At 39.9% G+C, this 60,948-nt stretch overlaps 8 non-coding genes across 8 annotated transcripts; 4 read left to right on the top strand and 4 right to left on the bottom strand.

The window, feature by feature from the left end:
- Window positions 1-14,275: 14,275 nt before the first annotated feature.
- TRNAI-AAU (transfer RNA isoleucine (anticodon AAU)) lies at window positions 14,276-14,349 on the bottom strand. Its single transcript has one exon. It is a non-coding gene; the product is annotated as a tRNA-Ile (tRNA).
- Window positions 14,350-15,170: 821 nt separating this feature from the next.
- On the top strand, window positions 15,171-15,244 carry TRNAT-AGU (transfer RNA threonine (anticodon AGU)). The gene has a single exon. It is a non-coding gene; the product is annotated as a tRNA-Thr (tRNA).
- A 3,728-nt stretch (window positions 15,245-18,972) lies between these two features.
- On the top strand, window positions 18,973-19,045 carry TRNAV-AAC (transfer RNA valine (anticodon AAC)). The gene has a single exon. It is a non-coding gene; the product is annotated as a tRNA-Val (tRNA).
- A 4,110-nt stretch (window positions 19,046-23,155) lies between these two features.
- On the top strand, window positions 23,156-23,237 carry TRNAS-CGA (transfer RNA serine (anticodon CGA)). Its single transcript has one exon. It is a non-coding gene; the product is annotated as a tRNA-Ser (tRNA).
- Window positions 23,238-24,558: 1,321 nt separating this feature from the next.
- Window positions 24,559-24,631, top strand: TRNAR-ACG (transfer RNA arginine (anticodon ACG)). Its single transcript has one exon. It is a non-coding gene; the product is annotated as a tRNA-Arg (tRNA).
- A 1,543-nt stretch (window positions 24,632-26,174) lies between these two features.
- Window positions 26,175-26,248, bottom strand: TRNAI-AAU (transfer RNA isoleucine (anticodon AAU)). The gene has a single exon. It is a non-coding gene; the product is annotated as a tRNA-Ile (tRNA).
- Window positions 26,249-29,071: 2,823 nt separating this feature from the next.
- TRNAF-GAA (transfer RNA phenylalanine (anticodon GAA)) lies at window positions 29,072-29,144 on the bottom strand. The gene has a single exon. It is a non-coding gene; the product is annotated as a tRNA-Phe (tRNA).
- Window positions 29,145-42,847: 13,703 nt separating this feature from the next.
- On the bottom strand, window positions 42,848-42,941 carry TRNAI-UAU (transfer RNA isoleucine (anticodon UAU)). Its single transcript has 2 exons — window positions 42,904-42,941; window positions 42,848-42,883 (listed from the first exon to the last, which is right to left on the bottom strand). It is a non-coding gene; the product is annotated as a tRNA-Ile (tRNA).
- Window positions 42,942-60,948: the final 18,007 nt, after the last annotated feature.

Raw genomic sequence — 60,948 nt, 5'->3', positions numbered from 1 at the left:
GGTTTTGGTTTTGGCAGCACAGTGGTTAAGTGCTACAGGTGCCAATCAAAAGGTTGGCTGTTCAAATCCACCAGCCACTCCTTGGAAACCCTATGGGACAGTCCTACCTTTTTCCTATAGGATCACGACTATGAGCCACAATCAGCTCAATGGCAACAAGTTTGGTTTTTTTGGTTTTGGTCCTGAGGGAGTAGTGGGAACTCCCATTTTGTAGCCAGCAGGGTCAGAAGTGTGAGTGTCCTGAGAATCTTTGAACTTGTAGCTAGTATCTGAAGACTCAGGCTATTTAACTTTGAGACCTGACCTCACTCTAGGCTTCTAGGGTCAGAAGAACTGCATTTGCAGTTGATGTCAGAAGAAACACAGTATAATAACATAATAGGCCATGCCCTCTGCCAGCTTCTCTCTCCTCTGGGCAAATTATATTCAAGACTCAGGGGTCCCTAGGCTACCCTCACTTCTGAGCTTGCCACAAATTCAGGCCCTCAAAAATACAAGGCCAAGGAAAGGGTAGTATCTCTTAACTGTCCATCTGTAATGTCAGAGGGCTGCTCAAGATCCCCTCTTCATTCCAATTGTATGAAATGAGTTCAGGAAGGCTGAGACCATTAACCTTTGATACCAAACATACGGTGGATAAATCCCACTTCATATGCCAGCTGCATCCTGTGGAACTCTCAGCTTTCCTTTCCTGGTCAGTTCAGATCCCAACTGCCAGTGAAGCCCTCTCTCTCATCCCCATTCATCCGGGACTAGGTACTGGCCCCTTCTGTTTCTTAGGTCAAAAAATTTGTTTGGAACAACTCACAAACTCCGAGGAAAGGGCTATCTTTAGCAGAAAAGAAAGAACACAAACACACATGGCGAGGTCCAGGAGGGGTCTCGGTGCATAGCTTCCATGTCCCCATGGGACGTGTGTACCCTCCCAAGAACAGATGTTCCCTGTCAACAGCCAGGACGCTCCACTGAACCTCAGTCTTCCAAGGTACTTTATTGGCCTTACCACTTGGCCATGATGGATTATATGCCTCCCGAGGCTTAGTCAGCATTGGGCCCTCAGGTGGTCCCTCTTGGTCTAGTCAGCCCCCACTCTTGGCCTCAGGATGGTCCAACTCTGAAGACCAGGACTAAAGGCCAACTTGTTTACTGCAACAGGATGCCATACCTCACACCATCCTACCACAATAGCAATTTTGTGCAAGGGTAATAAGTAATTAACATTCAATTCCTTCTGCAAGTAGCACCATTGGTCTCCACCCCTATAAAATATAGCACCCTCTTTCCATCACTCTCTGTCCATGTACTCTGATTTTTCTTCATAGCTTTTATCTACCAGAGGTATTTTTTTGTCTGTCTCCTACTACTAGGTTGTAAGCTCTGTGAGAGCAGGGACCTTGTCTGTTTCCCCAATCCTGTAAGTGTCCAGCATATAGATGACTGTCAGTAAATATTGAATGAATGAGCCTATCATTCAAGTCAGTGCTCAACAAATGACAAAACATTAATTTAATATTCAAAATTAAAATTTCCCCAAGCTAGATCTCCTTTACCACAGAACTAGTTAAACTTTCAGGGTTGTCTCAGCACTTTCAGGAAGAGGCCAACAGAATTACGTTAATAGTGTGAATGAAAGTGTGGAGCTCACCATGAACACCTAAGTCTAACTCCAAGAACTTGTCAACTGGCCAAGTTAACTATAAAAAATGGATCAACATGGTTATGGATGAGAAGGAAAGTGACTCAGTACAAACAAAGGAGAAATTCCAGTGGAATGTGGGACTAGCAAAGAGTGAAGCAGGCTACACACTTGTGATTCTAAATTCACTTTCCTCAGCATAATGTACATAGAAACTCTATCCTAGGACTGGGGCCAAATAGTCCTAAAGTAGCATGATGATCAGTCTCTTGAGACTCAAGAAATTGGCTGTGCCTTTTGCTACCAGGACAAAGATTCTACTGGATTTAGAAGATATTCAGGATAACTGGATATTTATCTGAAAATATCTTAAAAGGTTTAAAAGGACTCAAGGTACTCAAATATATACTCCAAGGACTATGGCCTATCTTTTAGCCCAAAGAATGTGTATTTTGCAGCTTAGCTCCATACTCTGTACAAATATACAGAGATATTTAAACTTAAGTAATCTCTTTGCTTAAATAGGTCTAGAATGTAAATATGGTGACTCTAAGAGGTACCTCTTAGTACCCTCTAGTTTTCAATGGGAAATACATGAGCACAGTAGTTTAAGAGAATCTATTTCCATCTTCAAATTCCACATGGATATGCCTAAGAACTTGCTGCAATCAAGGTGGTGATTCTGCTTTCCCGCCACCCTTTCAACACAGCCCTTCTCCCATTAAGGAAAAAAAAAAAGACATAACTTTCAACCATCCTTTATCTTATCTTTTGTACTACCCCAAGATGCAAGACCTCCTCGAGGCACCAAACAAAAGAACTCTGAAATATTAGTGTCAGTGAGAAAGTGAGTGACTTAAATGACTGGGTAACAAAATCCTTTTGCAAGACAGGTCATTTCTGGCTATTACATTTGCTTTCAACAAAAATGAAGGCAGGCCTAACCCAGTTGCTAGTGATAGATCATCATGTGATTCTGGCATGCAATAGAGGAGCTCAAAAACTTAAAATTGCATTCCTGTTTCAAAACTCCTTCATTCCTATCTACTCACTTATGTGAACACAACTCCTCATACTGTGAAATGAAACAGAGATACAGAGTTAATGCTGAACTATGCCTCATTCTAGCAAAAAGAAATATTCATCCATGGATACATGAATTAATTAGAAAAATCTCAGGCCCATCCATATCATTAAGAGATGCACTTGTAATTCAATTTCACTTTGCATATCTGATAAGTTATCAAAATATATTCCTTCTGATCGTATACTAATAAAAATTTCAATAACTTAATCCACAAAACAAATTGGTAACTCTTAAAACTATATAATCACAAAAAATTTTTAAAATTTCTTTTTGTTGCAGAGAAGTACAATATGGTGGATCAAAAACAGTCACATTACAATAGAACATATTTCTGTGGGGTAGGGCAATGAAATTATGAGTTCACATACAAAAGTGAAGGATGTAAAAAAAAAAAACTTTTTCAACATGTACAATTTAGTGACACTGATTACATTCTTCGAGTTGTGCAACCATTCTCACCCTCCTTTTCTGAGTTGTTCCTCCCTCATTAACATAAACTCACTGACCACTGAGGTTCCTATCTAATCTTTCGAGTTACTATTGTCAATTTGATCCCATATATGTAGATAGTTCTTAAAAGAGCATAATGCTCAAGGCAGATCTTTTTTACTAGTTAAGCTAAACTATTGCTCAGCTTTAAAATGACTTCAGGGGATATTTTTAGTTTAAGGTTTAAAAATTATCCCAGGGCAATTGTTTCAGAGGTTCATCCAGCTTCCATAGCTCCAGAAAGCCTAGAGTACACATTTTCCCTCTTTTGATCAGGGCTCTTCTACAGAAACATGTAAAATTTTTAATGTTAAAGAAAAGCTTTTTTCTACATTTTTCCCCTTTTGAACAGGATTCTTCTATGGAAAGATGTAAAGCTTTTAATGTTAAAGAAAAGCTTGTTTATTTTTTAAATGGATGATAGTAGATTTAAATCAGCATAGTATTTAGACTGTACTAAATACATGTAGAATTATAAAGCACATTTTAAAATGTCACAATCTACTATGTACTAGAAATCATATTCTTTACAACTGTTTAAACTTATGATGTAAAATTCTTAGATATCATCTTAAAAGCATACCATTTTTCATAGGAGAATGCTTTCAAATTTTGAAAACCACTACACTCACTCAGGAATTCTTAACACGTGATGGGCTTCAGGGGTATAATGTAGGGGTTAGAGACACAGACTTAGGAGTCATCTTGCTAGTTGTATGACATTGGGCAAGTGACTTAACACCAGCTCAGTCTCCTTATTTATAAAATGGGAATAGTAATAATGCCTTATCTCAGTGACTGTCGAGCTTTAGCACTCATCAGAATTGCCTGGAAGGCTTGTTAAAACACAGACTGCTGGGTCCCCACCCCCAGAATTTCTGATTCAGTAGTAGGTTTAGGGTTAAGGCCCCAAAATCTGCATTTCTAAGAACTTTCCAGGTGATGGAGATGCTGCTGACCCTGAAACCACACTTTGAGAATCAACAGCCTATCTCAAAGGTCACTGTGAGAATTAAAACAGTAAATGAAGTGTTTAAGAGTGCACCTGGCACACAACAGGTGCTAATATGTACTAATCAGTATCATCAGGTAGGACTGGATTCTCTGTAACAGGAAATTTGACTCCAGTTGGTTAAATAAAAAGGAGTTAATAGAACTTATTTGACAAGAGGTCCAGAGGTAAATCATCCAGGGGTGATACCACTGTTCAAGAATGTCATCAAGTTCCCAGGCTCCTCTTGTCTTCCTGCTCAATCTTCTTTGGTTGTGGCTTTCGTCATTACGGCCCCATAATAGCTGCTGTTCCTCCAGGAATCTTCTCTGCTTTCCAGAAAGGAAGAGAAAAGGGCAAAGAAGGACAGGGTAAAGAGTTGATGGGGCATGCCAGCCAAGTCGCTCCCTTTAAGAAAACCTTTCCAGAAGCCCCACAGTGACTTTCACTTGAATTCCAATGGTAGACCCAGGTCACAGGGAAGGACTTTTGGCTCTCCAGCCACCATGGTGGAGGAAGTCAAAGGAGAAAGGTATTTTGGATAAACAATACATAGCACCTGCCCCAAGGGTGCACATACAGAAACTCATGCAAAATTTCAACTGTATGTGTATTTTTCTGAGGAATCAGTCCATAGTTTGCATAAGTTTCTTAAAAAGTCTAAAAACTACAGCTCTCAAGCCCACATTTCTTGACTTGAGGGGGGTCTGAATATTTTAATAAAAAGGATGTTCACTCCCGGTGCCCTCCCACCCCAGCCACCACATGAAACCATAAAACTTAAGGCCATGGAACCTCTTAATTGCTGTCTCTTCTCTTTTTAAAAGGTTCTATTTTTTTTTTTTGTTGAACTGGATATAAATGGTGTTTATATTATTTGAATACTTGTTCATAAGTAGTCCTATGGGTTTTTTGTTTTGTTCTAATGTGACTTCCCAAGTACAGCATATACTTCTCAAAGGCTTCTTTGTATATTTTCTTTCTGTTTCGTTTGTACAAAGTAGGAGAGTCAGGAGCATTAAGTTTCTTTTTCCTGAATTTCCTCCTGGCATTCAAAGTCAGAAATTTAGGTTCTCTGACCAGAGAAATGGAAACCCTGGTAGTGTAGTGGGTAAGAGCTATGGCTGCTAACCAAAAGGTTGGCAGTTCAAATCCACCAGGCACTCCTTCCAAACTCTATGGGGCAGTTCTACTCTGTCCTACAGGGTCGCTAGGAGTCAGAATTGACTGGACGGCAATGGGTTTGGTTTTGGTTGGGACCAGAGAAATTGGATGGCTGTTTAAAAAAAGAGGCAAGAACTAGATTTATTTCTTTTCTGAGTATTTCATAAGTTGCTTAATTTAGGATTATAACCTAAACACTGAGGAATTTCCATTTCTCAACATATTATTTCATTTAATCAAAAGAAGCAAGGCTTAGGTACAAAAATACTTGCCAGGCTCATCTGGAATTTCATCTTGTTTCTGAAAACACTAGATCAAAATTACTAATTTTAACATATTAGCCAAAAAGTGTATATATCAGGTTAGGGAATGAGTTCTGAAATTTACAATACTAAAATAGAAAAAGAGTACAGATATTTAAGAATGGCAGTTTAAAACTGGGGAAAAATAATTTTAGAAAGTTAACGTTTGCTAAAAGGCTCCCTCCCTAAAGTAGATGAGTTTGAATTTGATAGAAAGAGCCATACCACTTACAAACCAATCAAGAGGATGTGCCAATGTGCAGAGAACAAGTGATTTATAAGAAACGAAGGACACTTTTTTAAACAATGAGAAAAGTCAACCTTTAAATAAAATTCAGTGTAGTTTTGTCCTACCAGTGCTATGTTTAACATAGTTTTGTCCCAAGCTTTTTTGCTGAAATGTATCTTTTAATATCTAATTCAAGCTCAAGCTTTCTTTTAAAGTTGAGATGTCCTGATTCACAATTAGCAGATGTACCAGTTACCTTACTCTGTATTAGCCTTAACTTATTTATGGCTTAAGAAAATTTGGAAAAGGTAAGTGACCACATTCAAAAGTCAGGCTCTTTGGTAAGAAATACAAAATTTTTGAAGTTTGTAAATCCACTGATCCAGTTTGTACTCTTGGAACTTCTGCTCTTTAACCATCAGAACAGAGCAGCAGTTGGCAAATTGATTTGGGGCTGTCATAAAACCCTATGTTAAATATTAATACACATGGTTTCCTTAAATACAGTGTCAAGTGAGATATAACCTCTGGTCAGAAACTTTTCCAATTAGTATTTGTATAAAGTAGTAAAATTTCTGTCAGAAACCTTTCCAATTAGTCATACTGACAAACTCCCTCATTAGCAAGGATTCTCTGATGCTGTACAAAAGTTTTCTCCCACTCCTCACGTTCTAAGAGTGCTCTATTCTTTCCCCATGCAAGGACACTGTTACACAAGAAAGGCTGAGCAGTGTCAGAATAATGGTTACTGCTCTGGACAATAAGGGTGAAATGCGTCTCTTGGATCTGACTATAGCCCAGTGGTTATCATCACTGGCTGCACATTAGCATTACCTAGGAACTTATTAAAGCTCTCCAGGTGGTCCTAAGGTAGAGCCAGGCTGTTGAGATGTACTGCTATTGTCTGATACTAAACACCAACCCCACTCCCAACATTACACATTCCAAATTCACCTGATGCTCAGAATCCTCAAACAGTATACCCAACACAGTCAGGACATACCTGCCTTCTAGTGATGCTCTTCCACAAGATTTTGTATCCAGGGCAGGTAAACTCCCCCAGCACCTGTAGCCCAAGAACCTGAATCCCTCCCTGCATGCGTCCATCCCTCACAATCACACCCCTAAACAGTGACTTATTACCGTCCACAAGGCTAGTGAGCTTCCCAATGTACCTTACGTGTTGGGTGGTATCCAGGTTATTGCCATCAGCTCCTGGGCCAGGTGAGTTTCTGCAGAGTCGTCGGCTTGGTTCTCTACCAGAAGCCCCGTAGGTTGTGTTGGCGTGCGGAGGCGAAGCAACAGCGCTTGTTTGCCTTCCTCTCAGCCTGTCACCTCCCGATTTTTGCAATCGGCTTCTTCTGAGCAATAATGTGGGCCACGGGGGCCAACTCCTGTCCGAGACCTAAGTTTCTCGACATTTCCCCAAGTCCCACCTTTGTCAGGCTGCCAGGCCCGGCCCTTCCCAATAGGCCTCAAAGCTCCTGGCGGCCCTGCTGGGGCACAGAAGCTTCGGCTAGTTGGTCCCCAAGATCTCAGGTGTCCACTTCCGGAAAAACAAGACCACAAATATCAAGGCCTCCGGGGGACCATAAAAGGACAGCACGCGTAACCTGCCCTTGGGTCATTTCCGGGTTCACTCTAGGAATCTCGGAGGTTTCTTCATCTCTGTGGTTAGTTCTATCACTCTAGGAATGAGCCTTGTGACTTTGTCTCTCCCTGCCCCGAAATGGGCGGTGAAAGGTTCAAGTTTGCCAGAGAAATTGTATGGAAAAACTTAAAAGTATATGCATATACAAAGGTAGAATAGTGTAATGAATCTGACGTACATAGTTCGCACCTTCAACTATCAGCAACTTATGGCCAATTTTATTAATCTATAACCCACTCCCACCCCCTCCTCCCTTTTGTTTGAAGCAAATCTCAGACATGTCATGTCATCCATAAATTTAACACAGCCGGGATTAGAGTGAGGAGAGTGAGGTATCAGCCTCGAGCGCTAAATTTAGGGAACCGTCAAAAAACTTAGTAACCTAAACAAATAATATTTTAATGCAATTTTAAGAATCAAAATTAATGCAAAAATTCATGATGAACGAACTATCAAATTTTAAATACAAACAGGATCAGTATCACTGATTTTCCCTTTTGCTTCAGGCTCCAATATAACCTGGCACAACACTAATATTTAAGTATGCATCTCTAAAATATAAAGACACTTTAAAAGCATTATCACAATATCATTATCACATTTAAAAACAATGAGGTCAAGTATCCAGTCATTGATCAAATTTCTGCAGTTGTTTCATATAGTTTATAAGTGTACTATTATCTATAACATGTATAACTGGCACTCTCATTTATTATTGGTGGGAATGAAAAATGGTAGAGGCACTTTGGCAGTTTGCCAATCTCTTGCAAAGCTGAACATAAGCTTATCATATGACCCAGTAATCACATTCCTTGGTATTTACCAGAATGAGTTGAAAATTTATGCACACACAAAAACCTGTATAAAAATGTTTATAGCCGCCTTACTCATAATTGCCAAAAACTGGAAGCAATCAAGATGTCCTTCAAATAGGTGAATGGATAAATAAACTGTGGTACGTTCATACAGTGGCATGTTATTTAGCAAGGAAAAGAAATGACTTGTCAAGCCACGAAAAGATATGGAGGAACCTCTAAAGCCTATTGCTAAATGAAAGAAGCCAATCTGAAAAAGCTACATACCGTGTGATTCCAATAACGTGACATTCTAGAAAAGGCAAAATTATTGACTTAGTACAAAGACCAGTGTTTCCCAGGGGCCTACATGGAGCAGTGGTTAAGAGGTATTGCTGCTAACCAAGAGGTTGGCAGTTCACATCCACCAGGGGCCTATGTGGTGCACTGGTTAAGAGCTATGGCTGCTAACCAAGAGGTTGACAGTTCATAATCTACCAGGTGCTTCTTGCAAACTCTATAGGGCAGTTCTACTCTGCCCTATAGGGTTGCTGTGAATTGGAATCAACCCAATGGCAATGGGTTTTTTTTTTTTTTTTTTTTGGGCGGGGGGAGAGGGATGAATAGGTGCAACACAGGCATTTTTAGGGCAGTGAAACTACTCTGCATGATACTGTATATGGTGGATGCAGGACATTATTATGCATTTGTTAAAAGCCACAAGACTGTATGACACAAAGAATCCTAATTCAAATTATGGACTGTAATTAATAATGATGTATCAATATTGGTTCATTAACTGTAATAAGTATACCACATTAATGCAAGATATTAATAATAGGGGAAACCCTGGTGGCATAGTGGTAAGTGCTACAGCTGCTAACCAAAAAGTCAGCAGTTCAAATCCACCAGGCGCTCCTTGGAAACCCTATGGGGCAGTTCTGCTCTGTCTTATAGGGTCACTATGAGTCAGAATTGACTCGATGACAATGGGTTTGGTTTTTTGTCTTTTGTGTTTTTTTGGTTTATTAATAATAGAAGAAACTGTCTACACTTTCTCTAGCAATTTCTCTGTAAACCTATGACTGCTTTATAAAAAAAAAAAGCCTAATATTTAAAAAACGCATTACTTTGTTTATTTTGAGAAACTGATCTAGCTATCTAGCTCTGGTAGTGTACTAATTAAAAGCTATAGCTGCTAACCAAACTGTTGGCAGTTCAAATCCACCAGGTGCTCCTCGGAAACCCTACTACTCTACTCTGTCCTTTAGGGTCACTATGAGTTGGAATTGACTTGATTGCAATGGGTTTGGGTTTTTTTTTTTTTTTTTTTTTAGTCTAGCTCTTTAAATGAGTTCTGTGATGTGAAGTTCTCAGATGGTTCTAATAGTGGATAAAGCCCCTAGGATGTAGTTGTGGAGCAAAAACAAAAATCAAAGAATGTAGAAGGTAATAGAGATATAAAAGGCGAAACAAAGGACATAAGCAGTGGGATTAGGTAACTAGAAAATATTATTATGGCTGAGAGATAGAATAGGAAAAAAAGAAAGAAAGATGGCAGTCATCAATTAAATAAAACAGTAACAAAGTCTATGTAGACTGTAGATTGATCTATGATGGGTAAGCATCATTGTGCAGTAAGGCAGTCAAAAAAGCAGTAGTCATTTACAACGTTCCTAATATCAAGGTCCTCTCTTATCATCTATCACTTTCTTAAACTCTTTCAGATTTCATCTTGCTTTAAACATTGACTGTGGCTCTGATATACTCTTTTTTTTGTTTAACTTTTTTTTAATTTTCCACTCTTTCCCTTCATTATATCTGCAGCAGCGTTCTCAGTTGCAGAAAGCAGAATCCACTCTAGCTATTATAAATCAAAACAGACTTGTTCTAAGTTCACAGAATTTCTGGGACAGCCAGAACCAAGCATGGATTGCCAGAATCACCCAGATTGGAGAAATATCCAATCATATCATGAAACTTTTTCAGTAGAAATTCTACTACTACCACCATTGCCCGTTCCACAAAAACCCTAGCCTCTCTGTCACAATAGCTGTATATAAACTAAAATATCCCAACAATCATGCTTGCCACAAGAGCTGCCCAGCCTCCACCTCGCACTATTCAGTTCTCCAAGTCTTTTACAAGGTCATCTCTTCTGCAAGAGCTAAGTCACACAGGGAATCCAGTGGCAACGTAGTCTAAGAAACGTAGCTTTAACTTGTCCAGCCTCTCTTGCACAAGAAGGCACACTACAATGAAGTTGGAGAGGTATAGAGTAAGTTAGTCTATATTATCAGTCACAGTTGCTGGTATTCATTTCATCTTTCCTTCTTCCTAATAGAACTCTGATTTTGTTCAGATATTCACTACTCATACACAAAACCTAGATAGATCAGGGGATTCTGCTCCCATTTTAAGTTCCAGGGCAGTTCATAATTAGTCTAAGCTAAATATGTAAACCCTATGCTTTTATAGGTGGTTGATTTAAGAACTTAGGCTTAAATCAATAAACATTCCCCTGCTGGCTATTATCAGTTCAGAGATAGGCTAGGGACCAAAGATTGCATAATCAGACTTTCATGATTGAGAGGGGGAGTCCTGACCAAAGGAGCACTTTGTTCCAGATATTTCTGACAGCTATATTATCTACACTATAATGTTAGCCAACACCAGATGAACGTAGAACCAAATAGATCATAGAAAAACAGAGTCAGAGCTATGATCAAACTCCCACTGTACCTATGAACTCCCTGTTAATTGACATATTGTGTTCATTTTCCCAATTTGAATTAGGCTTTTCCTTTTTTTCAGCCAAAGGATGAATCCGGATCCAATATTCTCAATATTTTCCAAGCTCTAAATTAAATCTCTTCCTCATGCTCCCCTTCTCTCTCTCCCAAGTACTCTGGACTTCTGCCCCAGTCCAGGTTGGTTGCATTCTAGACCTCTTGCACAGCTGTTATCCTGTGATTACCCCCTCACTTCTTTTTTTTTCGAACCCCTAGATAGCATTTGCCATTTCCTCAGTTCCATGTCTTTCTCTTCCTCTTCCGTCTCCCTGGAGTATATATTCATGCAACTTCTTAAAATAAAGTACATTGTAGGTCAACTTTCTGAATCATCATATATTTATAAATCTTTTTATTCTGACCTTACATTTCATTGATGGTTTACATAGTTATGGAATTTTGTGTAAAAAATATTTCCGCAGTTTCAGAATTTTGAGGCATTATTCTATTATCATCTAACATTCATCCAATGTTGCCCACAAAATGTCTGATGCAGAAAGAATATCTTTCCATTATAGGCGAATGCTTCACCCTACCATCACTACCACCCTGGAAGTTTCTAGAATATGATGTAGTTTGGTATTAGTCTTTCAAAAATATATCATGCTATGCATTTTTTTCAGGCCCTTTTTGATTGGAAGACTCATGTTTTTCTTCAGCACTACATAAATCTTTTCTATTACTTATTTGATAATTTCCTCCCCTCCATTTGTTTCTGGGATTTTTCTCTATAGGTCATCAGATCTCCAGAATTGGCCCTTATGTTTTCTTATAGTTTTATCTCTGGCATATATAACCTGAGGGCTTTCCTCCACCATACTTTCCAGTTCTTCTACTTATTTGGGGGAGTGGGAGTGGGAGAAAAGACTTTAAGAACTGTTTCTTGTTCTGTTTCTCTCTTTTTTTAGCGTGATGTTCTTGTTATCTGGATGTGATGTCTTTCTAAACATTTTCAAGGGGTATTAAATTGAGTATTTTTTTTTAAGTTCTCTTGTATTGTAAGGATTATCTATTTATCCCGTGGTCACTTAATATACCTGTTTGCTATATCATATTTAATCCAGAAATGCTGGGTAGGTGGTATGGATTTCCTTTTCTATTGTGCATGTAATTGTAGGGGAATGATGCCACCATGGCACCTTGAAGACCTTGCAAGTATCCACATAGGCCATACAGGCCTGAATCTGAATCAAACTGCATGAATCTGAGTCTTGGCAGAATGCCTTGTGATCCTCCTGAACCTGAGAGGATGAGAGGCTTCTGAGGAGCTTCTACAACACCATTTCCCATTCACTTCTCTATCTCCTCTAGGAAGCTGTCATAAGAGTTTCTCAGTCACCTCCCAGGCTCTGAAGAGATCTGAGACTTTATTCCCTGCCCATGGCTCAGAGTATAGCTGCAGACTAAAAAAAAAGCCTAGCTGTAGTCTACAGTTGGCTCCTCAGCAGCAGGGTATTCCATAATTGGTGTTGCAGTTATCTGGCCCCTTTTATTTTGATGTCATCTTTTTTTAGTGTGTGGGGAAGGACCTAGGAATCTGGCACCTTTGGTTACTCTTTCTTTCTCTATGTAAGTGATAAACTGAATCTGAATTCAGATGAATCAGTCAGACTTTGGCCTTGGCCTTCTCTGCCTCCTGTGTGCTTGACTATTTACTACCCAGTTTTCTCCTGTGATTACTCTAAAGGCTCTATGTCTTGTGGAGCAGGACAGTTCCAGTGAGTAAGCTTTGCTTTAGGAAGGAGTTCTTAACCTTTTTTTTGTGTGTGTGCTATAGGCCCTCTTTGGCATTTTGTGAAATATATCCATGGATGCCTGAAAATATACCTTCTGTTCACTGATGCATCCCCAGTTTCAGAAACAGTGACTGGCTCATTGACTACTGAAAAAAAAGTGTGTTGAATGAGTGAAAAAAATGGTAAACGAAAACAAACCCATTGACGTCCAGTCAATTCTGACTCATAGCAACCCTGCAGGACAGAGTAGGGTTTCCAAGGCAGTAAATCTTTCCTGAAGCAGATGGCCATATCTTTCTCCCGCGGAGAGGCTGGTGGGTTTAAATCGCTGACCTTTCAGTCAGAAGCTGAGCGCTTAACCACTGTGCCACTAAGGCTCCTTTTGAATAAATGGTAGATATTATTATATATTGTTGTTGTTATTACGTGCCATCAAGTGTGTTCCGACTCATATGTTCAACAAAATGAAACACTGCCCAGTCCCGCGCCATGCTCATAATCGTTGTTATGCTGAGCCCATTGTTGCAGCCACTGCGTCAGTCCATCTCATTGAGGGTCTTCCTCCTTTCCGCGGACCCTGTGCTTTACCAACCATGATGTCCTTCTCCCGGGACCGATCCCTCCTGACAACATGTCCAAAGTATGTAAGACGCAATCTCACCTTCTTTGCGTCTAAGGAACATTCTGGTTGCACTTTACCGAGACAGATTTGTTCATTCTTTTGGCAGTCCGTGGTATAGTCAATATTCTCCAACACCATAATTCAAAGGCGTCAGTTCTTCTTTGGTCTTCCTAATTGTCCAGCTTTCGTAAGCATATGATACAATTGAAAATACCATGGCATGGGTCAGGCGCACCTTAGCCTTCAAGGTGACATCTTCGCTTTTCAACACTTTATTAAGATTTTAATACCTACAAATATTTATCTATACACATGGGTTCCATCCAAACATGATAAACTCCTGAGGGAGGAGATATGCTTGTATTCGTTTTAGAACAACAATAAAAACAACAAAACAAACAACAAAACCACTAATAATTTTTAAGTGTCTGTTGAGAGAGGAAGCCTGGCGGAAAGTTCTTGTTGGGCACATATGACACTAGTGTGTCAGACCCTGAGAAAGTTAGAAGAGGCACTGACTTCGATCACCCCCGACTCTCATTCCATCCAATATTCCTCGATAAAATTTCCACTTTAACGTTCGTATGTTGTTTTAAAAGCTAAAGTAACGAAAACTTGGTTAGTGGGTGAGTTGAAACGGCTTGATGTGAGGTATCTCTGCGGATTGAAGGAATCAAATGGGACAAATGCGCAGATACTCCCACAAGGAGTTGGTGATTTGAGACCTACTAGTTTTTTTTTTTTTTTTTAGCTGAGCGTGGAGGCAAAAACAAGAGCTGCACTGGCCCGTACGGGGATCGAACCCGCGACCTTGGCGTTATTAGCACCACGCTCTAACCAGCTGAGCTAACCAGCCAGGGTGCTAATATAACTTTTCCCCTCCGAATTGTAAACTATGACAGAATGGTATTGCTTCGTTGAAGTTTATTTTCAGAAAAGAAAATTCTCTCTTCCTTCTACCCTTCCCCATCACAGGGAAAAGAAAAAGAAGGGAGAAACGTTCCACAGTCGACCTGAATGAACCCTACCACTTCCGGAAAACAGCCTCAGTTAAACCTCACAACAAATTTCATTGCTTGAACAAATATTTTGAGGAGACACGCTTATTCCCATATAGAGGACGTGGAAACTGACAGATAGCGTCAATACAACTCTATGAAACGTTCAGGAAATGTAACCACTGTTATCCAGGTGCTCTGCTGGGCGGCCTATTTCAAGTTTTCCGTGACCAAAAAATCTTTTACAACACAGGGTAACTGCTGATTCCTGCGATGTTACAGAAAGTGAAAGACGGATTTGGATGGAATCCAGGGTATTCACCTGGTATCACTCACCTACACTAAATGAACAAACATGAAGAGAGATTACGCTGAGGCCGGTGGTTATTAGGCGTAGAGGACAAAACCAAGTCCAGTCTCTACCTGGCCTCCAGAGTTTTTAGCCCAGCGAGTCTAGGGGCGTCCTTGAGGTTGGACCAATTTCCCAAGGAAAGAGTCTCACCTCAATCTAGACCCTGTATTCGTAATCCCAAAAGAACTTTCTTCTCTGGGTTTGACTGAGATGCAGATGTTTATTCTTTTTTTCAATTACATGACAAATAAGTCACTAGATGTTAAAGGTGACAGAAGTGTGAAATCACGTATAAATAATAACTTTACTCGCCCTGGCCTCAGGGCTGGCTCCGTGGCTTAGTTGGTTAAAGCGCCTGTCTAGTAAACAGGAGATCCTGGGTTCGATTCCCAGCGGGGCCTATGTTTTGTACACACAACTTGAATTTACATCTGATGGAACTTACAAGCCTTCAGCTTTGCTTCCGAAAGCAAGGGTACTTTGTAGAGAACAGAAATGGAAGGTCTAACAATACAGTAAAAAAAAAGCCAGAGCCAGTGCATGGCGGACACCTGTCAGAGAAAGGAAACTCGAATTTGTTCCACTAAAAAGAGCTATAGAAAAGTAATAAAACTGCACCCTGTCAAAGGTGGAAAATTTGCCAGACCCGGAAAAACAAGGCAGTCCCATCGAGCCCTGGATCTCACAAATTTCACAGTATTATGGAAAGTATTCCCGGTACATACACCAGGAGTAAGAACTCAGAATATTTGTCCTAAAATCATGAGATTAGCGGTGGGTAGGTAAGTAGCTTAGCATAGGCGAGGTTTGTCCCTTTCTCATACCCTTTGAGATCTAGTGATGAGAAATTAAAAAACTTCACAAGCAATTTTTTTTCATACCCTTTGAGATCTAGTGATGAGAAATTAAAAAACTTCACAAGCAAACACTTTCAGATACCCTTTGGAATGCGTGATCACTGCAAGAGATTTAATTGCTTTTGGAATCTCAGCATCCTCAACATACCTGAAATAGGGTTGGCACTCAATAATTGTTTAGAAAGGACCATTGAATGACTAATAGCTTTTTCTAATTAAAAACAATGTGTGGAAGTGTGTATCAGTTAATTCTGAGGAGCAATGAAGAGTGCATTGAAGACATTATTGATCCATGGTTAGTGGTGGCAAGTTTAAATTCTCTACCCCTGAATCTCTTTAACTACTTTCCATACCTTATAGCAAACCTCAAGTTTCTCTTTGCAGCTTGTCCCTAGACTAATTATAAAGGAAGGTAAGGAAAGCTAATAAAGGGCTAAAAAATCTAATTTAAACTCTAAATCAAGTACTATACTAGATGTTCCTCTTTTTTTTTTTTTTTTTTTTTTGCATGATTCTGGACCCTAGGACATCACTGAGAATTTTGAAAAGATCACAGTGTCATCTTAAAAGAATGGTTAGTGACACAACATAAAATGTCTAAGAAGAGACTGAAGACAAGTGAAGGAAGTATTTTGAGACCTGAAGTCTTGTTTTCTTGACAGATTTTTACATAAAAGGTCATAAAAACGTATCAAGCCCTGAAGACTAAGATTTTTCCATTTTATCTGCTCTGTGTCTTTTGGCATTCCAAGATATAGATCTGTATTATTTGTCAGATTCTACAAACGCACACTACCCCATCCTTAGTCATGTGCACAGCATTCCACAAGCAATGGTTTACCTCTCAAGCAGCGTCTTGCTTCTCAGTGTAATGCTCCAACAGACCGGGTACTCTGTTGGTGAGCATGTGACAGTACAAATATGTCAGAAGACTGATATTTAACTCCTTTAAAATGGAGTTAAATCTAACACAGTGATATCACATAGCTCTAGAAGAGTTAAGTATTTAAAGGTATTAAATGATGAAAGTTCATTACTCTATAAAACAATTTTTAACAAAGCCTGCACATGCACTGTTGTGCCTTTGCTAAAGGGTCTTATCTTACTTACTGTGTCCCTAAACGGTCTTCCCTCTAATTGAAATACTATTTCTTTCCCAACTTAAGTTATTCTTCTTTCAAACAGAGCCTTCTCCCTCAAAAAAAAAAAAAAAAAATTCCAAGGTCCCATTAAATCCCATCTGGCCTGAGATCCTTGGGTGGACACCTCCTATTTTGTGCTCTTGACATAGGCCCGGTTTTGTCTTAGACCAGCTGTGTAGCTCATTCTCCTTTATGCCCAGGTATTCATTCCCAATAGGCACTGGATAAACTTTGGTGAGTTTATGTGAATGAAAAGGTCCTAAAAAGGTAAAAGATAAGGTAGAGTGAGGATGGAAGATAGTGGGGAAAGGAACATGGTCTTAGGAAGTGTTTCCACCAGGTGTCCAACCAACGAACTTTAAGTGTATGAGACAAACATGATAACCAATTCACTACAGATAACTACTTCCAAACACTGTTACTCTGAGAACTCTGCTGAGGTCAGAATTCAACTGTACTTGTTACCTATTATCATACTTTCTTCTCTGTTTTGGGACTACTTATTGCTGAGTCTATGTCTACAATTCCATATAAGCAGCACACGGAAATTAGGAGTGTTCAGCACCCACAGACTGGTAAGTATTAAGTACTCTGAACTTTGCACTAAACCATGATAACACACAGAAAAATCTCAGGCATCTTGGCACTGACCATGACTGACATTTTTCTGCTGACTCAATTATGGACCTCTGGAGCTGATCCTTCCTGTATCTCTCAGAACTTTATCTACCGTTAGGACCTTAACTTTGTGGCTGGAGCTGATCATCCTGAAACATTCGCCAGATCTCTCTAGAGCTTCAAATTCATGTTTTCATCTCCACCTGCATTTCACATAAGTACCTCTAGCCCAGTACATGAAAAACTGAGCTTATCATTTATCTAGAGATCTGGGGTTAAACTTGACTTACATCACTCCCTCACCCCAGCATCAAATCACTACAAAGTCCCGCTAATTTTGCCTTCAACGTACCTAACATGTCCTTCCTCTATGACCACTATGGGTCCTCAATATCTCTTTTTCACCTGTAACCCACAAGAGACTCCACTGTTCTTCCTGCCTCTAGGATTGGCTGTTTAAATCCATCCTCAACATAGCAGACAGAGAGTCTCTGGCTTAGAATAAAAAATATCATTTCCTTTTTAAAACTTTCTAATCTTAAATCTTCCTTCTAAAAGGTTGGCAGATTTTGTTTTTTCTCTTCCAACACTTAAAATATTTTTTCTATTGTTTTCCTGTTTGACTATTCCTGTTGAGAAGTCCATTATCATTCGTATCATTATTTCCCTTAATGTAATAGGTTTTCTCTCCAGATGCTTTTAAGACTTTTTTTTTTTTAATCTTTTGTTTTCAACCATTTCAATACGATTTGGCTAATTATAGTTTTCTTTATGTTTATCCTGGCTGGCATTTGCTGAGCTTATTTTATCTGTGAGTTGATGACACATAATTTTTTCACTGAGCTGTGCATTTAAGATTTGTGCATTTTAATGTACATAAATTACACTCTGATTAAAAAACAAAATGAAAACTTTCATCGTATGATATCTACATTCCAAGAATTAAAGGTTAGTCCCAAATCTCTCCAATTTCTGTCATCACATTCAGATTAAAATATAACTTCCTTTCTTTGGGAGGCACATTTCTTCCTACCTGATCTGGCCTGTTTAAAAAAAAAAAAAAATACTCCCACGTAATTTCTTTCTACTCCCTGATTCAAATCCTTGGAATTCCCCCCTCCCCCAGCACTGTAGCCACTCCATTCTGTTCCCAATGACCAAAATCCCTGCTCCCATAATCTCTCTACAACTATTATACTTCTTTTCATCTATTAAGTCTCCGATCCAGTGTCATTTTCTCAAGGAAGCCCTCCTTGATGAGCACTGGGATAGTTTTCAATTTTGGGCTGTTATGAATATTATAGTAGAAATATTTGGTGAAAACATTTCTGCTGGTAAATACAAGCCACTGGGATGTAATATCGTTGACTTCAATGAGTGGAACATGTGCGGGAAAGAAAAGCACTACAATCAGATAATTTTCTACAAAGAAAATAACGAAGTCAGTTTCCCAGCTGACTGCATCAAGAGTATTTACTTCTGTCTGAAGAAGGAGCAAACTGACAGCCAAGAGTTTCCGTAGTGTAGTGGTTATCACGTTCGCCTAACACGCGAAAGGTCCCCGGTTCGAAACCGGGCGGAAACAAAGCCCAGTTTTTTAATTTCGAGATTCTTCACCGCGACAGGGAAGGCATATCTGTTTATATTTTGATTCGTGCAAACATATGCAATAAAAAGGTTTGCGTCCCGCTACCTCTCGCAGCCCCAGCAAGTTGGCGGCCCCTCCTCCTCCCCTTCCGCTCAGCCTTAAGGGTTCTGAGAGGCGCGAAAGGTGTCAACCTCAGATGGCGCCTGCAGCCCTGGCCCCCGCCTGTGTCGCGCGTGTGGGACCGGCTTCCTTGGAATCTCGAGAATGGGATGTGCAGCTTTTCTACGAAGTGACTTTCTCATGAACTTCTAGGAAAGAAAGACTCCGCTTCGAAACTGACCAGCGACCACCACCGCATGTCAGCTAAAGAACGACACCCGTCTGCGACAATATTATCATTATTACCATACAAATATTTCCAGAAATCATCAGGCGTGGAGGGGGATTAAGAGTTATGGGGAAAAGAGGTAAGTGGAGGGTTGAGTAAGAAGCGATTCCTGCCCTGGGGAACTGCCCGGGTGTCTGTGCTGCTCATAGAAGACTCTTACCTTGATTTCCATGATTGCTCTTTCCCGCTCGTTCACTACCGCCCCCGGAAAGACTCCCCGGGACTTGGCTCTCAGTGGGGCTTGATCTTAGACTCTTCAACCCGAGTGCGTGGCCCCCGCAGTGGGTAATGTTGGGCGGTGACTTCAGGCCCAGGACGAACTCGGGGCGCTCACTCGCTGCTGGGCACTTCAGTGGGATCAACGCGAAGTTCTCCTAGGACACAGCGACTAGCACCCAGCTGTGCTCTAAATAAGCGCCCAGCAGGCGGAGAATGGTTCCAAGCGGAAGGAGGGATCCTGACCCCTGGAATCAGTTTAGTGTTCGTGTTGTTTGCTGAAATATCTCTTGGATATAAGAGAGGTAAAGAAGAAAGGATTTAAAATTTTAGTGACTTGGTGTGTGTTCCATCACATATTTTTGCCAAAAATTACAAACTTAGGAGGACACTTTTTCTTCTGGAATGAGTCTAAGACTGGAAGGGAAGGCTTCCACTTCCCTACCTTCAATTCAAGGAAACCATTTTATCTTCACTCCCAGTGTGTTTTTTTTTTTTTTTTACCCAGTGTTATAATATTCGCACCTGCAGTAGGTGACCACATGGGGGTAGCAGAGACTAGGCTCTCCAGATGAGGGGCCAGGGCTCAGAATTACCCAAGATAACCCCAGTGAACTAAGGAAACGGAACTCTCAAAATCTTTCTGATAGTGTGAAACTATCAAGCTTATGGAAGGAAGTTTAACTGGCTTTTCCTTACAGCTTAAGTCATATCAGAGTTCAGATTTTGAGTATTTGATGAGATAAAGGAAAGAAGAGGTAGAAACTAGCATTTTAGAAGTCTAATATATACCACACGTTTTATGACTGTTATAGTCTACAATTCTTATTACAACTGCCCAAAGTGCCTTACATGTCCGATGCTTAAATACTTCTCCCACACGTCATAGCTCACTATCTCTTGCAGTCTATGTTCCATGCTCATAGGCCTCCACGCAATCAGTCTCTTTCCCACCACTAGGCTTTGCACACGAGATCCACTCTAGTGGAAAAGCTCTGTGTTTGTCTCTTTGCCTAGTTATCTCTTGCTTGGGCTTAGACCTGAGCTAAATTATTAGTTCCTTAGGAAAGACTTCCTTGAACTCCCCAAGTGAAAGTTTCGTACTGCTCACAGAAATGTGTACTTTCTTTCCTTGTGTATTTATCAGTCTGATAACTTGATCGATGTCTGTCTCTCTCACTGAAATGTAAGTTGCATGAGGGCAGGAGCCGTGCCTGTTGTTGCTCATCAATGAATACACACCGTCTTTCACAGTAACTAGTATACAATGGACACTCAGTGGATACTGGTTGAATGTAAAAATGAACCCTTACCATGATTCTCTAAGGAACGTCGTCTTGGTCATCTAGTGCTGCTATAACAGAAATACCACAAGTGGGTGGCTTTAACAAAGAGAAATTTATCCGCTCACAGTTTGGTAGGCTACAAGTCCAAATTCAGGGCATCAGCTCCAGGGGAAGGCTTTCTCTGTCGGATCTGGAGGAAGGTCCATGCATCAATCTTCCCTTGGCCTAGGAGCTTCTCTGAGCAGGAACCTCAGGTCCAAAAGATGTGCTCTGCTCCCAGCACTGCCTTCTTGGTAGTATGAGGTCCCCATGTCTCTCTGCTCTCTTCTTTCTTTTATATCTCAAAAGAGATTGGCTTGAGATACTATCTAATCTTGCAGGTCTCATCAATATAGCTGCCATTAATCCATCTCATTAACATCAGAGCGATAGGATTTACAACACATAGGGAAATCATAGACGATGACAAAATGGTAGACAATCACACAATACTGGGAATCATGACCCAGCCAGGTTGACAGGTATTTTGGGGGGACACAATTCAGTCCATGACAAATGTATTATTTTCCCAATTTCTAGTTGATTTACTGAGGGTCCTAGTAATCACCTGTATGATAGCAATTACCTGAGTTATGATTCAAACAGTATGTGTTCGTTCCTTAATATCACATTGGATATGGGTATTTTTTTTCAAATTTCCAAAGCAATTTTCATGTCCGTTGAAACTAATAATTGGAAAGAAATGGCTAGAACATAGACAACAACAATAGTGATTCTACCATTTATTACTATTTTTATATATATAGAGAGAGAGAGAGTCAAGGGAGCCTTGATGGTAATGGTGGTTAAGAGCTTGGCTGCTAACCAAAAGCTTGGCTTTTGGCTCACCTGCAGCTCCCTGGAAACCCAATGGGTCAGTTGTACTCTGTCCTCTAGGGCCCCCGTGTGTGTGGTCGCTATGAGTTGGAATCAATGGCAACAGGTTTTTTTTGTTGTTGTTGTTGTTATTAAATCAAGTATTTAGTAATTTTTCGTGTATAACTAACGAAGCACACCTAAAGGGGTAGGTGATATTTTATTTATCTGTTTTACAGATGGCAGAAGCTGAGGAGTGGAGAGGTTAAATAACTTACTCAAGTTGAAAAAATTGGAGCCAGTATTTATCCATTCGCGTCTAAGGTAGAAATGTTCCTCAGTATTGCAGTCTTCTGGAAGAAGAAAGGGTCTAGGGAAAGGCATAAGTATTAAGAAGGTAAAACTGAGAATACAATATGAAAGTGGTTTATGCTGGGGTAAAGACAAGCAAAGAAAGCCAAGTATCGGGGGACTGAGGACATGGAAGGTAACCAGAAATAGCTCTCACAAACATTATGCCGGTTATTGGCACCCCACTCCCTTGCGGAGGAAATGGGGAAATGCATATTTCAGAATAAAAAGAAGGCTAAATCTTTTCATTTAAGTGAATGAGTATGAACAATGGCAGTAATGTTAAGGCAATGTTGTCTAAGGCAAATTATACACATTGGTGCCCTTGAGATTGGGCATCAGGAAAATTCTAGTTAGATATGTAGGTCTTTTGCAGGAAGCTACTTGATTTGGTACCAATAATTTTTCCACTTCCTTCTGTGAGCAGAAGAACAGAGTCTTCAAGAGCCTCCAGAAGAAGTGGCTCAGGATTAAAAACAGAATTGCACGAAAGACTTGGAGATGAAGGAGGGCTTTTCAACATTCACTTCACTGGATACCATGTGTCACTCGAGTCCTCACTTGTCAAAGGGGCTACAAAGATCTCGCGGCAGAGGAAGCTTAGCAAGATGGATTCTCTGTAAGGAAATTTCCCACTGTGCAGTAGTTCATTACCTTTAGCTAACACCCTAACGTCCCTAGATGGAAACAGTGGGTTTATTTTCCACTAGATTCTAAGTTCTATTATAGAAGGAACCATGCCTATTTTACCAGGATTGTATCCACAGCGCCCAGCACAGTGCCTGGCACATAGCCAGTTGACAACATACAGTACAAACGTTCGACTGTTGCCTTGGTGGTGGAAGGAACACACCAGAGTTGTGCTATGACATGAGGTGCGTGAAGTTGGGAGCCGACCTGCAGGTGAGACCCTTTCTTCCCAAAGGACTGCCCTGCTGTTTTTTTCCCCCACACTGCCTGGCAAACGACCTACGCTTGTCCTTAGACTAAAGATTGAAAGCAGTTTCCGGAGCTGTGATGGCCGAGTGGTTAAGGCGTTGGACTCGAAATCCAATGGGGGTTCCCCGCGCAGGTTCAAATCCTGCTCACAGCGATCCACTTTTCTGTCTGGGTCCTTCTACTACGTACTTTCGAGGCGATTGAAATTGTACAAGCCGGAGAGCGCTAAGTGACAGGAGTTCTGTGTTCTCCCTGCGTATCCAGGATTCTATCTAGTTGTTTCGTGCCTGTTCACCTGTGAACGCACTGAGCTGTGGGTGGTGCTTAATTGAGCTCAGTCTCACCGCTGTCCACACGAAACATGGTGCTTACTTACAAAGTGCTAAACAATGCTGGTAGTGTTGAGATGAGGTTGATAAATCTTATCAGAGCGTCTGATTTCAACAGCAAAGAAAAAAGGAGAAAACATTGAAAATCTTGTGAATAAAATTTCCCTTTCTTATTATAGAGAGCTCAACAGCTTCCTTGAAGTGCTCTCTGGCAGCAATCTTTAATGTTTGTGTTGACATCACAGGCTGGTGAAAGCCTTAAAGATTTAGGGTAATACGAGTCCGTCGCATGTGCCAGGCGGTCTTCGAAGCACTTATATGAATGAGGAAGTCGAGGCGCAAAAAGGACACATTTTGGCTTCTGACTGAATTTTAAAGTCCATAGGAAACTTCTCCCTCTCAATGGACAGGACCCCTCTCTTAGAAACACTTTCACATTTTCAACTATTTTGCCTACTTTGAACAGCTATATAGATGTTAAGCCAATTATATGTTAGTAAATGAGTTCCTAATTTCTAAGTTTCTATATCAAATATGATTCTTAAAATGTGATTTTTATTAAATTCTTGACTCCATATTGCATTTTTGGTTTATCTTTGAGCGCCTCCGTCTGCTACGTTGACCTATAAAACCATTTTACAATAAATTTCCCCAGATTGAGTCATTACCTTTTTATTTGCTGGACAGGAAGAGGGAAATAATATGATTAATACCTCCACAAATATATTTGAAAACACTCTTTTGTAATTTTTTAGTTGAAATAGTGAGGATGGTTTATTACTGGTTCGCATACACATCAAGGCCCAATTTAAGTATACAAAAAAAATTTTTTAAGCTCAGGTGAGAACAGAATAATAGAAAAATGAAGAAGAGCTCAAAAGTAGACACAAAAGGGAGAAAATGCACACACAAATATTGTTTTAAAGGAGGAACATTCATTCTACCACATACGCAATGTTTCAAAGGTGGAAATTGACTTGTTTTGAATATACACGAAGGTATATTATGCAAACAAATCACAAAATAAATTATGATGTCCACAATCAGTACTTGGGGGGGGGTGTATTTCCTAGGTAAATAATCAATTCTCTCGGCTTTGTGTTTAGTAGTGACAATATGAATATTGAGATAACTTCTCACGTGTGCGGGCCAGTGGCGCAATGGATAACGCGTCTGACTACGGATCAGAAGATTCTAGGTTCGACTCCTGGCTGGCTCGCTTAACACCCAAATTTTCTTTCTTCTTCCTCTTTTTTTTTTTTTTTTTCCTTTCTTCCCTCTTTCTGAATACTTTTTTTTCAAAGTGATTTCGAAACAATTCTTAAAGTCCTTTGAAAGTACTTCAGCGGAACTGATCCTTCACCTTCGGTGATGCTGCCGCACTTCGGCTGTCAGTTGAGTCTAACAGAGACTTTAGAAGCATCAAGGGAGAGATCCTCTAAGACTTTGTTAATTCTACCTCTCTGATCTTTCTGAATATGAAGAAGGAGTTTGGCTGACATAGCCCCTTAAAAGGAAAATCTTAGACTCGAAGAAGCTTTAAAGAAAATAAACATTTTTCCCCCACCAGTATCTCCTCTACCAATATTTTTTCCCGTTCTGCAGAGTTCTCACACACAGGGATCTCTGTCCCGTGCAGTTCTCTTCCCTTGGGCATCGCTCCTGACGAAAAGAAAAGGGACATCTCCTGAGGAAACAGTGAGAAAAGAAAGGCACAGCTGTAGGGACGCGAGATGTTTCGTTCAAGACAGACCTCCACCCTGAGGCCAGCGGTCGCGACTCGGTCTCGACCTTCCCACCTGGCCCCACAATCTTCAGAAAATAGGCAGGAGCTGAGAAATCGTCCTCAGAAGACAGAACCAAAAGAGATCCCTTTTTTAGAAGAGATAAACACCCCCAGGAGAGGGTGTAAGGAAGAGATGGGAGGTGGCAGCTTTTGGGAAGCGTCCCTTTGAACAGCCTTTCTCAGGAGTCCTGACAAGGGGCAGAGTGGAGGAGCTGGAAGGCAAGCACTTTCGAGCGGAGGAAATTCCTCAAACCAAACCAAAGGAGAGATCCTCTCAATTTGTGAACGATTTCCGAATACTTAGCGTAAATGCTTGCTCTGTGTTGCAGGAAAGTGCATTGGTGTTGGCCAGTGCGCGCGATTGAACAAATGAAACCACCAAGCGCGCTGCCTTGGCCTTTGAACAGTTTGAAAGGAGATGCCGGCGATTCTTAGAGCGTAGCATTCTATTCCTGCTTACACAGCTATAGGGAAGGGAAGACTTTCGGTGAAAGCAGATAAGTGGCAAACTCCCAAGGAGCGGACATTTATCTTGGAAATTGCTTGGGATGGGGAGGGGGGGAAAGAAGTAGGTCCTTAGGGAATACAAACCCACAGTCTAAACAACCTGCTTCCCTTTCTCTATTGAAACTCTTTTAAAGGGGCAAAACAATATTGTTTCCTTAAGTTTCACTAAAAATTAAGCAAATTTCTAACTCTTAATTCCCCTTCGGAATCGACTCGACAGCAGTGGGTTCGGCAGTGGAAAACACAACCACCTCGATCCCGCATCACTCCCCTCTGTTTTTTTCAAGATATTCTTCCTAATGCTTGTGGGCTATTTTTTATTAAAAAAAGAAAAAAACGAAACGAAACGTGTTTACTAGTCCGATGAAGAGCAAGGTGTCTGAACTTTGTTGGCGATTTGGGGTTGTAGACAGCGTAAATTAGAGATGGTTATCCGTGAGAAACGGAAAACGGAGACACCTTCTCCCAGTGGCCCGTACGGGGATCGAACCCGCGACCTTGGCGTTATTAGCACCACGCTCTAACCAACTGAGCTAACCGGCCACGCGAAAGCGTTCGATTTTTTTTTAAGTAGTAAGTCCATTGATATTTTTGTGTTTGCTTAAAGGAAATTTCTCATAAAAGAGACTTTTTAATGCTATATTCGCAGGCTTTCGGTAGCAAGTTTCGATGATTTCAATTCTTTGGATTTGGATCAGAAAATCCAATGAAAAATTTGGTGCAGGAACTGAGTCCAGTTTATTTGTCCGTAAAGAATGTATGTCAGTGTACGGGATTGCAAATGGCAAACTTTTCTTTAATAACTTGTAACTTAATGACCCACTACTTTCAAGTTGGCTAAAGGCAACGCCGCAGAAAGGAAGGTAAGTGGGGTTAAGGAGAAGAGTTGCCCGCTCTCAGGGTTCCTGAAGAATCTCGAACATTGGAACATTGGTGACAATATCCAGTATTGGAACAGTGGCAGCCCTCCAGTCCGAAAGTGACACAGTAAATTTGGCATATTTTTTGAGGGTGGTAGAAAAAGACTGCGGTGGTTTACAAAGAAGCAAAGAGGTTGTGGTGGCGTATTAAAATTCTCACCCAACAGCACATGCTTGTGTCGCTCAAATTCCATCTCAGATTCCATTTTGCGAACTGAAAGATCCAGGGCACCACGTTGGGGAGGTTAGGATAAGTCAGATGTTCTCTTAGGTCCTTGGTCAAGCTATCGGCTTTATCACATGGAGACAAGTGAAAGGAGTCTCCAGCAACCTCAAGTAATCTCCCTTTTGGATGCTACATGTTCCTGGGGTTGTATTATTTCTTTTGTATTTTTTTCGAATTTTCATGCTAACTGACACGTAGTAAGTGTTTCAACGAATATATTATTTTCACAACTAAATGAATCAACAAGTAATGATTTTGTTGAGTCTAAGCCGGATGTAGGCACAATCGTGAAGTGTTGAACTTGTAGTGTTTCTCCAAAGATATTCACAGGTTAAGGGCTCCAGGCTCTCAGGGTCTATGCACAACGTTTTAGCCTTCCAGTCTCCAAGAGCTCTTGACCTTGGTTTCAAGAGCTAAAGTTTCCAATTGCTCAAAAATCGGATAAAAGGAAACTATTTGATAAGGCTTCTGCAATCATTTGTCCTCCTCACAGGTAGAAGTAAACTATACCCTGGCATTTGAGGATACTCTTATGGAGTGAGAAGTGTATTTTTATAACTCAACTCCAGAATCTGTCATTTAGCAGGATATTCTTCATCAACACCACAGTTTGAATGCATCGATTCTTCTAGCTTCCTTGTTCATTGTCCAGCTTTCACATGCCTACGCAGCAATTGAAAAGACCATGACTTGGCTCAGGCGCACCCTAGTCATTGAAGTCACATCTTTGCTTTTTTAAACTTTTGCAGTAGATTTGCCCAATGCAGTATGCCATTTGATTTCTTGACCGTTGTCTCCCTGGATGCTGATGGGTGATCCAAGTAGAATGAAATCATCGACAACTTCAATATCTTCTTCATTTATCATGATGGTATTAATCAATACGGTTGAGAGGATTTTAATTTTCTTCACATTCAGGTGTAAACCATGCTGAAGGCTGTAGTCTTCGGTCTTCATCAGTAAGCTTCAAGTCCTCTTCATTTTTGGCAAGCAAGGTTGTGTCATCTGCATCTTGAAGAATGTTAATGAGTTTTCTTCCTAACTTGATGACTCTTTCTTCTTCATATTGTCCAGCTTCTCATATTTTTTGTTCAACATACTTATTGAATAAGTCAAGTGAAAGGATACAGCCCTGTCAAACGTCTTTTCCAGTTCGGAAATACACAGTATCCCCTCATTCTGTTTGAACGGCTGCATCTTGATTCATGTGCAAGTTCCACATCAGCACAATTAAGTGTTCTAGAATTCCCATTCTTCATAATATTATCTATAATTTGTTATGATCAATACAGCTGAATACCTTTCATAGTCGATAATACACAGGTAAACATCTTTCTGCCTTGCCCAAGATCCATCTGACACCAGAAATGTTATCTCTTCTTCCACGACCTCTTCTGAATCCAGCTTGAACTTCTTGCAGTTCCCTGTTGATGTGCAGCTACAGCTGTTTTTTGAATTATCTTTAGCAAAATTTTGCTAGTATGTAATATTAATAATATTGGTTGATAATTTCCACCTTCTGTTTGATAGTCTTCCTTTGGAATGGGCATGAGTGTGGATTTCTACCAGCTGGTTGGCCATGTTGCTGTCTTCCGAATTTCTTGACATAGATGTTTAAGTGCTTCCAGGAATGCATCCAGTTGTTGAAGCATCTCAGTGGGCATTCCATCAACTCCTGGAGCCTTCCCAGCACAGCAAAATGCCTGGCCGGAAACTGGGACTATCACTGCAGTGAAAACAATTAAACTGTTGTATAAAATGTGCTATGAGTCGGAATCGACTCAACGGCAACGGTTTTTTTTTTTTTTTTTTTTTTTAATAAAATGTACTACACTTCCCCTGAGAAGATTCAAAGTATTAACAATATTGTTAGGAATTACTAGGCTAAAATCTTAGTGAAGGCAGAAGCTGAGGAGTTTAATGGAGAATTTAAAATACTTATGCCCTGATTCTTATGGGTACATTTAAACATGTGAGTACACGCTATGTAAGGCACTGAAACATTTAATTTCATCTCATAGAATTCACTGCACGATGTGGAGGAGCTTATGTTTACCTGCATGGAACTGCCTTTTGCAGAAAGATTTGCACAAGTCCTTTTAAAGATATGTTGCTTCTCATCTGTAGACGACTAACATTTGTTTTTGGATCAAGATCTCACAGTGTAAATGGTTTAGTATTGAGAATATCACCGTTTGCAAAACTGATGCTTTTCTCCGTTGCCGAAACCCGGGATCGAACCAGGGACCTTTAGATCTTCAGTCTAACGCTCTCCCAACTGAGCTATTTCGGCCCGCTACTGGTGAAAACCTGTCTAATAGCTATTTCTTAACTTCTAACAACTTCCTATTCACTTCTTTGGCTGTTACATCCAGAAAAAAAAATGAAGAAAACCATTTGTTTTGTTTTCTGAAAATATAACATTTTGGCTATTTTAAAAATAATTGTGCTGACAAAGTGAAAATCATAAAACTCAGACAATGGAGAACCTAACCAAAGTTTCCTGAATATGATAGGAAGAATGAAAAAAAAAAAAAAAAGATAAAATTTCTACACTGTTCCTAAAGATAAGCTTGTAGAGGGGTGGTGATTCAAAGCTTCTGGTTGGAATGGGAAACTTGCTAGAATTCAGTACATTATCCCAGATAACTTCTAGTTTGGTGCTCAAGTATCTTTTATTCATTCAGTTGTCTTTATTCCGTTCCTCCTCTATTCTACTAAAGTATACTTACATACAGCAAAGTACACAAATCTTAGGTGTACAGCTTGGTGAATTTTACAGTTTTATATCACCGTGTAGCCACCATCAACTGCCTCATGCTCCCTCTCTTTTGAGACCCTTCCAAAGTTAGCCGCCGTTCTGAACCATTTGCAAAATGTAAATTTACATTTACATTTACCACAAGTACCGTCATTTTAAAAAAGTTTCATATACGTAGAAACAAATTAAACCTGCATTATTTTGTGTCTGGGTTCTCATTCTAATGCTGATGGGCATTTGGATTCAACCATGTCCCTGAACCTTTTTGTACGTGGCTTTAAGGTGAACATAAGCATTTATCAGATAGATAGATACGGAATTGCAGGGTCATAAACGTATACGGGACGAAACTCAGTCCTGCGCCATCTTCATGATCACTGGTTATGTTTGAGCGCATTGCTGCCGCCACTGTGCGTTTTAAGTGCCTTCCAACCTAAGGGACTCAACTTCCAGCACTATCCTGGACAATATACTGTTGTAATCCATAAAGTTTTCACTGCCTAATTTCCGAGAGTAGATAGGCTTTTCTTCCTAGTCTGTCTCTGTTGGGAAGCTCCGTTGAAACCTGTCCACCATGAGTGTCTCTGCTGGTTTCTGAACTCCTGGTGGCATAGCTTCCAGCATCATAGCAATACACAAGCCACTACAGTGCGACAAACTGACAGACGGTGGTGGTTAACTTTATTCGATGTTGCAAAACAGTTTTCCAAAATGGATGTGCCAGTTTACACTATTAATAAAGGTTCTGGCTGCTTCACAGCCTAGTCAATATTTGCTATTGTCAGCCATTTTAATTTTAGCCATTCTGACCAGAATGTAGTGATACAGCCCTTTGTGGTTTTAACTTGTATCATAAATAAATGAATTAATGACACCTTTTCATATGCCTTTGTCCATTTAAAAACTTGAGTTGTCAGTGTTTTTTGTTGATTTCTAGCTCATCATATATTGTGAATACAAGTCCCTTGCCAGATATATGTATTGCAAATATCTTCTCCCAGTTTGTGGCATGCTTTTAACATTCCTGATTTTGTATTTTGAAGTTTGTAATTTTAATTTAAGTCCAATATATCATTTTTACAATTAGTGCTTTTTGCATCCTATTTAAAATAACTTCGCTCACATCAATATCATGAAGCTATTCTCCTTTATGTTTTCTTCTAGAAATTTATTGTTTACTTTTCACATTTAAGTCTATATTCCTTCTTGAATTTATGTATGATGGGATGTAGGAATCTAATTTATTTTTTCCCATATGATCTCAATTGACCGAGCACTATTTATTGAAAACTCAACACTTTCTCCACTGAATTGCAATCTCTGTTTTGTCATAAAACAGGGAACTGTATATTTGTGGGGGGTCCTCCACCAGGCTCTCTATTTTGTCCCATTTGCCTATATGTCCATTTTTACATCAATACCACACTATCTAAATTCTATAATTCTAAAATAAGTAATGATATTTGATAATACAGGGTCTCCAGTTTTTTCTTATTCCAGATGGCTTTGGCTATTCTCATTTTTGAAAATTACTATTTCAATATAAATTTTAGAATCAACTTCTTACCCCCCAAAACAAAACACACAAAAAAGGAACTGCTAGTATTTTTATTGTGGTTGCATGGACTCTTGTAGACCAGTCTGGGAGGATTTGCATTTTAACAAACATTAAATCATTCTGGCCAGAATCATGGTATATTCCTCCCTTTGTTTAGGTCTCCTTTAACTTTTCTAAGCAGTATTTGGTAAGTTTTAGTGTAGAACTGTTCTTTTATAGGATTTACTCCTCTGTACTCGATGTTTGTTTATGCTATTTTTAAATGATATTGCTTTTTAAATTTCATTTTCTGATTTTTTATTGTTAGTAAAGAAAAACACAATTTATTTTTGTATACCCATTTTATACACAATAAAATTTCCTAAATTAACTTTTTAAATGCTCACTGTTACTTTGTAGATAGTTTTGGATTTATATATATATATTTATATATATATATAATCATGGCGTATGTGATTAATGAAGATTTTGCTTCTTTTTCTTGTCTTATTCCATCGTTTAGAACCTCTGGCACAATACTGAAAAGAAGTTGTGAGAGTGAACATTCGTGTCTTGTTCCTAATCTCAGAGGAGAAAACTTTCAATATTTCATTATTGAGTATAAGCTTAGCTGTAGGTTTTTTCTGCATATCTTTTATTAAAGAAGATCCCTTTTATCTCTAGTTTGCATGAGTTATAAACACGAATGGGAGTTGAACTTTATTAAATAATTTTTCTCCTTTAGTGCTTAGTGTGGTGAATTGCATTGACTGATTTTTACAAGTTAAACCAATCTTGCATTTATGGAATAAGTTCCATGTGGCCATAATATTCTTTTAATATGTTGCTGGGTTAATTTGCTAATATTTTATTTAGGATATTTTATCCATTTTCTTGAGGGATACTGACCTGTAATTTTTCTGTTTTTTAATGTTCTTGTCAGGTATTGATATCAGTGTTATATTGGCTTCATTTAATAAGTTTAGAAGCACTCTCTCTTTTTCCATTCTCTAGAAGAGTTTTTATATCATTTGTATTATTTATTTCTTTAATGTTTGGAAGAATTTCCCAGTGAAACTATATGGACCTGAAGTTTTCTTTTTAAGAAGATTTTAAATTAGGGATTCCATACCTTTGACGATATAGGACTGATCAGAGTTTCTATCTTCTGCTAGCTAAAGCAAATTGTGTTTTTCACACTTTTCATCTAAATTGCTATTTTTATTGACATTAAATTGTTAGTACTATCATCTTATTATCTTCTTCTTCTTCTTTTTTTTTTTTTTGAAGTCTCTGGATGGTGCCACCAGTTTGCATTTGACTAATAACCTACAGGTTGATAGCTTGAGCCCGTTCAGCAGAACCATGGAAGAAAGGCCTGGCAATCTGTTTCCATAAAGATTACAGCCAAGAAAATCCTGTGGAGCAGTTCTACTCTGTAACACATGGGGCCTCCATGAGTTGGAGTCCACTAAATTCAAGAGAGTTGGGTTTTGGTTTATTACCTTTTTTATTCCTATTGGTAATTGGTGTTTTCTCCATTTTAAAGTCATTTTTGCTAGAAATGTATTAATTTTATTAATCTTTTCAAAGAACTCTTTTGCTTCATAGATCGTTTTATCATATTTTTACTTTCATTTTAATGGATTTTTGCTTTTATTTTATTATGCCCTTCCTTTTACTTTCTTGGAGACCCTGTTCGCATAGTGGTTAAGTGCTACAGCTGCTAACCAAAAGGTCAGCAGTTCAAATCCACCAGGTGCTCCTTGGAAACTCTACGGGGCAGTTCTATTCTGTCCTATACAGTCGCTATGAGTTGGAATCAACTCAACAGCAGTGGGTTTGGTTTGGTTTTTACTTACTTGGAATTAATTTGTTCTTTTGTACCTAGCTTCTTGAGATAGAAACTTAGATATTTGATTTTCAACCTTTCCTTTCTTTCTACTTTTTATTGTTGTTGAGACTATACCCTGCAGAACATGTACCAATTCAACTATTTCTGCATATACAATTCAGTGACATTGATTATGTCCTTCAAGTTGTGCAACCATTCTTACCCTCCTTTTTCCCAGTTGTTCCTCCCTCATTAACATAAACTCACTGACCCCTAAGTTTTCTATTTAACCTTTCCTGTTGCTTTGTCAATTTGATCTCATATAGATAGATCTTAAAAGAGCGTAATGTTCAAGGTAGACATTCTTTACTAGTTAAGCTAAACTACTGTTTGATTTTAAGAAGACTTCAGGGGATATTTTTGGGTTAAGGTCTAAAGATTATCTCAGGGCAATAGTTTCAGGGGTTATCCAGCCTCCATGGCTCTAGAAAGTCTGGAGTCCATGAGAATTTGAAATTCTGCTTTGCATTTTTCCCCTTTTGATCAGGATTATTCTATACAATCTCTGATCAAAATGTTCAGTCATAGTAGTCAGGCACCATCCAGTTCTGCTAGTCTCATAGTAAAGGAGGCAGTTGTTTATGGATGCGATTGGACACGCATCCCATTTCCGCCTTCTATTCCAGACTCTACTTCTTCCTTTGTTGCTCCAGGGGAATAGAGACCAATTGTTATGCCTTGAATGGCCTCTTACAAGCTTTTAAGGCCCCAGGCAGTATGTAAGGAAACAGGAGGTAGAACAGTAGCAGTAAACGCATTATTAGGCCAATTAACTGAGGTGTCTCTGAACCACCAAACACAGGAATCAAATCCCATGAGGTGTTTGGTTGTATATAAGCAGCCTCAGCAGCAGCTACTCTCTTTCTCTCCCTGTTTGTCATTTCTGTAAATATATCTATCACACAACTTTTGCCAATTCAATTTTTTACAGGTGTACAACTTACTGACAGCAACTACATTAATCGGCTGTGCAACCCTACCAGTAATCAGTGTGATTTTCCAACACTGCAAACCAAAACTCAGTTCTGCATAAGCAATAACCTCTCCCCATTTCCACTTCCCTCCCATCCCCAGTAACCACTAATAAACTTCGGTTTCTAGACTTTTACTTATTCCTGTCTCTTTATATAAGTGAGGTCATACAATATTTGTCATTTTATGATTGACTTATTTCACTTAGCATAATATCTTCTAGCTTCATTCATATTAGAACAGGTATCAAGACTTCATTTCTCTTACTAGCTGAGTAATATCCCATGCACCATATTTTGTTTATCCTTTCATCTGATGATGGCCATTAGGTTGTTTCCACCTTTTGGCTGTTGTGACTAGTGCTGCAATGAACATTGATGTAAAAGTATCTGTTTGCTTTTCTTCTAATATACATATTTAGAAACATAAATTTCCTTTTGAGCACTGTGTAGGTTGTGTCCTAAACCTAATCATTTCTGAATTATAAGGAGTAGCATAGACACAGAGACAAAGAGGGGCGAGATCCATGCCACATAAAGCCCACCAAGGAACACTGGGGCTAGAGAAGCAGAGAGACAAGGATCTTCCCAAGAACTGACAGAGAAAGCCGTTCCCTATAGCTTGTGCCCTGAATTCAGATGTCTAGCCTCCCAAACTGTGAGGAAATAAATTTCCGTTCTTTAAACCCACCTGCTTGTTGTATTCCTGTAACAGCAGCACTAAGAAACTGTCTTAGTTATCTAGTGCTGCCATAACAGAAATACCACAAGTGGATGGCTTTAATAAAGAGAAATTTATTTTCTCACAGTCTAGTAGGTTACAAGTCCAAATTTAGGACATCGGCTCCAGGGGAAGGCTTTCTCTCTCTATCGGCTCTGGAGGAAGGTCCTTGTCCTCAATCTTCCCACAGTCAAGGAGATTCTCAGCTGCAGGGACCCCGGGCCCAAAGGGTGCGCTGTGCTCCTGGTGCTGCTTTCTTGGTGGTATGAGGTCCCCAACTCTCTACTTGATTCCCTTTCCTTTTATCTCTTGAGAGATAAAAGGTGGTGCAGGCCACACCCCAGGTAACCTGAGTAATCCTTTTAACCACAGGCAGAGATTATGATTTATAACACATAGGAAAATCACAAAATGGAGGACAATTACACACAGCCTAAGTTGACTCATATTTTGGGGGGACACAATTCAATCCATTACAGAAACTAAGACACTATGTATCCAAGAATTTATATCAAGCACATTAGAAGATTTGGGAGGAGGGGAATAAAAATGGGCATCAAAAGTAGAAGAAAAAAAGTCAATGAAATAAAATAAATAAGAGAGGGGCCATGCACTTATGAATAATGATAACGTGCCATAACTGAAGTGCGTAATCAACTCAACTCTGAATCCATCTGATTCTCTTTCTGTCTTCCAAACATTCCCCTCAAGTTTCAGGATGCTCAGAGTGGGGTGACTGAGAGATTAGGGTTGGAGGCTCAGTAGTCAGTGGCTATTTTTTTCTCTAACAAGATTAAATTTTGCTTGAATTGGCTTATATCATTCAACCCACATCAATCATTATTTTCTATCTTTGGGTCAGAAGTAATCATGAGAGCAGCCAGCACACCACTAGAGAAATTTCTGTATGCCTCCACTGTGGGTGTGTTTCAGTGCAAACAGGAAGAGATCAGCTAGAAAGTTAGTGAAAAGATGTAAGGGATATTAAAAACTGCCTCAAGGAAGGCAGAAAACAAATTTCTTGCAACTCATTTATGTGATTTGAGTCAATAATCTTATGGATAACATAACTAAAACAAATGCGTCTCAAGATATTTGAAGTTATAGTCAACTTTTAATTGATCAGGAGATAGAAATTCATGTGTACGTCCCCAGTGAATGAGAGGATTTTGCCACATATACAAAAATTATCCTCTGATTCAGTTCCTGTCTACTTTAAGAACTCAGTGTACATTTCTGTTAGGCAATGACACTAAATGAGAGGGGAAATTATTATTGAGTTTACTTACCTGGCACTTGAGTTGCAAGGTTTTACTCTGTGCACATTTGACAATAAAGTCCAAGCAGAAAGCCATCACTGTCTTTCACATTTTCCTCCTTCTTAATAAATATTTACTCCCTCCACTTTTCCAATTAGTTCCTCATATCAGTCCTTCACTTCATATTTTTGACTGCTCTTTTCTACAATCTGCTAAATAGTTCATAACTATAAACATTTTTCTTTGCTGGGTTTCTGGCTCCACTACGGAAGTGTTTCCAAACATTTTAGACATTTTACAACACAGTGAGAGAAAGGACTAACAAGGGTGTGAATACCAATAGGCAGAGATCATTGGGTGACATCTTGGAGACTAGCTACCACAGCCTATTCTCTTGCCCTCAGTGATTTATGTCCCTCTCTCGACTGCACTGGTGGTAGGTAGGCATATGCAAAATATACTCACCCGCTACAGGGCCCCCAAATTCCATCTCGTTGTGGTATCAGCTCCAAGTCCAGAATCTCATCATCAAAATCAGGTCCAGATGTGGTTCCTTACATATAGCTCCTTGAATGCAGTTCCTATCGACCTATAAAATTAAAGAGGCAAACTATCTGTATCCCAAACATGCACAGTATGATAATGAAACTGGCATAAGATATCTCATATGGATATTCCCATTCAAAAAGGGGGAGAATGGGAGGTACGTAGGAGTAGTCTTTGTTATGGATTGAATTGTGCCCCCCACCCAAAGATATGTTAAAATCCTAACACAGGTACTTGTGAATGTTACCTTGTTTGGAAGTAGGTCTTTGAAGATGTTATCAGTTAGATTAACATGAAGTCATATTGGAGTAGTGTGGTCCTGAATCCTATCTGAGTGGTGTCCTAATAAAAGAGAAGAAGATACACAGAGGCAGGGAGAGAGAGGAAGTATGCTGTGTGATGCTGCCACTGCAGACAAGGAACACCTGGAGCTACCAGACGGTAGGAGAGAGGCATAGAACAGATTCTCTCAGAAGATATCAACATGGCCAACACCCTGATCTCAGACTCCAGCCTCCAGATCTTTAAGACAATAAATTTCTGTTCTTATAAGCCACTCTTTAAAAAAGTTGTAGGTCTTCATTCTGACAGGGTCACAATAGATAATCTCGGTTAGAATGACAGAAAAATGCAGAACAAAAACTCAGATTCTTACCAGCTGAGAACAGAGGATTCCCTGAGACTATTGCCCTGAGACACTCTTTAAACCTTGAACCAAAACTATCCCCTGAGATCATCTTTTAGCAGAAAAGCAGAATCACACAAAATAAAGGATATAATCCGTTAGATTGGTGCTCTACTTAAAAACCATCTGTCTGAGTCCAAAAGGTCAACACTCAATCCATAGCAAAGATGAGAAGGGAAGCTAGCGTGCTGGAAATGGAACAACCAGAACACCATTACAGAGAATGCTGGCACAATATGAAAAGTGTAACTAATATCATTGATCAATTTGTGTGAAAATTGTCAAATGGAACCTAACTTGCTGCGTAAACTTTCACCAAAAACATAATAAAACATTATTAAAAAAAAAAAAGTTGTGCGTCTTCAAATTTATTACTGGTTACCAAGGGCAGGAGGGAAGGGGGAAAGGAGAAGGGGAGTCATTGTTTAGGCAATATTGAGTTTCTGTTAATGGTAATGTTTGCACAACATAATTTATGTCACTAAATTGGACATGTGTGAAACATTACCTTGGCAAATGTTGTGTGTTATATATTTTTATAATAAAAAATTGTAGGTCTTCTGGAAATCTTATTGGAGTCCACACCATTAGACAAAAGCCGCACCTGCAAAGCTGTCGCATAAGGCATAAGTCCTTCTTTTAGCTTAGGTTTCCGCTGAGACACTGAAGGAAATGCCCTTAAAATCTCTAGAGGACCTATTGTTTGATTGAGAGGATCTGTGAGGCACATTTTTAATCTTTTTAGAGAACCTTTGGTTTGATCAAATAGAACTCTGAGGCATCACCTTGGATCTTTCTAAGGTCTTAACAAAAAATTTAAAGCCACTCCCTCAGCTTCATCTTTGGCATGATCTCTTGGTAGTTCTCTGGATTTGATCTTTGCTCAGAATCTATTTCTCAGTTTAAGAATCGTTTGCCACTGAGAGAGAATGGCAATTTTCAAAACCATAAAGTTTTTTGCCCCTTTTGTTTAACAGCCTTGCTATTAATGTACTTATTTCTACAAAAATAGTAAGTCGAATCAACTTAAAGCGTCCTACCAACAAGCACCTGTTAACTGAACCCCTCTGTGAACCCAACCCAAACCCCATTAGCTGAATCTTCTTCCTATAGGATCAAGTAGGATGGCGACTTGGGCACCAGTATCCAACAGAACCATAAAAGTCTGAATCCCTTGCTTCCTTGAAATTCCCTATCACACTTGGAGGGATGTGTACATGATCTTTGGCCCCTCTTTGGCACAGGGAGATCTTAGCTTCATTCCTATTCATCTTTCTCCTAAAAGCAACTGAGGTTATGTACAGGAGGAGGGAAATATAGTGGGGCGAGAGCAGCTCCATACCAGTTAGCAAGGTGCATTTACCGTCCATTTTGAGCAACTTGATGGCTGCATGAAGCATAACAAAATGAGCCTTCAACATTTTCAGTGTATCCAAAGCCCTATGTTGGGCAGCAAGTCATAACTTCTTACACCATGTATTTCAGCTTTGAGGACCCCTTGTTCCAAACCATGGCTACATTATAGTTGGGACCTCAGAGTTTATGCTGTTTGGCTGACTTCTGCATGACTCAAACAGTGGCAATATATATATATATATATATTTGTAATAACTGATTTTATTTTATTGTTGTTGTTGTAGAGAATATACACAGCAAAACATACACCAATTCATCAATTTCTACATGTACAATTCAGTAACATTGATTACATTCTTCAAGTTGTGCTACCATTCTCATCCTCCCTTTCTGAGTTGTTCCTCCTGCATTAACATAAACTCACTGCCTCCTAAGTTTTCCATCTCATCTTCCTAGTTGCTGTCAATTTGATCTCATATAGATAGTTCTTAAAAGAACATGATGCTCAAGGCAGACATTCATTACTAATTAAGCTAAACTATTTTTTTTTTTTTATTGTTTGGTTTTAAGAAGACTTCAGGGGCAACTCCATAGGGTTTATATAACTCTGCTGTATGATCAGAAGAAAGGCCTGATGATCTACTTCAGAAATCAGCCAGTGAAAACCCTATGGATCACAATGATCCAATTCCCAAACGATTATGAAGATGGAGCAGGACCAAGCACTATTTCATTCCATTGTGTAGGAGTCACCATGATTCAGGGTCTGAATAGACAGCAGCTTTTTTTTTTTTTTTAACACTAGCAACAACCATGTGATCAACTACCTGTAAATCATCACAGAGATCAAACCAGAACCAAACCGGTTGGCTCATTGAGTCAATTCCGACTCAAAGCGACTCTATAGGACAGAGCAGAACTGCTCCATAGGGTTTCCAAAGCTGTAAATCTTTATGGGAGCAGACTGCCACATCTTTCTCCTGCGGAGTGGCTGGTGGGTTCCAAAGCTGACCTTTCAGTTCATAGCCCTGCACTTAACACACTGTACCACCAGGGCTTCTATCACATATGGTAGTAAATCCTCTATCTGATTCTCTTTTCAGATCTCATAAAATGCTAAGAAATCCTTTTCTATGCCAGAGCCACAACCCAGTTAAACTCCAGATTCCAAATCTGACAAAACAGAAACTCAAAAAAACCATGTGCAGAAGGGAAGGGTTTCTCCCCAGACACTCACCTAGAATGGTATGTGGTGAAGAACTGAATGTATTTAGTTCTGTTTTTCCAAGAAACTAATAAAAGAAATCAACAGCCTGTGATGAGGGTATCTGGGTGATCAGGAGATAGGAATAGGAGGGAACTTTATACATAAAAATATTTTTGAATCATATGAACGTATCATTTGTGACAAATTTTTAATGAAAAAGATTTTCATATGAAAAATCATTTGAGCTTGATAAAAGAGAGGAAAGTAGGCCATATTTGTGCTGTAGGTAAAGCTGCTTGGAGGCCTTACAAGGATACAGATCTTTTCAGTTTGCACCAGAAATAGAAATGGAGATGGGAACGAGGAGGATGTAAAGTTAGACCCAAAAGGTCAAGATGGTAAGAAAGGTTTCTTTTTCCAATAATAATAAATATTAATATCTAATAAATTAATAAATAATAAATATCTATTAGACATAAATACTCTAAAAAGTTATTGGACTCATTCTCAGATGAAGAGGCAAATTTTAAAAGTAGAATACTTGGCCCTTTTTGGTGATAATGCAGTTTCTCGCAGTAGCTATTACACTCTGTTGGACTTAAAACAAGCCCATTTCAGTTTCAAGTTGTCAGCCAAGCATATATATAAATCTTTCATTTGGCAGGAGCATATGCCAACTTCAGGAAAACCTGGAGTTTTAGTGTTTAAAATATCCTATATTTTCATCTGGAATAATCAATAAAAAACACATTCGTTTCTTCCTCATCCTTCTCATCCAAACCACATCCTTTCCTGACCTTACTTTTCCCTCCTTCTTTTTCTATTCTCTTCCCCAAAGTTCTCGCTTTAATCCACTGTTTTGACATTATAGATAGTTTTGAGCATTTGGTGAAGGTAGTTAGTTTGTTGCATTTAGAGCATTTATTGGACTAGTTAGTTTAAATTAAAAAAAAAAAAACACCAAGTCATATTATAACTGCCCTCAATAAGCAAACTAGTAGGAAAGACAGATATGTATACAAATATATAGATATTTTTACAATGAAATAGATGTGAATTTAAAAACCAAAACCATATCTGTTGCCATCTAGCCAATTCCAATTCATAGCATAAATACTAAATATATATTGTCCATGGATGATGCAAACAGTTGACATGATGGACTGCTAACCGATGGGTTGACAGTTGAGTTCACCCAGAGGCATCTTGGAAGTAAGGCCTGGCCATCTACTTCCAAAAAATCAGCCATTGAAAACCCTATGCAACACAGTTCTACTCTGGCACACATGAGTTTACCTGAGTCGGAACTGACTTGAAAGCAACCAGTTTTTAAATATCTATTAGTAAGGAAGGAATTGTCAGAATTTTTTCTTTTCTAGGTCGTAAAGAATGAGGTGGAATCTGCCATGTAGACAAGATGAAGAAGAGCATTCTAGGTGGAGAAAAGAGCTTGAGAAATCATGACTACTGCTACTTTTTTAACCCACATTGGCAAGTCCCATCTCTGACCTCTTTTCCTTATTCTTCCCTAACTTTGTTCTGGGGTCATACTCACCTCCAGCCCTTTGCATTTGCTTTTCCCTCTGCCTGGACTGTCTTTCGCCAAATACACCTATTTTTTTTTTCCCTCCCTCACTTCCTTAGGCCTCTGCTTAAATGCCACTTGCTTAGGGAGACTTATAGTACCTCCAACACATATCCTGTTATTATCCCCTATGCCCTTTATTTTTATTTTTCTCTCTATAATTTATCACCAGCTTGTATAATTATATATATATATATATATATATATATATATATATAGTATACTATTTCTCTCTCACCATTAGAACTTTTTTTTATTAGAACTGAAGCTCCAGAGAGGAGGGGCTTTTTTTTTTTTTTTGCCACTGTAAGTTCAGCATCTAGAATGAAACTGGCAAAAAACAGACGTTCTATATTTGTTGAATGGCTTTATTGAGATAAAGAGTACAAAAGGGAGAGTGGATATGAAGTGATAATGAGTTGACGTTGCAGACCTGTGGGAATTTCCAGTCAGCAATGTCCAGTGGTCAGCAGGATGCATGGCTCTGGATTGAAATGACAGCGCTGCGTGGGAGAGAGCTCTGCGTGGCAGAGAGCTTTTACAGTTACCTGTATTTACAGCGTTGCTGAAATCAAGAGAATGAATGTGACATAAGTACCGTGCATATATCATTAGGTGAGAGGAAAGCTGAAGACAGAACTGTGGACGAACATCCATATTTAAGGGGCAGGAGGAGGATAAATGGCTCAGAAGAGAAGGAGGGCCCTGCAAGACAATAATATCCAGCAGAGGCTCTGACTAAAAGGATGGCAACCTTGAATCATTTATTTCAAACACAAGCTTCAGGACGAATGTAGTTCTTCAAACAACACCGTTTGTTTATTTTCTGTTGAAATTGGGAGAAACGCTTACTCTCCAGCTTAAAAAAAAAAAAAAAAAACTCTCCAGCTTACACCTGATATTTCACTGGTGTGGGCGATCAGCATTTCCTGTTTTCCACTTGGGTCTTTGTAAAGAAAGCGGTGCAGTTCCAATCAGAGCACATTTAGGTTAGTGGAGTTCAGCAAGCCCATTACTGCAAACCTTGTGGACACCAAGGCCGAGATGTCCGTGTGCAGTTTATTATGCACATCCGCGAGTCCTGGGAACAGCTGCCTGAAATAGCAGAGCAAAAGGCCCAGTTTTCCTGCTTTCTTGCTCAGTCCACAAATAGCTGAGGAATAGCTTAAAGAAAGGCGGGGGAAAGGACGGGAGAGGCTTCTTTAATGCTGTACAACCTCTCTGTTAAGTCTCGTGATTGAAGAGAAATGAATTTGCTGGGGTGAATTCAATTTGCCTCATTCGAGTTTGTGATTTTCTTTCCGTGTTTGAAATTGTCCAAATATTATCCTCCTTAATCGGAATCTCCGCGGTCTCACCATAAAGAAATATAGTAAGCTCGTTTTAGGTTTCTCTTTAAGGAGGGAAAAATATGCATGTATTTTCCTTTCCTGTTAGAAGGAAATGGATCTAAAATCATAAAGGGAAGAAAACATGCTCCAGGTGAGGCTCGAACTCACAACCTCGGCATCACCCGCACATATACTGCTGTATAAGTACCGCGCGCTAACCGATTGCGCCACTGGAGCATGCTTTCCCGGGTTTCTCCGTGTGCTCTCTACAGAGTTAGGAGCGCCCAGAGCCCGGCGCCCAGCTCCCGCTTGTCGACCGAGCCAGTGAGCGCGGGGCTGCGAGAGACCCACCCCCGCGACGCCTGGAGTAACGAACTAAACACATTGTGATCAAGTGGTTTATGTCTTTTCCGGAAACGTGTGTATGTATGATCTTCCTGCGCCACCTGAGGCCGCATTTCCCGGGGATCCAGGGATGCTCTTTCTAGAAGCCTCGAGGATAAAGGGCGAGCGAACTCCGGGCCCTCCTCCGGGATGCAACGGCTTGGGTGGAAGATGCCTACTATTCGGCCGCAGAGCGGCGTCGCCGCGCACCGTCACGCGAGCTCTTGAGACTCCGCCTAGACCCAGCACCCCGAAAAGCCGAGCCCGCTAGGCGCTCCCTCTGCGAGCCTCCCGAAACCCGCAGCCCACCAAGCCGCACTCCCCGCCTCGCTAGCCAGCTCCTCCTGGCTGCCTGTGGGGTCCGCCAAGCCTTCCCCTAGTCAGCCTGGAAACCTCACTTGAAGCCACAGTCGGCCAGTCATGCACCTCTTACAAGAACACTGGGCGGGCGAGTAGTGTAAGCACGCCTTATTTGTGCGGCGCGTGACGGAGGTCAAGTCTCTGCCCACCACGCGCTCCCTGCTCTTACTTGACCTCCTTTGGAGATTCATTGAGGACATTTTGCCTCTGCACAAAGTGCCCACGCAGTAACCTCGTTTTCAATCTCCCCTTCTTGGAGCCTCTAATTAGACAGGCCAGTTTGGTTTTTGGCCAGGGAAGCTGCAGCTAGCTGTCGAAAGCAAATGCACTCATGAAATACGAAGCCTTCGGCTCTTATGGAATAATTTCTGTCAATGAGAAGGGGAAATCTGTGTAAAGGAAGGAATAGCTTGCCTATTAGTGACCATTTAATGCCTAACAGACAGGACTGAGAGCAATAGACCAGTGACCAACGTTTCCCCACACAGGCACGAGAAAAGAAACAAAAACCTCAATGGCTATTGCATTGACTATATTTGAATCAGTAGGTGTGTTTTTAATAATAACAACAAAAATGGTACAATGAGAAGCAACACAGGCTCTTTGGTAAATGAAGAACTCACCAGAAAATTCCATCCTACACTTCCACCACAGAGAGATCTGGCTCTGCCTGAACCTCTACAGGCCACCTTCTAAATACCATGAACAGATAACATTTGCATAGAGTTTATCATGGGCCAGGCACTGTTCTAAGTAATTTATGTAAACCTCACAACAACCGGCGTGGTTGTTGTGAGGTTTATATAAACCTAAGAAGAAGCAGCCCTTGGGAAGGTAGAGAAAAGCAGGTTACCACCCAAGCTCTGATAGTGATGGATATTATTGTGCTCAACAGAGGAAGATTTACCAGACTCACAGGCATTTGTAAGTCACTGGATATTATAATGACTGTCATCAGGGAAGATAGGTGAGTGGCACAACATAGGATTTATAAGAATAAAATCATGATGACAGAGAAGAAATTAATAAAAAACGTTAAGTCTTGTGAAATGTTGGTATTAAAGAAATGACCATCTTCTGAGTTAATGTGAAGATAATGTATGCTAAGAAATGCTACCATTTATTGAATATTTACTAAAGGAGCAGACAGTGATTCTAAATTTTATACGTATAAAAAATTTTTTTAACCTTCCTAGGGAACAGTCTAGGGAAGGTAGTACCACACCAGTTTCGCAAAAGAGAAAACTAAACTTTAGAAAGATTGAGTAACAGGCTCAAGTTACACAGTTCACATATGGGAATTTAAACCCAGGACTTTTAGTGTCAAAGCCTCTACTTTAAACTGGCATTCATTAAAAAGCTACTCTATTCATCTCAATAAATAAATAGGTTGCACTTCTAACACTTGCATACAACAAGTATATTTTTTTTAAAAAAGAAGTCTTTTGTATTTATCAAGTGACCTATGAGCCAGATTTTTTTTCTTTCTTCTTACCACTATTGTTAGTTTAAAGGCTCTCTGGTAGAAAGTTTAGTGCTGATCTGCATTTCAGAAACTGCTTCATCAGACACCCTATTTTCCTTGTAAAGTGTAGTGTTTTTGAATACTGAATATTAATTTAAAACGTTTTCGCAAGAGTATATAAAAAAGTACTTCTGAAAATTACTCTGACTACTGGGTTTTCCTGCTCTTTTGGGTATTGACTTTCATCCCAAGGATGAAATTGGGCAAAATAGTGGTTGAGATCAAGGCTTTGGGGTCAAAGATACCCAAGTTTGAGACTCAAATTTTCTATTTACTACCAGTTTGGCTGGCAGAGAATTTGCTAACATATGTATAGCATGCGTACCTTAATATTGCCAACTTTCTTCTGTAGCCTTTAGATACATAAACCTTGTTTTTTTAGCCAAGTGACCTAATGCAGTCTACTATTGATATTTTTCAATATGATGATTACACAAAGAATAAATGCATCTTTCAGAATCCAGGTGGACTGTGGACTAGACATCCTCCATTTGCCCCTAGATTCCTCCCTTTGCCTACTCTACCATGGAAGCCTGGCCCATCTGGGCTACCTTGCTGGACTCCTCTGTGCTCTGACTTCAGATTGAGTTTCATTAGTGGGAGCACAAGTAGATCAACGTGAGAGAAGGCAGAGAGGTTGGAGCATTTATTTCTCTGGATCCCTTTCTGTGACTCATCGCTGGCTAGTTCATCAAATTCCTTCAAGCTCTGGTAATCACTCCTGTCCTCTCCCCTTTGGCCTAGTGGTAGTAGTCACCCTACTGTCAGTAGCTCAAGTGTACTTCCCTCTCCCTGGTCATTCCCCACACCTGCCCACACCTTTATTAAACAGCCTCTTCTAAAATCCTCCTTGAGTTATCCCAATCTGAACATGCCATCTGTCTCCTGTTGAGACTCTGTCATAGTCATCTAGTGCTGCTAGAACAGAAATACCACACGTGGATGGCTTTAACAAAGAGAAATTTATTTTTTCACAGTCTAGTAGGCTAGTAGGCATCAGCTCCAGAGGAAATCTTTCTCTCTCTGTTGGCTCTGGGTGAAGGTCCTTGTCACCAATTTTCTCCTGAACTAGAAGCCCCTCGGTGCAGGAACCCTGGGTCCAAAGGATGCAATTTGCTCCTGGTGCTGCTTTCTTGGTGGTATGAGTTCCCCACTCTCTGCTTGCCTCCCTTTCCTTTTATCTCTTGTAAGATACAAGGTAATGCAGGCCACACACCACGGAAACTTCCTTTACATTGAATCAGGGATGTGACCTTAGTGAGGGTGTTATAATTCCACCCTAATCCTCTTTAACATAAAATTACATTCACAAAATACAGGACAATCACACATACTGGGAATCATGGCCCAGCCATGTTTACACATATTTTGGAGGGGCACAATGCAATCCATGACAGACCCTAACTGATAGAAACCCTGATACAGATGATGATGTCATTATGAGTGGCTGGAAGTAGCTTGCAGGGGGAAAGGTAGTAGATAATATTATAAATGTTTTGAGTATGGGGCAAAAACACAAAAATAAATATATACTATTTTGGTAATAGTTATAAAAATACAGAAAGATCACTGGGTCTTTAACATGCATTTTAAGGAGATGAAGACCTGGTAGCAAACAGTAATTGTATGTGATACTCAAATTTTCTCTCAAAAAGATGATTCTGAAGGACCCAAGGCTCAAGGCTCTATTCATTCTGTTCCAGAAAGAATCAGATATGGTTTTGCCTCTTTTTGCCATTTGAGAAAAATGATGAACTTTTTTATAACCTAAGAAATATGCCATTTACATTTTGGTGTGCCTTCCCCTTGCAAATCTTTTTTTTTCTTCTCTTTTGTTTGTTTTTGAATTTATTTTTATTGTGCTTTAAGTGAAAGTTTACAAATCAAGTCAGTCTCTCATACAAAAACTTACATACACCTTGCTGTATACTCCTAGTTTCTCTCCCTCTAATGAGACAGCACACTCCTTCCCTCCATTCTGTTTTCGTGTCCATTTGGCCAGCTTCTGACCCCCTCTGCCCTCTCATCTCTTCTCCAAACAGGAGCTGCCCACATAATCTCCTGTGTCTACTTGATCCAAGATGCTCACCCTTCACCAGTATCTTTTTCTAACCCATAGTCCAATCCAATCCCTATCTGAAGAGTTGGCTTTGGGAATGGTTCCTGTCTTGGGCTAACAGAAGATCTGGGGACCATGACCTCTGGGGTCCTTCTAGTCTCAGTCAGACCATTAAGTCTGGTCTTTTTACAAGAACTTGGGGTCTGCAACCCACTGCTCTCCTGCTCCCTCAGGGATTCTCTGTTGTGTTCCCTGTCAGGGCAGTTATTGGTTGTAGCCAGGCACCATCTAGTTCTTTTGGTCTCAGGCTGATATAGTCTCTGGTTTATGTGGCCCTTTCTGTCTCTTGGGCTCATAATTACCTTGTGTCCTTGGTGGTCTTAATTCTCCTTTGCTTCAGGTGATTTGAGACAAATTGATGCATCTTAGATGGCCGCTTGGTAGCATTTAAGACCCCAGACCCCTCCCTCCAAAGTGGGATGCAGAATGTTTTCTTAATAGATTTTATTACGCCAATTGACTTAGATGTCGCCTGAAGCCATGGTCCCCAAACCCCCACTCCTGCTACCCTGGTGTTTGAAGCATTCAGTTTATTCAGGAAACTTCTTTGCTTTTGGTTTAGTCCAGTTGTGCTGACCTCACCGGTACTGTGTGTTATCTTTCCCATCACCTAAAGTACTTCTTACCTACTATCTAATTAGTGAATACCCCTCTCCCACCCTCCCTCCCTCCCCTTTCCCTCCCCCCTCATAACCATCAAAGAATATTTTCTTCTCTGTTTAAACTATTTCTCAAGTTCTTATAATAGTGGTCCTATACAATATTTGCCCTTTGGCAACTGACTGATTTCACTCAGCATAATGCCTTCCAGATTCCTCCATGTTATGAAATGTTCCACGGCTTTATCATTGTTCTTTATCGATGAGTAGTACTCTATTGTGTGAATATGTCTTTATGTATTTATCCATTCATCCATGGATGGGCACCTTGGTTGCTTCCATCTTTTTGCTATTGTAAACAGCGCAGCAATGAATATGGGTTTGTATATATCTGTTCTTGGAAAGGTTCTTATTTCTCTAGGATATATTCCAAGGAGTGGGATTGCTGGATTGTATGGTAGTTCTATTTCTAGCTTTTTAAGGAAGAGCCAAATCGATTTCCAAAGTGATTGTACCATTTTACATTCCCACCAGCAGTGTATAAGTGTTCCAGTCACTGCACAACCTCTCCAACATTTATTATTTTGTGTTTTTTGGATTAACGCCAGCCTTGTTGGAGTGAGATAAAATCTCACTGTAGTTTTGATTTGCATTTCTCTAATGGCTAATGATTGTGAGCATTTCCTCAAGTATCTGTTAGCTACCTGAATGTCTTTGTTAGTGAAGTGCCTGTTCATATTCTTTGACCATTTTTTAGTTGGGTTATTTGTCTTTTTGTAGTTGAGTTTTTGCAGTATCATGTAGATTTTAGAGATCAGATGCTGATCAGAAATGTCATAGCTAAAAACTTTTTCCAGTCTGTAAGTAATCTTTTTACTCTTTTGGTGAAGTCTTTGGATGAGCATAGGTGTTTGACTTTTAGGAGCTCCCAGTTATCTAGTTTTTCTTCTGCATTGTTAGTAATGTTTTGTATACAGTTTATGCCATGTATTAGGGCTCCTAACATTGTCCCTATTTTTTCTTCCATGATCTTTATCATTTTAGATTTTATATTTAGGTCTTTGATCCATTTTTAGTTCGTTTTTGTGCATGGTGTGAGGTATGGGTCTTGTTTCAATTGTTTTCTAGATGGATATCCAGTTATGCTGGCACCATTTGTTAAAAAGACTGTCTTCTCCCCATTTAACTGATTTTGGGCCTTTGTCAAATATCAGCTGCTCATATGTGGATGGATTTATGTATGGATCTCCTTGCAAATCTTTAAAAATATATTGTTATTGTGTGCCATTGATTTGATTCTGATTCATGTTGACCCTATAGGACAGAGTAGAACTGCCCCGTAGAGTTTCCTAGCCTGTAATCTTTACCGGAACAGATAGCTGGGTCTTTTCTCCTGCAGAGCTGCTGGTGCATTTGAACATGAACTTTTGGCTTAGCAGCCAGCATTTAACCATTGTGCCACCAGAACTTCTTAAGAATATGTTAATAAAGTAAAAATGCGCAAAGAGTATCTTAAACATTTCAGGGCCTGGCTCCTATATGAGTCTGGGTCACAAAATTTCTAACCACCTTGAAGACTTCTCTTCTACTCAATGGTATTTTTTAGACAGTGGTTCTCACCCCAGAGGAACTTGGAAATTGCCTAAAATAGTACCCATGTACAATCCTCACCCCCAGAGATGGATTTCATTGATCTGATGTAAGTCCCCAGCACCAATATTTTTTTAAAAGATCCCCTCTTGATTTTAATAATTATAGACTCTCCTTTTCTCTAAATTTAAGAGAAAAAATTTTTTTTTTTTTTTATTTTAAAGTTTGGGTCTCTCACCATTATTCGCACTAGGGAAAGGGCCCAAATTCATACATAAATTTTAAAAGAATCAAAGGATGAGAAATTAGGACCAACCTCAAAGAAAATTCTAGGAATTGACACAGATTGCCAGGTTCTATCCATACATACATTCCCAGGATACCTTATAGGATGTATTGGTTAGGCAAAAATCTGAAAGCTATCATTATTACTCTCTAATTTGGAGGTATGCAGATTATGAGAGAGGAGGGAAATATACCTCCAAGAAAATGTCCCACAATATCCCTTTAGGCGAAGTCTATTTCCTCCAACCCTAAGCAGTATTTCCCACAAAATGAAGAACTGCCAAACCTCTGGAATAAACCTGAGATAATCTTGGAAGAAGAATTATCCAGAATGAATGACCTTGAAGACTAAACCAAGGTTTGGCAGAACCAAGGAAAATAATGAGGAAAGATGGGTCTGTTACCAAAAACATGCCCAGAAAATCTTGTTGAAACTTCCTTCCATCACTGTGGAAGAAATCATTATCATACTAAGCTCATAAGTAACCTAAGATTCACTACACCTCTCTCTTCAGGAGGAAGTGAGGATGGAAATAGGGATAGATGGGATGGGTGGAGGAATATGGTCCTAAGGCTAATTTTCTGACAACTTCAAACCAACAATGCCACCTAAATCAGAAGAACAATCTAAAACCTTAGGGCCCTGACAAATTAGAGAGTTTCTGGTATAGATTTTCGGACAATATTTCAGAGACTTAGCTGCATATGTCTAAACTCAACTCTAACTACTGTAAATAGATTTTAAAAATTGACAGAAGGATAGGACATAGTTCACAGACTCCTGGGAATTTCAGAGGTCCCAATATTCTTAAGGCAGAAGCCAAAACCTCTTTTTCTCAATCTCTGTTGAATCTAGGGTGTAGACATTGACCTAGATTTCTCTGACTGACACACCCATAAGAGACTTTGATTTAGGAGAGAGTCAGTGGGGGCTGTTGAGTTGCTATGATGTTGAACAAGTTTCAGCAGAGCTTCCAGACTAAAATGGATTTGGAAGAAAGGTCTGGCATTATACTTCTGAAAATCAGCCAGTGAAAACCCTATGGATCATGATAACCTGACTAAACTGGCCAAAAATGGAGTCACTTGTGATAAGCCCTGTGTCAGCAAATAAAACTTTAGTTTCTATTTCATATAAATACCTAATTTACCCAGGAGCCAAATCCAAGTCAATCAATTGACTCTCCTAGAAAAGGAAACCTAAGCTAGCCAATCCGGACTTGACTGATCATTTTAACCTGGTTCAAAATTTCCCCTTGATCCTTAAAAAGGAGAGAAAATGCCTGCCAGCCAAGCCAAAAATCACCCAGTATATCTCCCTTGTTTCCTATTTGTCTATCATAACAAAAGCTTTTTCACCTATGAGGCACTGAGGAACTCTGGTCTGACTTTCAGAAGATCCCTGGTTCATAAACTGTGAGATAAAGCTTATGAAATCATACACAAATTTAATGTTGTGAAAATTTTATTTTTAACAATCACAATGGTCCAATCCCAACAGATTATGGGGATGGCACAGGAACAGGCAGCATTTAATTGCATTGTGCATGGAGTCACCACGAGTAGGGGGCCTGCTCAGTGGCAGCAAACAACGAGCAACAACGAATGTGAGAAGAACCACTGGGAAGATTTTGTTTATTTTTCGATGGTGGTGAATGGAGACGTGGCTTTCAAAGAACGGCAGTGACTAAATGCCCAGTTTTAGTAGTATGAGCTATCAGGTCTATGGCTGGCTGCAGTGGCATCAGGATCCTTCCTTAAAAAGCCCCATGGTGTGCTCTGGACACTGGTTTTGGAAAAGTTGCCTCCAAGTGCGAGTCTCTGCCTTTTTTTTGTCCTCAGGTGTAGTCGTGGCGGAGTGGTTAAGGTGATAGACTAGAAATCCGTTGGGCTTTTTCTGCGCAGGTTCGAATCCTACCGACGGTTCCTTTCCCCTTTGGGAAGCCAGTTTACTGACATTACCAATATGAGAGTCTGGTACAACCACCCAGGAACAAATTCGGTGGAGCCCTGGTGGTGTAGAGTTGAAGAGCTGGGCTGCTAACCAAAAGGTTAGCCTTCAAATCCACCTGCCGCTCGTTGGAAACCCTATGGGGTAGCTCTACCCCGTATTTTAGGGTCACTGTAAGCCAGAAGCAACTCGACAGCACTTAACAACAGAGTGTTAGATGTGGGTACATTTTAAAAGAGAATAAAATTACTGTAATACAAATATAAAATGCACATCGTTGAAGATTTTATTTTAATCCAACATGCCTTGAGAATTTCATTTGACTCACTAATTAATGAAGGAACCAGTAAGATACCAAAACAAACTTAATGACCATCGAGTCTATTTCAACTCATGGCGGCCTTATAGGACAGAGTAGAACTGCCCCGTAGAATTTCCAAGGAGTGCCTGATGGTTTCGAACTGTCAACCTTTTGGTTAGCAGCCATAGCACTTAACTACTATGCCACTAGGGTTTCCTAGTAAGATGCTGTTGTTCAAAAAAGAATATAAAGTACCACAGATATGTAGTCAGATAAGGAATGCTGAAGTTGATTTACGAATTGATACTAGGTAGGGCAAAACTGCTTAGTATCCAGTCTTTTTTTTTTTTTTTTTTTTTAGGACAAAACTGCTTAATATCCAGTCATTAGTCAATTGCATTCTGCCAGATGTATTTTTATGGGGGGAAATTATTTGCATTAGTATCTGTTTTCTGCAAGTTAACTTCTTTCTCTAAAGAGTTTTAAAATAGCCTACTCAAAGACAGAAAACAAAAGCTCCCTTCCCTAAAGGGTCAAGTAATCAATCCCTGGAGGCTCCTGCATTTTATTGAGAAGATATTCTGTAATCTGCTCTCTGCTTTATAACTAACGTCAAGTGAAAGCAGAGCCTGTAATCTCTTTTGCCCACTTCAAAATCTACAATATGCTAAAAAATTCAAATAAATCCCATTTCAGTTTAAACTAACTATAGTAGCTTCTGCTTTTTGCAGTTCAGAACCCTGACTTATAAAACTTCTTGAAACGAAAACCAAAATTATACTTAATGCCAAAACACTATAAATTGTCCCTTTAAATACCAAAACTTAGCACAACCAGTTTGTTAAATAAGGTGGGAACAGTAGGGTGCCAGCAGGGAAAAACTGCATTCTCTCTTACTTTGCCTCTTAAAGCCTGCTGTGTAGACTACTTTTCCCTACTTCTGGATGAAAACGCAAATAGACCCTAAAGCCTTTCTGGATTCTTGCCTATACAGTAAACACTCTCATTTTTCAGTACAGGATAGTATTAAACCTTAAAAGTGTCATTGAGTTTTTAAAACTTAGAAGTTTAAGACTTTCCCCTTTTCCCAACTCAGGCCTTTTTAAGCTCTGAAACCTGCAGTAGGGAAGGGGCTTTTTGTTTTTTTTAACTTTCCTTCCACCACACTCTGCTCTTTTTGCCTCTTCTGAGGTTCTCCAGTGTAGAGCAATGATAAGAGAGTTTTAAGTAGAGGAAAGAAGACAAAGTGGGAGGGGAAACAAAAGAAGTTATTTAATCATTGTGTAAGCCGATACTATCTATAATTCTCTCTTGGCTTTTGATATAGGATATAAAAACAAAAGAGGCATTTGAGCTGAATAAAATGGCTGAGCTAATGCTAAGGCTCAGTGTAACCTTTCACACAGATTCACACTCTAGTGCTATCATTAAAGAAATGCTTTACTCTGTGGTCAGGCTAGGAATGTGGATACTACGTGCCATAGTGCTGCCAGGAGGAAACCCCAGGTTCTGCTCAGTATGACTCATCTCAGCCAATAAATAAGAGACCAAGGTGGGAGAATGGAAACGCACCTTTATTTCATTGTGCAAGGAAAGAAAACAGCTGGGGCTGCTGCTGCCAAGATTGCTCAGTGAGGGTGAGGGTTTTACAAGTAAGAAGTTCCTGCAAGTTACAGCAGCAACACTCTTAATTATACTATGAAGGCACAATGGGGTTTGTAGGTAACTTCATGTATCTACATGTTCAGAAAATGGTGGTTAAGCTCCACCTAGAGACTGGGAAGTTACTATGTATGAGGTTTTTAATGAGCTAAAATGTTAACATAGCGCCTAAACCAGTTTCTGACAATTTCCTCTAGTTTGGGGCAGCAGTTAAGGAGAGGGGAAACAGGATTTTAATGCACAGCTACAGGGCATACCAAGCAAGCTGCTTGAGGCAGTGGAATTTTTTACAGCTGGGGACCTTTGTCATAATAGGCTGTGTGACGAAAACCTTATTGTAACCCTTTCTTCCACATCTCCCCAGGAAATCTTATGGTCCGGGCAAGATAATTTTTAACAACCTGTTCCCAGAAAGTATCCATCATGCCATTGTTTGTGAGGAAAGTATTCATTATGCCATCATTTGTGACTGGTCATGAGACCCCCTCCACAGCCACATACCTTAGTTATTATGTCTTTTAGCCAATCAGTGTATGTCAGTTATACTACTATAACCAATAAGGTTAAAAATCAAGCTTCACTTTGTCCCGCCTTTAACTAACCTTAATCACTGTGAACCAATCAGAGTATGGGAGCCTCCCCAGCCCCTTCTTTGTGTCAGCCCTATAAAAATGTCTTTGTAATTACTGTGCCTCAGACTTTGTGGCTCCATTTTCATGGACCATGGAGATCCCCTGTTTGAACTGTCTTGAGCCTTTAATAAACCTATTTTAATTCAGTGTAGACTACAAGTTTTTCACGCTCATTTTAAATGCATTCAGTCTTGGTTGGGCATTTTGTTACATTTGTTTGAAACCCTGCTTCCCTAAGGGAATCCCATACCTTAATGCTTTGGTGCAAGCAACGTTCACCCTGATTGGGCTGACCTGCCTGCCCACCTCAGACTTTAAACTCACAAGTGTAACCACCTTCCCCCAATGCACGTGCACACACACACACATATACACACACACTCTCCAAGCAGCCTTTTGTATAATATCCCTCTCTTCAGTACCTAAGCCTCAATCACTTAGGCTATGTCCACATTCCACCCCAAGAAGCACCCACATTTGATATCGGTGTGAAAATGGCTTGTCTCCTCACTCTCCCGTCTGAGCTGTTACTCAGACTTTATATGTTTTTAGCCATGAGTCAGGGACTAATTCTGGTGTTCCTTAATTTGGCTGAATTAAATGTGTCCTTCATCTGGCTTTGGAGGATGGAATTAGTACCTCCATGCTCTCTCCTAACTCTCCTTCAATTTAGAACAAACCTTTCCACCTTCACCTTGAATACATTTTCAGATCCACCTTTTTTATCATCTTTCTGGAACTCAAATAACACAAATATTGGGTTATTTGTTATAGTCCCACAGGTCCCTGATGTTCTGTTCCTTTATTTTTCATTTGGTTTCTATCTGCTGTTCAGATTGGATAATTTGTTTTATTTTCACATTCATTGATTTTTTTTTTTTTTTTTCTCTATCTTTTCCATTCTGCTGTTGAGCTCATCCATTGAGATTTTCCCTTTGGTAATTTTATTTTCCTGTTCCAAAATTTCCATTTGGTTATTCTTTATGTCTTTTATTTCCACAGTGAGACTTTCTATTTTTTCATTTATTTCAAGTGTGTTTGTAATTGCATCTATGCATTTTAACGACGGCTGCTTTAAATTCTTGTCAGATAATTCCAACCTCTGTGTCAGCTCAGTGTTGGCTTCTGTTGTCTTTTCTCATTAAACTTGAGTTTGTTTGGTATGAGGAATAGCTTTCAATTGTATCCTGAACATATTGGGTATTATGAGACTCTGTCTTTACATAAATCATCTACATTAGAAGGCCTCTTCTTATACTGTGTCAGTGGAGGGAGGGGGATTTCCTGGTTAGTGTCCCCAGAAAGTGGAATTTCAGGCCAGCAGGGTAGGGGGATGTAGGGTGCCTTTTAACAGCTGGGTGGTGGTAGAAGTCTAGACTTCCCATTCAGTCTTGCCTGAGGGTGGGAGTTTGGCTTCAGTATTTTCAGAGATGTTTGTCTGCAGTACAGTGATTATTGTCTTAAAGTTTTCTGTCTTGTTAGGTTGCCCCTTTCCTGGCTCTTTGACTAAAGAGAGCAGACTTTTCCTGGGGCATTTCTAGTCCATTTACATTGGTATTACTGGTTTACCAGCTTCTCTAGTATCTAGTTTAGGATATATGAAAACTCAGGGAATTCACACTGTGTCATTCTTTGGGTGCCAAGGTCTCTTGACGGCCTGCCTTCTTCTCTCCACCTTTTATAGTATTCTTATGTTTGTTTTATGTGTAATGGCCAGGGTTTTTAGATATACTTAGTGAGAGTAATAGAGAGAAGTGTGTTTATTCCACCTAGGTCTGGAATTTGAAGTCACTTCCTCCCATTTTATCTACTTTATTGTTTTTTTCCATTTTTATCAGTGCCATAAGTAAGAGTCCATTCTGAAAGTGGGTTCTAGAAACCAGAGAATCATCAAAATAACAGTTTTTAAAATTTGACCTCAGGTACCATGAAGTGGAGGTGAGTATTAAGGGCATCAAGATACATGTACATGGAAAATTAACAAAAATTTGCTTATCATTAATCTATATTGAATGAATGTTTAAGCACCTTGCCATCCACTGTCATCAATACTATAATGCATCCCTCTGCAGGCATATCCCATAATCATTTCAGTAATCCATTCTCTGTCTCTCTCTCAAAAGGTTTCGGCAAAAAAAAGAAAAGAAAAACCACAACATCTAAAAAAAATCTGACAACAAAAAATTAAAGCACTTCCAAAAAACAAACTACTGAAAAATGATACTGAGACAGATGGGTTAACTGTGCTGGTGGAACAAAAGAGCTGTTAAAAGATTACCATCTAGAAGTTGGGTAAACAAGAATCACACCCTGTAAACCTGAGATAAGGGCAAAACAACCCAGGAATTACTATCTCCTTAGTGCTTTTTCTAGTCCCACAAGCTCCCACATTCACAAAAGAACAAAGTATGACTGCTGTTTAACCTTCCTTAGCCCTCTGAAGGTTGTGATGAAGTGCCAAAGATCAGTGTGCTTAAACTATATCCTATAATAAGTGATGCCAAGGGCTGCTGAGAGGACTCCGTCTTGAATATCAGCAGGTTCCATCTTGGATTCCAGAAGCACACACAACCTAATTAACATGCACCGCCATTTTGAGAAATACCCACCCCTTGAAAGAAGCCCACTAAATAGTCATTACTCTATTGTCTCCAGTGAACCCATATAAGCCCTGCCTTGCTTCCTTTTTCAAGTCAGTCTTTTGGAGAGGCTTAGATCCTCCCTGACTCCTTTTGCTTGACTCAAGTAAAATAAAGCTTGCTGCAGATAGTTTGTCTTTCCTGTGTATTCTCACTCAGGAAAAGACAAGGACCCTCTGCATCAGATTGGCAATTGGTAACAATACCATGTAATTACCTGATTTTTAGCAATATATTTCAAAATCGCAGCCCCTAAAGTTAAGTGAATGAAGCTGGGGATATAACACTAAATTATTACAAAGATGGCTTCAATTTTCCAGATAATTTTCTTTTAATACCAGGCTAAATAATTTCCTGATGATATCGGATGCCTATAGAGCACAAGGAAGTTTGAAAATGTAACATTCATTCATTTTTTTTTTAATTTTATTTATCACACATATACTGAGTGCTAAGTAGCTGGTGGTGATTCAACCCTGAAGAAGACTTGGTTCCTATTCTCAAGAAGTTTACTTTTTAAAAAAAATTGTACTTTAGATGAAGGTTTACAGAACTAACTAGTTTCTCATTAAACAATTAGTACACATTGTTTTGTTACATTGGTTACCAACCCCAGGACATGTCCACATTGTCCCTTCTCGACCTTGGGTTCCCAATCACCAGTTTTCCTGTCCCCTGCTGCCTTCTAGTCCTTGCCCCTGTGCCGGTATGCCCCTTTAGTCTCCTTTTGTTTTATGGGCCAGTCCAATCCTTGGCTGAAGGGTGAACCTCAGGAGTGACTTCATTACTGAGCTAAAGGGTGTCTGGGGGCCATACTCTCAGTTTCTCCAGTCTGTCAGGCTGGTAAGTCTGGTCTTTTTGTGTGTGTGAGTTAGAATTTTGTTCTACATTTTTCTCCAGTTCTGTCTGGGATCCTCCACTGTGATCCCTGTCAGAAGAGTTTACATTTTAATAAAAAGGAGAAAAAATAAATTTACTAAATATTATGTAATATATGCTACAATAATAATGTGTTAATGGGGCTATGCAAGTATATGAAAAAGCACCTCACCGAGATTGCTCTGAGGGCAAAGTGATACATAAGCTGAATTCTGAAGGATGAGTAGCACTTACCTAGAAGAAGGGCAGGGGTATGTTTTGATTTAGAAGATTAAAACTATTATTCTCTGTCCTTGAGTATAAAGAATGTGACCCAGATCAAGCTGGACTCACAAGGACACATCAACTGGGTCTTGAAGTATAAAGACAATAGCTAGGACAATCTTGGAAAATCTCTCTTAGGGAAGCTTTCACATAAACAAATCATAAACAGAGCACAAAAGACTCACCGTACTTTCCACTTTTATCTTTTCTATTGTTGTTATTAGTGTACAAACCCTAAAAGGTGGGTCCTTTTGAGAAAGAGAAAGTAACTTTATTGCAATACGCAGAGCAAGGAGCCGGGAAAAAGTTCCTCAGATCCAACTCCCAGAGCTATGGGGAAACAGGGTTTATATGTGATTTGGGCAGCAAGATGGTGGCTGCGCAGGTATACTGGGGAGAGAAAATTCTAGAAGCTGGCCAGAAAACAGGAGGTGATGCGGTTCTTGTCAGACCTCTCACTTCAGAATAGGGACCAGGTGATGATTTTCCTTCTGAATCATTCCTCCTGTTGCTGTGTCTTCTGTTGAGGTCAATTAGCAGTTACAGCTGGCCCTTCTGCGCATGTGGGGTGGGCCAAATCTGGCTGGGGATAGTTTAATGACTACTGGAAATATACTAGCGTAAAAAAAATTTTTTTTTTTTTTTTAGTAGGGTCAGGCAACATTAAGTACCTGGGCTCTCCTTGGCCGACTCCTTCCAGGACCAAAAAGACAGACTGAGTTGGGTAGAATGAAATGCAACTTTATTGGTTGGCCAAGCAAGGAGACAGTCAGGGCTGTTAGCTTCCAAGACTGCATGCAAGCAGCTTGATGAGGCTGGTTTATATAGACAGGATCAGTTTCAGAATATGAAATCGCACAAGTTCAGGTGAAGAGCAGCCTAGAATAAGTAAGCATTTTGTAAGGCCCAGGTTCGATTCCCCACGCAGGAGGAAGTTAGCCATTTTTGTTCATTAGCATGTTAGCTCTCTACCCAGGGATGGAGAATTTACCATGCATGAGGCAATTAATGAGCTAAAGATTATCTGGAGGGCTAAGATGGGGGGCAGGACCGGTTTTAGTCAGTCTGGGGCAACCAGTGGCTGTTGGTCTTCAAGGAGGCTCTGAGGAGGAAAAGAAACAACTCCTGGAAATGGGCTGGGTGAGGGGCTGTCTAGAGGCTAAGAAAAAAATGGCTCTATGGCTCTAGCCCTGTCTAAACGTTACAGTCAGTTCTGACTCATCGTGACCCTATATACAACAGAAGGAAAAGCTGCCCAGTCCTGTGCCATCCTCACAATCATTGTTAAGCTTCAGCCCATAGTTGGAGCCACTGTGTCAGTTCCTCTCATTGAGGGTCTTCCTCTCTTTCGCTAACTCTCTGCTTTGCCCAGCATGATGCCCTTCTCCAGGGATTGATCCCTCCTGATAACATGCCAAAAGTGTATGAGACAAAGTTAGCATTAGTAAATAGTAAAATTTGTTGGATCAATGAAGACTGTTGCTACTGAAACTTGTACCAGTGACTATTAAGAAAAACAATTCAAAATGTGGAATCATGGTGACTTAGCAGTTTTTAAAAAAATCTGTGAAAAGGTGAAGCTTTCAATAGTTTTGAGACCGGCAGCCTACCAGCCATCTTGAATAGGCAAGTGGCTGAGCCTGCCATCTTCTGTGATATAGGAATTAACTTCCTACAATTAAGCTACAATATAGGAACTAACTACCTGTCTTTAAGCTATCTCCTTATTTAGGTATGCTTCCTGTTTCTGGCCAAGATGAGAAGAATAAGAGACTCAGTCAAAGGACAAGCTGAAACCGGCAAGAACTAGATCTGGTTGGCCTGACATGTGCAGAACCATTGACCCGATACTCTGGGTGACTCTGAACTCTTTTCCCACCTGACGGAACCAAACTTTAGCAGCCCAGGACCAGGGAAAGGCTTTCAGAAGCAAGGGATCCGAGTCTAAGGTACGGTTTGTGAGACCCACACCCCTTTTTTTTGACTGAGCAAGTGAAAAAAGGCCGGACTGCCCCGGGACTGCCTTTTCAGGCCAAACCAATCGGCAAGCAAGGCATTCCTGAAGACCCCAGACCAGATTTATAAATCCCTTGGGCTTTTGTTCGGAAAGCTATCTTGGCCATGCAAGTCATCCCGTGCTCCTTTGCTTGGCCAACCAAATAAAGCACCTTTCACTTGCACCCCTTTTGTGTCTCTATGGCTATGCTGAGCTGACCTGGAACAGTCCGGTTACAGTTTTGCCTATTTGTAATGTTAATATGTTCCGATGATTCTGTAAGGTTCCTTGGGCAGATGTAGCTGTGGCACCATTGTTACCAATCGCCAATATGACAAAAAGGGTCCATGTCTTTTCCCAAGTAAGGATACAGGGGAAAGACAAACTTTATCTTCAGCAAGCTTTATTTTGCTTGAGTCAAGCAAAAGGAGTCAGCGGGAATCTAAGCCTCTTCAAAAGACTGACTCAAAAAGGGAAGCAAGGCTAGGGCTTATATGGGTTCAGTGAAGACAACAGAGTAATGAATATTTAGTGGGCTTCTTTCAAGGGGTGGGTACTTCTCAGAATGGTGGTGCATGTTAATTAGGTTGTGTGAGCATCTGGAATCCAAGATAGAACCTGCTGATATTCAAGATGGAGTCCTCTCAGCAGCCCTTGGCGTTACTTATTATGGGATATAGAGCAAGCACACTGATCTTTGGTACTACATCACCATCTTCGGAGGGCTAAAACCAAAAACCAAACCCACTGCCATGGAGTTGATTCTGACTCATAGCAACCCCGTAGGACAGAGTAGAACTGCCCCATAGAGTTTCCAAGGAATGCCTGGTGGATTCAAACTGCCAACCTTTTGGTTAGCAGCCGTAGCACTTAAAAACTACACCACCAGGGTTTTCTTCAGAGGGCTAAGGAAGATTAAACAGTGGTCACAGTTTGTCCTTCTGCACAGGTGGGAGCCTGGAAAGGAGGAAGGAACTAGAAAAAACACTAAGAAGGAAATAGTAATTCGCGGGTTGTTTCAGCCTTATCTCATGTTGACAGGGTGTGGTTCCTGTTTA

Source organism: Elephas maximus, chromosome 1, assembly GCF_024166365.1.
Source record: "Elephas maximus indicus isolate mEleMax1 chromosome 1, mEleMax1 primary haplotype, whole genome shotgun sequence".
Classification (NCBI taxonomy): domain Eukaryota; kingdom Metazoa; phylum Chordata; class Mammalia; order Proboscidea; family Elephantidae; genus Elephas; species Elephas maximus.
This window is presented reverse-complemented; position numbering and strand designations above follow the sequence as displayed.